General features: G+C 42.2%; 2 protein-coding genes across 2 annotated transcripts in view; both read left to right on the top strand.

The window, feature by feature from the left end:
• The first annotated feature begins 3,571 nt into the window (after positions 1-3,571).
• Positions 3,572-17,518, top strand: LOC124125757 (probable methyltransferase-like protein 24). Its single transcript, XM_046489122.2, has 6 exons — positions 3,572-3,861; positions 9,402-9,588; positions 10,582-10,698; positions 12,490-12,561; positions 15,408-15,579; positions 16,563-17,518. The coding sequence occupies exons 1-6, from the start codon at positions 3,729-3,731 to the stop codon at positions 16,860-16,862; spliced, it is 981 nt and encodes a 326-aa protein (XP_046345078.2). The 5' UTR covers positions 3,572-3,728; the 3' UTR covers positions 16,863-17,518.
• A 46,575-nt stretch (positions 17,519-64,093) lies between these two features.
• Positions 64,094-64,226, top strand: part of LOC124125759 (neuromedin-U receptor 1-like) — a 17,696-nt gene continuing 17,563 nt past the window's right edge. The window contains exon 1 of the mRNA XM_046489124.2: positions 64,094-64,211. The gene's annotated coding sequence lies outside the window, so the exon portion shown is untranslated. The remainder of the gene's footprint in view (positions 64,212-64,226) is intronic.

The raw sequence follows: 64,226 nt of genomic DNA, 5'->3' as shown, positions 1-64,226 counted from the left end.
ACCAACCGTGCGACCCATTTTGTCGATGTGAGGGCGCGCCATGAGAAAGGGGTTTGCTATGTTTAGAATAAAAGCGAGAAAATCTTTTTCATATTCAATAGAAATCTCTGCATAAAGCAGTCGATGGTACGATTCCGATTATATCATGAACATGTGTTTATGAATTACTATCAAATAGTGATGATACCAGGTGTTCGCGAAAAGGTGAGCGTATCCTGCCCCACCGGTGGCACCCGTCACAAAGACATGCAAAGGCAAGTCAATTGTTCAAAATTGGGAACTGCATCGGACATCATTTTTGTCACTGATGCGTCAAATTTGGAAATGTCCTCCACATTCTACCATAAAACTAATAGCTTCTTTTCAAGGCCGCCCACATATCACGTGTTCTGACACCGAGATAGGCGTGTCCCGAGATCATTGTAAAGGCGAGCTTGGGTGTGCTGAACTCACTTCAACAGATGACATCCCAAGCATGACTCCGCTTGTCTGTTGCCAGCTATAAATTGTGTGTATCCAGCTATAGTGTGCTCCACCCAGCTATAAAGTGAACGAATCCCGTGAAGATCCGGGGTTCAAATAGGTCTTCAGCAACCCGTTCTTGTCGTGAAGGGCGACAAATGCTTGTCGTAAGAGGCGACTAACGGGATCGGGTGGTCAGGTTCGCTGACTTGGTTGATGCATGTCATCGTATTCCAGTTGCGTGGATCGATGCTCATGTTTTCAATCAGTGGATTGTCTGGTCCAGCCTCGATTATTTACAGACCGCCGTCATATAGCTGGAATATTTCCGAGTGCGGCGTTAAACAGCAAATAAAGTTAACGAATGTTGTTTTGCACCGCAGTCTAAAAGATGCTTTACCTCTATATCACGTAAGCGTGCAGATGATCAGATTAACATCTCTCACTCGCCGTCTCAAAATGTGTGGACCACACCAACGAATGGCAGGGTTTTTTTCATATTTGTCGGGTGAACAATTGACTTGCCTTAGCATGTGTTCGTGACGGGGGCCACCGGTGGGGCAGGATACACTCACCTTTTCGAGAACACTTTGTATCATCACTATTTGATAGTAATTCATAAATACATGCTCATGATATATAGTCGGAATTGTAAATCGACTCTGCTTTTAGCAGACATTTCTATTGGATGTAGAAAGGGTTTTGTCGCTTTATTTACAGTCGACATCGATGGAGTGATGTGATCCGCAAGTTCACATCATGGAACTCCTTCATCCTACTACGTTGGTTTGTTTGTTGTTTGATGCCGCACTCAGCAATATTCCAGCTATATGACGGCGGTCTGTAAATAATCGAGGCTGGACCAGACAATCCAGTGATTAATTTCATGAGCATCGATCCACGCAATTGGGATCGATGACATATATCAACCAAGTCAGCGAGCCTGACCACCCGATCCCGTTAGTCGCCTTTTACGACAAGCATAGTCACCTTTTACGGCAAGCATAGTCACCTTTTACGACAAGCATAGTCACCTTTTACGACAAGCATAGTCACCTTTTACGGCAAGCATGGGTTGCTGAAGACCTTTTCTACCCCGGAATCTTCACGGGTCTCATCCTACTACGTACTTTAGTCTGACGTACATCAGTGGTATCCCAATAGGCTCGTTACAGGGAATATATATAACGTCAGAACGTCAGTTGCTATAATTATAACAGGTTGGAAAGCGAGTAAGTACGTGTAATCATGTGTATCTGTAGGAGTAGGCAAGTACATGTACTGGGTCTTCCTCGCACACGTGACGTGACGTTTCTTCCTTCAGGGTCGATAATCTCAGTCATTTAATATAAGCCGTGACAGCAATGTTTCAGATTTGGTGGCAATGTATTTATAGCCATTTTAACAGTGCTGATTCAACAGACTCCATCCGCCATCAGTGTGTGACACAGTCAACCGTCACTCCTTTCAGTATTCAACCTGTGACCCACGCCTCACGCGTAGTCCGACACACTTGACTGATCTCGAAGGGACTGGAAGGCTGGGAACGAGGTGAAGGTGGGTGGGTCAGATTAAGGACGAGGAACTGTGATAATTGAATGAGGGAATATATGTTTGACCCCCCCCCCCCCCCCCACACACACACACACACTGGGGCGGGCAGTGTCAGTGTATGAACCTCGGTAACATCTCGACGTACAGGACCTAGGTGCTTCAACAGACAACTTGTCGTTCGAAATATATCCAGCTTATAATACTTCGGACACAGATCTGTGTTGATGTTATTGTGGTAGCGCACAAATCACGCCAGCTAAGTCAGTTCATCAATCATATGCGGGTTTATCATACCACTAAAAAATAACATAATTATGTATATGAAACACAGTTGACTTGCCCTTGCGTGTGTTTGTGGGGGATGCCACCATTGGGGCAGAGCACGTTCACCTTTTCGCAAACACCTGGTATCATAACTATTTCATAGTGGTTCATGAACACGTGCTCATGATATAGTCGGAATCGTACAAGCGACGCTGCTTTTAGCAGAGATTTCTATTGAATGTGGAAAAGGTTTTTGTCGCTTTATGCCAAGTCAGATTAACAACAGTGATATGAATGAATCGGACACCAGGTGTCCTTTGACAGTTAATTTAATTTACTTCTCTGGGGTTTTATATATTACTTGACACTGGGCACGTGTTTCATTACTATTGGAGTACCAAGTTCACACTTCCGGTCACTGTGTGCATACGACACGCCAACTTAAGTCTTCATCGGAGTGGTCAGGGCGGACGTCGGAGACGTTGAGCAGCTTGATGAAACCAAGGGAGGTGCTGACAGGTGGAGGATCATATACTCAGTAATTCATCATAGTGTATCACATTCGTGTATTAATGAGAAATCTAAAGCATGTGTGATGCACCAACCATTTCACCAATCACCAATGGTTATCTTTCAACCAGCCCCCACCACCACACACACAGTAGTAGCAAGACCAGGGGCTCGTTCGAACCAACGATCATAACTTTCAGCCACGCCTAATGGGCGTAACTCTTCACGGCGAATTGTAGTGAGTGAGTGAGTGAGTTGGATTTAACGCCGCTTTTAACAGTATGCCGGTTATATCACGGCGTGTCAGCTTAATGTGGGAGGAAAGCGTTTACCACTTCGGTGAAACCCACGAGTTCGGGTATGGTGCTGACAAACCTAGAAACATAATCGGGGCGAACCGGGATTCGAACCCACAATCATAGGTTTCTGGCGTAGCCAAGGGACGCAACTCTGCACAGCGAATCGCGGCGCCTTAGACGACTGGGCCACCCGTGCCCACCACGGCGAATTGTAAACCCTACCCCCACCCAAGTGTTGATGAAGTCTTAACACATCCAATAGCTCGTCCTTAAGTTTGTTTATTACTTTGTTTTGTTTTCCGAAAATATAACTCGTTTTGATGACAGTTCTTTAGATTTTACTTGACGGTTCAGTGACCCTGTCAATATCAAGGGTAAGCTTGGTTCATCTGTTGGCAGGTAATCATAATACGTTCCGCTTCGTTCCCCGAGCGTATCAGAAACGACATTTCCCTTGAGTTGAATGTAGCTCAAAATCCACAAGCTTCCCATCTTATAACAAAAGCCGTCAGCTTGGGGTGCACTCAGTCTTGTGTGCAAGCTGACACGTTGACAGTGGGATACACTGAATCAGTCACTCGGAATATCTCCAAACATACCGATCAACAATCCGATCGAATACACCCCGCTTACTCTACGATGAGACGAATCACTTTGGGAAAGCTTTTCATCGGTGTGTCCACCGTGGCATTGACAATATTTGTGTTCGTTTCCTTGAGTGACACAATATCTTCACGAAACAAAAAGGAAATTGACGAATTAGTCCATGCGGGTAAGTCAATATATGATGCTACGTTTCATTGTAATATATAATTTATAAATATTTCACCTGTGAAATCTAGATGTATATGTTACACCCAATCTGTGCAACTCCCCATTGCATGCATTGGACGGGCCGTTTGCCGAATGCGTGTAATGTGCAAACAATTATTTGCTCATTGCATGCAAATGCAAATGTAGCAGGTCGTGGAGTCATCCTACAGATGACATCCTTACCTTGTCAGCCTGCTGACGGGGTTAACCTCTTTGGTCATATGGACAAGACGTCCGACCTCGGATCTGAAGGTCCGTGGTTCGAATCCCATCACGGGACTCGGAACTTTTATGGCCGCTACACAAATATAATTATCAAAATATTTCACAATATGGACAACCAGCTTGTTCATATCACGCAATGGGCAGGTAATTGTTCTGCCCAAAGCACGCAATTGAAATTGGTATTGTTTTACAAATACATCGTGATGCTTATAAGACATTTTGAAATTTTAATAACGTTTATTGAATAAAACGCCCCTGGTCCGTGATTAAACATTCATGCTGGTACTGTGGTATGGATGTGTACACAACATGGCAGACCCGTGAAGATCCGGGGTAGAATAGGTCTTCAGCAACCCATGCTTGCCGTAAAAGGCGACAGTGCTTGTCGTAAAAGGCGACTAACGGGATCGGGTGGTCAGGTTCGCTAACTTGGTTGATGCAGGTCATTGTATCCCAACAGCGTGGATCAATGATCATGATGTAAATCACTGGATTGTCTGGTCCAGACTGGATTATTTACAAACAACCGTCATATAGCTGGAATATTGCTGAGTGCGGCGTTAAACAACAAACAAACAACAAAACAAACGGCATGGTGACTTTGTCGAAGACGTTAAGCAACTTGACGAAACCAAGGAAGGTGCTAACAGGTAAAGGGTTATAATCAGGTGAGGTTTGGGCTTCGAACCCACGGTCGGCTGTCTGGGGAAGCTAAGAAGACAGGCGCTGGCTTCACCAAATCAGGGACGCGTGAATCGTGATAAACAAAGATCGTAGTTTGATTATTTTACAAATGCTACTAAAATGATGAAGTTCTACATGCATATAAAGTATTTACTGTTGCTGTGCTCACTGTACGTCACAATGCCGATCACTTTCGAATGGACAACTTTAAAATATATTCTGCAATTCGGATTACCCTGGGCCTGACCTACATTGTACCTTGTCGAAACAATAGTGGAATCAGTGTGTTAATATACAACTCTAATACTGGAGAAAAAAAGAAATTTTAACTCAATAAATATTTGGCATTCTTTCAATTTATCATATGTGACTATATTACAAGAAAAGAATTTCGAAATTAATAAATGTTTACCAAAACAATATGTGGCCAAAGTAGCGTTGATTATACTGCGTTCTGATCTTTTCCAAGTAATATTTTTATCGGCACCATACCCGTGCTCGTGGGTTTCACCAAAGTGGAAAACGTCTGAGATTTGCATCACTTCTGGCTTTCCTCCCACATGAATTATGCAATGCATTGCTCATACTGCGCTCTGATCTTTTCCAATGTAATATTTTGTCAGCAAAGAAGTAAACGTCTGAGACCTGCATCACATCGGGCTTGCCTCTCACATTAAGCTGACATATCTTGATAAACCGGTGTTCTGTTTAAAGCGGCGTTAAACCAAACTCACTCACTCACACATTCCAGTGTAATATCATCTGAGCATCACCAGTCAAGACATATCTCAGACAGGATCAGGTCTCGGTCGTGGTGACCTCACTGGTTACGTAATACACACCAGCTATCACCCGGATGCACAATGCGATCGTTTCAACTGACATGTACTATTTACGTGTCAAACAAAATTTGCACCACTTGATATGCTTGGCACACACATTTCTATACAAGGAGCGGAGTATTTACATTTCAAGATCAAACTGACATTTAGATTAAGGGATAGTTCTGCTCTGAGATAAACATTTATCGTGCGTTGGACTCTCAAAATGTTTTTTTTTTTAAATTTATCATCAAAATGATCGACATCATATTGTGTAAACATTTCGAAAATACTTACGCGGAATTGGCAGTGGTGGTACTGCAGTGTACTCTTGTGACAAGCGAAAGAGTAGGGGGCGCGATTTGCACATGCTCCGTCAGTATGCAACGTCTTAAGACGGAGTGTGTAGATGTGGGATAAATGGTAATACCCTTGCTGGTCACGCCGGGCATGTAATCGAAACCCATTATTCATGCTATCAACCACTGGCTAGTATTACAAACCACTGGCTAGTATTACAGACCGATGGCTAGTATTATCAACCACTGGCTAGTATTACCAACCACTTGCTAGTATTATCATCCAGTGGCTAGTATTACCAACCTCTTGCTGGTATTACCAACCACTTGCTGGTAATACCCACCACTGGCTAGTATTACCAACCACTGGCTAGTATTACCCACCACTGGCTAGTATTACCCACCACTGGCTAGTATTACCCACCACTGGCTAGTATTACCCACCACTGGCTAGTATTACCAACCACTGGCTAGTATTACCCACCACTGGCTAGTATTACCAACCACTGGCTAGTATTACCCACCACTGGCTAGTATTACCAACCACTGGCTAGTATAACCAACCACTGGCTAGTATAACCAACCACTGGCTAGTATCACCAACCACTGGCTAGTATAACCACCACTGGCTAGTATCACCAACCACTGGCTAGTATAACTACCACTGGCTAGTATAACCACCACTGGCTAGTATCACCAACCACTGGCTAGTATCACCAACAACTGGCTAGTATAACCAACCACTGGCTAGTATAACCACCACTGGCTAGTATTACCAACCACTGGCTAGTATCACCAACCTCTTGCTGGTATTACCAACCACTGGCTAGTATCACAAACCACTGGCTAGTATAACCACCACTGGCTAGTATAACCACCACTGGCTAGTATAACCACCACTGGCTAGTATTACCAACCGATGGCTAGTATTACCAACCACTGGCTAGTATAACTAACCTCTGGCTGGTATTATCAACCAATGGCTAGTATAACCAACAAAGTCAAACTCAGTTACCTAAAGGCGTTCATAGCTGCTCATATATTCAATCGCTGGTTTTCAAAAGATATAGTACAAAACACATCAAAGCTAGAAAATATCAGTAGTCAGTGAAAATTATATGAATGGATCATTGAAAATCAGCGATGACACCAGGTCTTCGCGAAAACGGTATCCATGGCTGCCCTGCCAGTAGAACACGCCGCTCACACAATTTGTATAAAAAAGTAAGTGTTTGCTGTCTGACGCAAGTCTAGGTTCGAATATTTACGGACCACCGTGATATGGCTGCTAGTTAATTCACTCACTACTCAACAAACTACTTCGCAGCTTTGTCAGCTTACATGTCCTGACCAATGGGACAACCCATGCTTGTCTCCCGTGGGGGTTCCGGGTAAGAAAAGAGTTCCCCAGCAACCCATGCTTGTCTCCCCATGGGGATCCCGGGTAAGAATATAGGTCCCAGCTACCCATGCTTGTCTCCCTGTGGGGATCCCGGGTAAGAATATAGTTCCCCAACAACCCATGCTTGTCTCCCCGTGGGGATTCTGGGTAAGGATATAGGTCCCCAGCAACCCATGCTTGTCTCCCCGTAGGGATTCCGGGTAAGAATATAGGTCCCAGCAACCTATGCTTGTCTCCCTATGGGGAATCCAGGTAAGAATATAGGTCCCCAGCAACCTAATCTTGTCTCCCCGTGGGGATCCCGGGTAAGAATATAGGTCCCAGCAACCCATGCTTATCTCCCCGGGGAATTCCGGGTAAGAATATAGGTCCCAGCACCCATGCTTGTCTCCCCATGGGGATTCCGGGTAAGAATATAGGTCCCCAGCAACCCATGCTTGTCTCCCCATGGGGATTCCGGGTAAGAATATAGGTCCCCAGCAACCCATGCTTGTCTCCCTGTGGGGATCCCGGGTAAGAATATAGTTCCCCAGCAACCCGTGCTTGTCTCCCTGTGGGGATTTCGGGTAAGAATATAGGTCCCCAGCAACCCGTGCTTGTCTCCCTGTGGGGATTTCGGGTAAGAATATAGGTCCCCAGCAACCTATTCTTGTCTCCCCGTGGGGATCCCGGGTAAGAATATAGGTCCCAGCAACCCATGCTTATCTCCCCGGGGAATTCCGGGTAAGAATATAGGTCCCAGCACCCATGCTTGTCTCCCCATGGGGATTCCGGGTAAGAATATAGGTCCCCAGCAACCCATGCTTGTCTCCCCATGGGGATTCCGGGTAAGAATATAGGTCCCCAGCAACCCATGCTTGTCTCCCTGTGGGGATCCCGGGTAAGAATATAGTTCCCCAGCAACCCGTGCTTGTCTCCCTGTGGGGATTTCGGGTAAGAATATAGGTCCCCAGCAACCCGTGCTTGTCTCCCTGTGGGGATTTCGGGTAAGAATATAGGTCCCCAGCAACCTATTCTTGTCTCCCCGTGGGGATCCCGGGTAAGAATATAGTTCCCCAGCAACCCGTGCTTGTCTCCCTGTGGGGATTTCGGGTAAGAATATAGGTCCCCAGCAACCCGTGCTTGTCTCCCTGTGGGGATTTCGGGTAAGAATATAGGTCCCCAGCAACCTATTCTTGTCTCCCCGTGGGGATCCCGGGTAAGAATATAGGTCCCAGCAACCCATGCTTATCTCCCCGGGGAATTCCGGGTAAGAATATAGGTCCCAGCACCCATGCTTGTCTCCCCATGGGGATTCCGGGTAAGAATATAGGTCCCCAGCAACCCATGCTTGTCTCCCCATGGGGATTCCGGGTAAGAATATAGGTCCCCAGCAACCCATGCTTGTCTCCCTGTGGGGATCCCGGGTAAGAATATAGTTCCCCAGCAACCCGTGCTTGTCTCCCTGTGGGGATTTCGGGTAAGAATATAGGTCCCCAGCAACCCGTGCTTGTCTCCCTGTGGGGATTTCGGGTAAGAATATAGGTCCCCAGCAACCTATTCTTGTCTCCCCGTGGGGATCCCGGGTAAGAATATAGTTCCCCAGCAACCCGTGCTTGTCTCCCTGTGGGGATTTCGGGTAAGAATATAGTTCCCCAGCAACCCGTGCTTGTCTCCCTGTGGGGATTTCGGGTAAGAATATAGGTCCCAGCAACCTATTCTTGTCTCCCCGTGGGGATTCTTGGTTAGAATATTGGTCCCCAGCAGCCCAAGCAGACTATGACGCGATCGGATGGCCTGGCTCGCTGACGAGGCTGATGCACGTTATCGCACCCCAACCGTGTGGATTGATGCAACCGATGTCAATCAATGGTTTGTCTGGTCCAGACTCGATTTTTATAGACCGCCGTCATGCAGCAGGAATATATTACTAAAAGCGGCATAACCCCCCCCCCCCCCCCCCCCCCCAAACATCAACCAAACAAGCAAAACATTTTCCCCGACACTGGCTGAAACTGTGCAACGAGTCCAGGTGTATAATCTTTAGAATGTGACCAATATTACCCAAACCTATTGAACAATGTTTCAGTTCAGAGATTGCGGAAGCTTGCCAAGACCAAAGGTATTCATGTCCAGGAAGAGGGAACCTACCCGGCTGCACCAGGCACGGGGGACAAAGTCACTGGCAGGGGCGAACCAAATATATCCGAGAACCTTCAGGGTGGCTCCAGTTTCCGGATAACTGAGTACTGGCAGGCCAGTTCCCTGATAAAATGGTCAGTATGGCAATAGAACGTTCCACACAATTTCATATTGAAATGGGGGCACGGGTGGCCAGTCGTCTAAGGCGCCGCGATTCGCTGGGCAGAGTTGCGTCCCTTGGGTACGCAAGAAACCCGGTTCTCCCCGATTATGTTTCAAGGTTTGTCAGCACCATATCCGTGCTCGTGGGTTTCACCCAAAACATGAACCAGACGCTATGCAGAGTTACGCCTCCTAGGTGTCCTTTGATCGAATCCTAGATTGAACTGATAGGGTCCTTTCTTTGTAAGTATCACCATACCCGTGCTCGTGGGCTTCACTGAGGACCTGATCGTTTAAGATTAAGGATTGTAGTCCCACTAGACACTGTATGAAATACTTAAATGCGGCTTTTATCCAAACTCATTCAATCAACGAAGTGCAAACTGGGGGTAGTGGGTTAGCCTAGCGGTTAAAACAATCGTTCGTCACGCCGATTGCCCGGGTTCGATTCTCACATGAGGAACCCATTCTGCTGATACTGATGGAATATTGCTAAAAACGGCGTAAAACAATTCTCACTACCTCACTCAACCTGTGTGGGTACCACTGTGCCATTAGGTGCCATTAGGATTACCATTAGGTCTCATATACACACAGGAGATGATTGTGAATCAATGTTATTCTAGAAGAACGTTCACACAACACCTGGCGCTTTTGATATGACGAAGCTCAACTTCATCTTCAACCCGTGAATATCCGGGGTAGAATTGGTCTTCAGCAACCCATGCTTGCCGTAAAAGGCAGTTATGCTTGTCGTAAAAGGCGACTAACGGGATCGGGTGGTCAGGCTCGCTGACTTGGTTGTTGCATGTCAATGTATCCCAAATGCGTAGATTAATGCTCATGATGTCAATCACTGGATTGTCTGGTCCAGACTCGATTATTTACAGACTGCCGCCATATAGCTGGAATATTGCGGCGTTAAACAAAAAACAAACAAACTTTATCCACATGTCTATTTTCAGGGATTTTGAGAAACCGCCAGAATATGACTGTAAGAATAAATCCTCGGCCGGAATATACTTCATCTGCCAAGATCCTCCATTTACCATCAAGCCACCCTGCATCGCATACTCCTTTGGGTAAGTCTTGTAGGGCTGTAGCCAGCTTTCAGGTAAGCTTGGCGGTGGGGTAGCCAAGTGGTTAAAGCGTCACGCCGAAGACCCGGGTTCGATTTCCCTACATGAGTAAATTATGTAAAGCCCATTTCTGGTATCCCCTGCTGTGATATTACTGAAATATTGCGACGTAAAACCATACTCACTCACTCACTTTTGAGTAAGCTCTATACTGCAGATGCCACGTTAGGTATTGATTATAAGTTTATGAATGTACACGCGTAGTATCTTGTATCGGATCTAACTGTATGTTTCTGTTGTCATCATGTCAACGATTTCCTCCCTATGTCAAACCGCCTCCGTGGTCTGGTGGTAGAGCGTCCGCCCGGAGAGCGGAAGGTCCGGGGTTCGATCCTCGGCCGCGTCATACCAAAAGACGTTAAGATGGTACTTGTTGTTACCCTGTCTGGCGCTCGGCATTAAGGGGCTCAAACAAGGACTGGTCGGCTCGGAGTCAGTATACTGTGTCTGAGTGGGGTATTTCATGTTAAACTGCGACATGATATCTCAGTGTGCTCGCACTATAAATCGGCATCACTCCGGATTAGTACAAGCAGCCACACACACACGTGCATGCACGTCGCTATATAAGTGCAATAAACTTGGACGCGACGTTAAACCCAATTTCACCTCACCTCCTATGTCAAACTACCTGGCAGAAGAAAGTAAACACGTGAATATTGGATGGGACCAAAATAGTAAATGTTATCAGAACGTTACAAGGATGAAAACAGCCGCTTCAATCAAACCATCACCCATTGGTGTATATTTTCTTTTGCCAGGCAGTTTATTTTAGTCTTATACAAAGCAAAGGCTGGGCTCCTGTCTATTAGTGTGAAGAAGCGCATACGTGGCTGCTTGCTTAAACGTGTAACCAGTTACGGTATACACCTACATTGTCTTCTTCTGGGTCTCAAAGGATGCCACCTTCTAGATCTCAAAGGATGCCATCTTCTGGGTCTCAAAGGATGCCATCTTCTGGATCTCAAAGGATGCCATCTTCTAGATCCCAAAGGATGCCATCTTCTGGGTCTCAAAGGATGCCATCTTCTGGGTCTCAAAGGATGCCATCTTCTGGATCTCAAAGGGATGCCATCGTCTGGATCTCAAAGGATGCCATCTTCTGGGTCGCAAAGGATGCCATCTTCTAGATCTCAAAGGATGCCATCTTCTGGGTCTCAAAGGATGCCATCTTCTGGGTCTCAAAGGATGCCATCTTCTGGGTCTCAAAGGATGCCATCTTCTGGGTCTCAAAGGATGCCATCTTCTGGATCTCAAAGGATGCCATCTTCTAGATCTCAAAGGATGCCATCTTCTGGGTCTCAAAGGATGCCATCTTCTAGATCTCAAAGGATGCCATCTTCTAGATCTCAAAGGATGCCATCTTCTGGATCTCAAAGGATGCCATCTTCTGGGTCTCAAAGGATGCCATCTTCTGGATCTCAAAGGGATGCCATCTTCTGGGTCTCAAAGGATGCCATCTTCTGGGTCTCAAATGGTGCCATCTTCTGGATCTCAAAGGATGCCATCTTCTGGATCTCAAAGGATGCCATCTTCTAGATCTCAAAGGATGCCATCTTCTGGGTCTCAAAGGATGCCATCTTCTAGATCTCAAAGGATGCCATCTTCTGGATCTCAAAGGATGCCATCTTCTGGGTCTCAAAGGGATGTTAGCTTTACACAACGCCGATCAACGTTTTAGGTCTCGACGTTCAAGTTATAGGAAATAACCACTTAAATATTTCTTTTTTTCAGTGTCTATACGAAATGGGCGTTTGAGGAAACTCTTGGCAGAATGGGATGTGACACACATTCGTTTGATCCCAGGTACAGTGATGGTGAACGTAAAAATATGAATATTCCTTGGACACATTTTATTTCTCAAAACTCGGACTGTTTGATAAACACCACTCACACGCTCGCTAACCCACACACTCTCTCACACACACACTCACACACATACACTCACACACATACACTCACACACACACTCACACACACACTCACAAACACACTCACAAACATTCTTACCCATACACTCTCTCACACACTCATTCTTACGTGGCAGTCATGCCCTACTATCCGCCCAGGATACAATTTCAGCATTTCAATAAATCACATGACAACATTCTAAATAGTGTAACACAGTTTTGTGACTGGTCGTGCCCTGAAAAGCGACTGAACAGTGATCTTACATCTAACATAGCAGTCCATGCACAGTGCTCTCCCTTGCATTGTGCTCGGCATGTCAGTGACCCGGACACGTTTATCACGTGTTAGCTGCTGTACTGTGAGTGAGTGAGTGAATGAGTTGGGTTTAACGCCGCTCTTAACATTATTCCAGTTATATCACGGCGTGTCAGCTTAATGTGGGAGGAAAGCCCAAAGTGATGCAGGGTCTCAGACGTTTACCACTTCGGTGAAACCCACGAGCACGGGTATGGTGCTGACAAACCTAGAAACATAATTGGGGCGAACCGTGATTCGATCCCACAATCATAGGTTTCTGGCGTGTCCAGGGGACGCAACTCCTCACAGCGAATCGCGGCTCTTTAGACGACTGGGCCATCCATGCCCCCAGCTGCTGTACTGAACGCACACTCGTATATGTAAAATGAGTTTAAAAACACTTCTGGGGACTTGTCACGATGCTGTTGGCTGGTATCAGCTGTTGTCTGTTCACAATGCTGTTGGCTGGTATCAGCTGTTGTCTGTTCACAATGCTGTTGACTGGTATCAGCTGTTGTCTGTTCACAATGCTGTTGACTGCTATCAGCTGTTGTCTGTTCACAATGCTGTTGACGGATATGAGCTGTTGTGCTATTAACTACTGATATGTTTCGGCTATAATCGCTTACCCGAAGACAGCCATGACGTAGTATTGTTTTTGATTAAACAAAAGTAGAATGAAACTAGCGTTGATTGATAACATGCATATCGTGCCGGGGGCGTTACTTGTTACTCATGCTATCAACCACTAGTCTGCCCGGCTCAGATTTTATTTTCATGGACACCTGTGGTTCAGTTGGAATATTGCTGACTCCGGCGGAAAACAATATTTACTCCACTTCTTACCGTTTTCCTTCCACATGGAGCTGACACACCCTGATATATACAACTTGTATTACATCCACGTGCTTGTACACCATTTGTACAAGTACACATTGCGTCTTACATGTGCAAGTCACTGTCTTCATGTATTGTAAATGCTGATTTACTCATTTTGTTTCAATATGTTGTCTGTATATAACATGTGAAACTGAAATATAATAGAAGTAACTTAAAGATGTTTTGCTTTCATTAAGGACTAAACATACAAACTGGTTTTCAGACAAACGCAAACACATATTGAAGTCAATTCTTTTAAATTAATAAATCAACAGTGATAACTTCACAGACTGTTTATTTTATCATACACACACACACACACACACACACACACACACACACACACACACACACACACACACACACACACACACACACACACACACACACACACACACACACACACACACACACACACACACACACACACACACACACACACACACACACACACACACACACACACACACACACACACACACACACAAATTAGATAATACTAAATCAGTGATTTCTGTCAGCGCAAAATGCAATCTAAGCCCTATTATCTACCAATCAGGAAAGCGTATTATGTTGTTCGTTGCTGGGCATGGCCTAATTTTGTTTCGGTTTATGAATACATTTAAACGCAAAATACATTGTTGGGTTAGGCAATGAAATGTCATGAAAACACTTGCAACTTATCAAAACAATCACAGTAATTAAACGGTTTTGTTAAATATGTTAGCATTCTTATTTCAGTATTTATTTGGGGACACGGGTGACCCAGTCACGTAAGCCGGAACAAGTCGATGTCCCAAGTTGCGTCCCTTGGACACACCAGAAACCTATGATTGTGGGTTCAAATCCCGGTTCGCCCCGATTATGTTTCTAGGTTTGTCTGCACCATACCCGTGCTCGTGGGTTACACCGAACTGGTAAACGTCTAAGACCTGCATCACTTCTGGCTTTTCTCCCATATAAAGCTGACACGCCGCGATATAACTGGAATACTGTTAAAGCGGCGTTAAACCCAACTCACTCACTCACTATTTCATTAAGATCCGGGAAAGAATAGGTCTTCAGCAACCCACGCTTGCCGTAAAAGGCGATTATGCTTGTCGTAAGAGGCGACTAACGGGATCGGGTGGCCAGGCTCGCTGACTAGGTTGATGCATGTCATCGATCCCAATTGCGTAGATCGATGCTCATGATATCAATCACGGGATTGTCTGGTCCAGACTCGATTGTTTACAGACAGTCGTCATATACAGTAAACTACGGTTATAACGAACTCAAAGGGACCACTAATTTTAGTTCGTTATAACCGTAGTTCGTAATAAGCATATATACGGAATAATAAAGCAGTTAGTCGGGACAAAAAAGTAAGTTCGTTATATCCGTCAGTTCGTTATAGGCGTGTTCGTTATAAGCGTAGTTTACTGTAGCTGTAATATTGCTGAGAGCGATGTCAAACAACCAACCAACCAACCAACCAACACTATTGTCAGTGTATCTCTAACACTGAAAACTGCGGGTCTGACGATATGCCACACACGTGTTGATAGGGAACAATCTATTTGCAGTGTGAAATGGGACGACCACATACACAAGGGCGTGGTCAACTTCCACAAGCTGGGCATCGGGGCAGAGGACACCGACACCTACAAGCCTGCCCGGGGGATGTACGTGAAAGAGGATCAGACGTGGAAGATGAGGACGCTGCCGTCCATCATGAAGATGCTGGGTCACGAGGGGGTAGGTTGGATAGCGACATGACGCCATATGGTCCTGCGGTCTGTAGATGACCTCTGATCGGAGTAGGGTAGGCAAAGCAGGATGTCGTAATGTTCGAATCTGTAAACACAGGTTCGTCTGGTTCAGACCTACGGGAAAGTCGAACATTGCACTTGCGGCGTAAAACAAGATTCCGTCGTGTTCGGAGCAGTTTAATGAAGTGATACCTCCCTCCGTTATAAGGAAGTAAGGTGAGGTGAAATGGGGTTTAACGTCGCGTCCTAGAATATTGCACTTATATAGCGACGTGCATGTACGTGTGTGTGTTTTGTGTGACTGCTTGTACTAGTCCGGACTGATGTCGATTTATAGTGCTAGCCCACTGAGATACCATGCCGCAGTTTAACATGAATACCCCACTCAGACACAGTATAGTGACTCCGAGCCGACCAGTCCTTGTTTTATCCCCTTAATGCCGAGCGCCAGACAGGGTAACAACAAGTACCATCTTTAATGTCTTTTGGTATGACACGGCCAGGGATCGAACCCCGGACTTCCGCTCTCCGGGCGGACGCTCTACCACTAGATCACGGAGGCGGTCCCGCTAAAAGGATGTGTAATGGTGATACTATGGAATACTGTAAGGGACATTCTCGCAATCTCGTATTCTCTCGATATCGACCTTTGAAAACAAGCTAAACATCCCAACAGTATTCAACAGGACACCCAAAAAACAGAAGTATGGCTTTAGATACCAAAGCCGTAAACTCGCACATTCATCAAATATTGAAGAAAGTAACACGTCTCGGTAACTTCGTGAGGCGATGGGGTAGCCCAGTGGTTAAAGCGTTCACTCGTCACGCCGAAGACCTGGGTTCGATGCCCAACATGGGTACAATGAAGCTCACTTTTGGTGTCCCCTTCCCGTCATATTGCTGGAATATTGCTAAAAGCGGCGTAAAACCATACTCACTCACTCAGTAACGTTCTGTTGTTCATTTCAGAAAGTGATTGACGTGCTAAAGGTGGACGTGGAGGGGTTTGAGTGGGCCATGATGCGGCAGATGCTAGACACTGGCATCATCCACCGCGTGCGTCAGTTCATTATCGAGTGGCACCTGGTTCGGGACTTCCCGGCCAAGCAGACGTACATGGATCTGCTTCGCCTTTACTACAGGATGAAGGATGCGGGATTCCGCACGTTCTCCGTGGATTTCAGGTTCCCGGGATTTTCTTTGAAACGATGGAGAATACAATCGGATGTGATGTATGTAAATACCAAGTTTAGTCCAAATAGCCAGTAGTTGCTCAGCCTGTATGTTTCAATGGATGGCGTGTTGTACATGAGCTTATGTAAATGATGTGATTGATATATTCGGCTGTTCATGTAGTAATGCCGTGTTTGTTTATTGAATATCAGTTTTTTTCTTAGTTCTATATTGTGATGCAATTGAACATCACACACACACACACATGTATATATCATAACGCCGATCCGGGGAGGGGGAGTGTCAGGGGGGCGCGCTCGTCTCATTGTTTACAATAGCGTACAAAAAACATGTACGTCTTGGACTACACACGGCGATTGTTTACCGATTGAATTGTGTGCATTCCTGTATTATTTGTTTTACTTGAAACCACCTCTTGCCGTCCACCACCTCTGTTAAAAACCTGTATAATATACAGTTAAGCAGAACGTGTATTGGTTTAAAACTGCACGTGTACCCACCCCTGGGGTTTCCTTTACCACACATGCGGAGCACTTAAATTAAAAAAATGGGTCGGGTGATCTACCTTTTTACGACATAGTATATTTACAGGTCGCCGTCATACATATTATTGCAGAGTGTTGAACAACAAACATGTTCTCATATTGTAAGTTAATAGTGTTAATGCCCCATCACACATCCCAAGCGTTTTCTACTATCTGCCGCCCCCAACTGACCCCCCACGTCCTCCCCCTCCCCCTCCCCCTCCCCCTGCCCCCAACTCTCCGCCCACCCCTCCATGCTTCAGTTTTTGTGTTTATGGATGCCAGAATGTACATAATATATTTTATGTATTTGTATATTATAACGATATTTTGCATAGTTTAATATGAATTGGCATATATGATGTATACCGATCTTAGTTAAGCAGAAACTGATTTGATGTCCACATTTGGTAATAAATAGTTCTACTTTGAGCAGCGATCGCAATGCTTTACTGGATGTTAACTGCCTGTAGCTACAGATCCAGCAAGCCAACGAAGCGCTCGTACAATTCACGTCAGGGTATGACTTGTAATTTTTGCAGCCTTGTGATAAAGGGGTGAAAAATTGGGCATGGCATATAAAAGATATGATGTGTACAAATGGTTTTACATATATGTGGTTAAATCCTTGGTCTGTAAATCCTATGTTATTTGTCTCTTTGTTTAAACAAAGACTTACTGATAATTATATACAAACATGGAACTCAGATCTCAATAATAGTAGAAAGTTGATGTTGTACAGAAATCTAAAAGTAACTTTTGGTTATGAACTATATCTCAATATATTACCACAGGGTCTACGAAAATATGTAACAATGATTAGAATATCGAGTCACAAGTTAAAAATGGAAGTTGGACGATATGTCAACGTTATCAAAGCTCTAAGTACTGTGATTATTGTCAAGCTAGAAGTGTTAACGTACTTGAAGATGAGTATCATTTTCTATTAATATGTCCCAAATATAAAGATATCAGAGTAAAATATATACATAAATACTATTGGGAAAGGACATTTGAATTAAAACTAGTTAGCCTGCTACAAACAAGTTGTAAAACACAACTGTTATACATTTCTAAATATATTAAATCCTGCTTACAGTAAATATGAAATCGTGTCCTACCTCCATTGTCAATATACATTTTGGTTGTATCAGTTAGACGAGGGGCTGAAGCCCAAGTCATTTTCATGAATAAATATCTGTTCTGTTCTGTTCTGTTCTGTTATAACTCCCTTGAACCACACAGCAAAGTTGTATATACCCATTAGGCTCCATATATGGTCTTGTTGGAGGAAATATTAGACAGTGTCCATTGGTGAACCTGACGTCAATTGCGGCGCATGTTGCGTCCCTAACGCGTGCCAAGATTGTGGGTTCGAATCCAACTGCGATTATAACCCTTGGTTTGTCAGCACCACACCCGTGCTCGTGGGTCTCACTGACGTGGGGACCGCCTAAGACATGAATCACTTGGGTGTTTCCCTCCACGTTTAATGTACACGGCGTAATTTTAATGAGAAATTTCTCAAAACCGCGTCAAACAGTGTCTGTTCTCAGTGCTGGTAACAGCGAATGAAGCGCTCATACAATCGCCTTAACGCACACAGACGTCATATGTTAAAATAAATGGGTATGTGACAGTGTCAGTGCTAGTCTCATGGGTATATTCAACTTTTCAGATTTGGATAGATCGTAACAACGTTAATGCAAATATCGTGTACAAAATATCGAAAGCTTAGCGTCAATCAAGTTAATTGCACGTTTGTCCTGTATATCAATGTCTAAGGCTGAAACGAAAATAAAGTAGTCGGAGCCTTTATATACAGAGGCTCTATATATGGAGTTGTTGGAGGAAATTAGATCCAATGTTACACGCTTGATCGCACAATCTACCTCCAAAATTACACGCTTGATCGCACAACATGCCCCTGTCTGTCAGCGACCCGTTTCTACGGGCAAATTGACATTTTCCCACACTTCGCAACTATATTGCATTATTGGAAGAATTATGTGGTCAAATGCCTTAAATAAACAATGAAGAGGTCAATATAAATTTCTTGCTTTAGCTAATAACCAATACATAGCTTTCAGACCTTGATTCCTTTAGGCTTTAACTGTCTGATTAAATTTCTATTTTTGTGAAATGTTAAACCTAAATATACATATGTATCAACAATTTTTATTGGTGTATCACCATATCTAAAATACAATATCTTTTTTGTGGCTAGCCCAGAACCAAATATAACTATCTTTGTTTTACTAACGTTGAGTTGAAATTTCCACTTCAAACAATAATCTTTAAAAACATTCAAAGTGTTCTTCAACTGTTCAGGACTTTCGGCTAATAACACAGTGTCATCGGCGAATATCAGCATAAATGTAAGTGCAAATCCTAAAACAACCAAAATTCTAACCCCCTGACAAGCTGAACTACCAAGGTATGACTCAATGTCATATATAAATAAAGAGAAAAGCAGAGGCGATAAATTGTCTTCTTGGTGAACTCCTTTTTCAAAAGCAGAATAAGGATGATTTACTACCCAGAGATGAAAGACATGACTTAATATTATCATATATATTACCTTTAGAATCTTTCCAGATATACCATCGGACAATAATTGAATAATTAAACCTACCCCAAAACATTGTCAAACGACTTCTTGAAGTCAACAAATACAATTTTCTTCTGACTTGAGAGTGACAATTAAACCCCATAAGACAATATTATCTGTCGTTGCGTAGCCCTGAAGGAAGAGTGCCTGAGCCTCACTTAAAATAGTATTACTTTCTACAAAATTAGTGATGCGTTGATTCAGGACTGCCGTAAATAATTTTCCAAGACGTGACAGAATAGTAATTGGCCGGTAGTTTTCCGGGGTTACTCGCCAGTTCGCCTACGCTTCAATACGCCTGCAGGTTTTATGTAGGCGAATGGATCATCCCTATGTCAAAAATAGACTTCCCGATATGTCATTAAAACATTTCAAAGTAGATAAGACAACAGAAACTGACTGTTCATACAGCTTTATCTCACAGCAAAAAGATTAAATTACAGATTGTTTTGTGATCTCAGGTTCTCAGACTGTTAACACAGGTTCAATATTCATTACATTCAAACATCTCACTGCACAAAAGATTCAAGAACTGCTTCTGAACACATTGTCAATGACGGTATGTACATGGATGGTACCTTCTACACATGCCCAAGTTTATGGCTTCAGGTTTATGTGATCCACTGCTTACTACATGACCAGATTTATCATGTTGCCTGTTGCCTGCTTCCAAACAAGTCCTGGCCCCGGGATCAGAGCTACATATGCCAGACTATTCTACTTGAAGATGATGTTGATCTATTGTGACTTGTTATCTGTTGATCACTGTTGTATATTTATTCTATGGTACCTTCTACACATGCCCAAGTTTATGGCTTCAGGTTTATGTGATCCACTGCTTACTACATGACCAGATTTATCATGTTGCCTGTTGCCTGCTTCCAAACAAGTCCTGGCCCCGGGATCAGAGCTACATATGCCAGACTATTCTACTTGAAGATGATGTTGATCTATTGTGACTTGTTATCTGTTGATCACTGTTGTATATTTATTCTATGCATCATGAATAATAAAATCTCTCATATTAATGCCCAGAGTTTGTCAACTTGTTGAATACAAAATGCTCCAGGCCATTCTTCACAAAGGGTAGACGTGGACTATCAGACCATAACGTGTTGTTATAATACTGAAGGCAAAGTGGAGTGTAGGCGCCATGATACCAGTCCGTTGTCCGGGTAGCTTACCCTTCCTTTCTTTTTGTAAATTGGCTTGATGGCCCCAACTAGCCACGTTCTGGGACATGTCCATTTTCTAAGACTACATTACAAACACACGGATGTGACTACATTGTTTAGCGAGTTCCAAACTGAAGGTACCCTTGTTCTATGTGATGTAGTAAAACATATTTGTTAAAATTTTTTTTTTATCATTCTGCATGGTACAAATGTATCAGCTAAAAGCTCCGGCTGTCTGACGAAACCTCGAAAAGAATCATCTATATATAATTTAGATGCTGCAGCGCAAGGAGAACCATAACCAATAATATGAGAAAAACGTACTTTCTTCAATGAAGATCACCAAACTAAAACTGCTAGAAGACATATATATGTCTTGTCGGTCTTTGAAAAGGCAAAGGTTGTCATTTCAAAACAAACAATCAAGAGAACTATTAATCTATTTGGACATTACACGATTGTTTTACCAACGCCAGTTTGTACAATACTGGTGATGCTGACCGAAAGGTCAATGGCATTGCTTCATAGGGCTGATGTTCACGTCTTTGCTTGTGTTTGTGACGGGTGACACCGGTGGTGCATCACCACTATTTATTAGTGATTCATAAAAAAAGAAAAGAAGAGAATAATCATTTGCGGTTATGCGCCGACTTATTTTGGGGTGTAAAATGCAAAACAGTGATAACAATTGTAGGAATGGAATACTGAATATCAGTAATGACACCAGGTGTTCGAGAAAAGGATAAGCATACCCTGCCCTACCGCGGTAGCACCCGCCACCCGCGTCTTAGTAACATTGGGACATGTGTCATCCGGTCATAGACATTGGGACATGTGTCATCCGGACATGGACATTGGGGCATGTGTCATCCGGACATGGACACTGGGGCATGTGTCATCCGGACATGGACATTGGGACATGTGTCATCCGGACATGGACATTGGGGCATGTGTCACCCGGACATGGACATTGGGGCATGTGTCACCCGGACATGGACATTGGGGCATGTGTCATCCGGACATGGACATTGGGACATGTGTCATCCGGACATGGACATTGGGACATGTGTCGACCGGACATTGGCATTGGGGCATGTGTCACCCGGACATGGACATTGGGACATGTGTCATCCGGACATGGACATTGGGACATGTGTCGACCGGACATGGACATTGGGACATGTGTCACCCGGACATGGACATTGGGACACGTGTCACCCGGACATGGACATTGGGACGTGTGTCGACCGGACATGGACATTGGGATATGTGTCACCCGGACATGGACATTGGGGCACGTGTCATCCGGACATGGACATTGGGACACGTGTCATCCGGACATGGACATTGGGACACGTGTCATCCGGACATGGACACTTGGGCACGTGTCATCCGGACATGGACATTGGGACACGTGTCATCCGGACATGGACATTGGGACACGTGTCATCCGGACATGGACATTGGGACATGTGTCATCCGGACATGGACACTTGGGACACGTGTCATCCGGACATGGACACTTGGGCACGTGTCATCCGGACATGGACATTGGGACACATGTCATCCGGACATGGACACTTGGGCACGTGTCATCCGGACATGGACATTGGGACACGTGTCATCCGGACATGGACATTGGAGCACGTGTCATCCGGACATGGACATTGGGACACGTGTCATCCGGACATGGACACTTGGGACATGTGTCATCCGGACATGGACATTGGGACACGTGTCATCCGGACATGGACACTTGGGCACGTGTCATTCAGACATGGACATTGGGACACGTGTCATCCGGACATGGACATTGGGATATGTGTCATCCGGACATGGACATTGGGACACGTGTCATCCGGACATGGACATTGGGACATGTGTCATCCGGACATGGACATTGGGACATGTGTCATCCGGACATGGACATTGGGACATGTGCCATTCAGACATGGACACTTGGGGCATGTGTCATCCGGACATGGATATTGGGACAGGTGTCATTCAGACATGGACATTGGGGCATGTGTCATTCAGACATGGACATTGGGGCATGTGTCATTCAGACATGGACATTGGGACATGTGTCATTCAGACATGGATATTGGGACACGTGTCATCCGGACATGGACACTTGGGCACGTGTCATCCGGACATGGACATTGGGACACGTGTCATCCGGACATGGACATTGGGACACGTGTCATCCGGACATGGACATTGGGACATGTGTCATCCGGACATGGACACTTGGGACACGTGTCATCCGGACATGGACACTTGGGCACGTGTCATCCGGACATGGACATTGGGACACGTGTCATCCGGACATGGACACTTGGGCACGTGTCATCCGGACATGGACATTGGGACACGTGTCATCCGGACATGGACATTGGAGCACGTGTCATCCGGACATGGACATTGGGACATGTGTCATCCGGACATGGACATTGGGACAGGTGTCATCCGGACATGGACACTTGGGCACGTGTCATTCAGACATGGACATTGGGACACGTGTCATCCGGACATGGACATTGGGATATGTGTCATCCGGACATGGACATTGGGACACGTGTCATCCGGACATGGACATTGGGACACGTGTCATCCGGACATGGACATTGGGACATGTGTCATCCGGACATGGACATTGGGACATGTGCCATTCAGACATGGACATTGGGGCATGTGTCATTCAGACATGGACATTGGGACATGTGTCATCCGGACATGGATATTGGGACAGGTGTCATTCAGACATGGACATTGGGGCATGTGTCATTCAGACATGGACATTGGGGCATGTGTCATTCAGACATGGACATTGGGACATGTGTCATTCAGACATGGATATTGGGACATGTGTCATCCGGACATGGACATTGGGGCATAAGACATTTACAATTTCGATGAAACCCACGAGCACGGGTATGGTGCTGACAAACCCAGAAACATAATCGGGGCTAACCGGGATTCGAACCCACAATCATAGTTTTCTGGCGTGTCCAAGGGACGCAACTCTGCACAGCGAATCGCGGGGCCGAAGACGACTGGGCCACCCTTGCCCGCAGAAAATAAGAGAAATATCATGCTTTGAAGCACAGGTGGAAAACATATTCTGTGTCAAACAACAATTCTATCCGACCACTCAAGTGTACTACAATCACCTAGGGTCCTGCAGTTGCTGGAACCTAATATCCATCTGCTGCACTTTCACCTTACAGGTCTTTGTCCCATATGTAAACGCAATGTTTCGCTACTGACGTGTCAGTAAAACACCACCCTTCTACATCTTGCACCTCCTTTACCATGACAAGTTCGCTATGTGTAGAATAAAGCACGCCCGAGGGTTTCTGTGACATATAAATATCATAAAAACCCGAGGGGAAGTGTTCTATCGAACTTGTAAACCGAAAAAAGAAACTTAAAACAACATTTATCAACATCTTTGTGTTTCACACATACTTTCTATGAACCTTAGGTAACGGACGTAAACTATCTGTTGCTGGCGTGCGGTACTTCTACAAGACATTTACCAGCGTCTCGGCAGCTCAGTGTTACACTCACTGGCAACTGATACGAAGGTGGCGTGTGCGATTCTCGAGAATAGTCATTTGATTTTACATTTCATTACATAGTGTTCAAATGCAAAATAAATTTCTCACGAGAAACATTCAATCTATTAGGAAGTTGTATTAGTAAAACCCCAAGAATATTACATAAAATCCCAGGCATATTATTACATATAATCTGGCAAATATCCCTGGAATATTATATAACATCCCGGGGATTTTATAACATCCCTGTTTATGAGATTTAATCATACTGGGCAACAAGAGGATGGAGTTACTGGAGGTTACAAGTCTATACAAGATACAAGATTATAAACATTTGACTTTCGCAGTCATTTCAATCTGAGATTCGAACTCAGTTCGTTGAAACTTCCCCATCATTAATTTTTGTTACCGTGCGATATACCATTGACGTGTCCAAGCTTAGATCAAGCGATCATCAAAGGGTATTCTCTCAATGTCGCGTCTGTCGATCCCGTGTGCACACCAGCACGTCTCATTACACCGCCAAGGGGCAGGGATATATGCTGTAACAACAAGGTATTTTTAGGTTCACAAAAACATTTAACATAATCTTACTTACTTACTTAAATTAGGAATTTAACGTGCGCTTTCCGACATCTGCGTATTTCGCGCACGGGCCCGCCAGGCATTTTGGTGTTTGCCCGAAAAGGGTCTGTCCGAAAAGGTGAGGCAGGCTAGGTGGGGCTTTTTAGGGTTGCTTATTTAATTTGGAAAACAAATTTGGAATTTTGAAATTTGCCATACAAAAGGTGGAGGGGGGGGGGGTTCAGTACAGTTGCTAGTGTCATTTGATTGTTGCAATTTAGTGTGGATTGGAGTGTTGTTCTGCGTTGCTGGTAATGTGTGCCATGATCTGATGTGAAACTCTTGTTGTAACTGGTGACGGCTTCCGGCTAAATTGCACAACCTCTCATTCATACGTCATTTGTTCGCGTTGTACACGGTATTAAGAATTCAATAGAATTCTAAGACATGGTCTCTTTTGTCCTTGGTTGACAACGGTATGAGGATTTACACGTCGTCTTTGCACTAGATAAAGAAGTTGTTATTCATAAATTGTGTCTGCTTTGTGTCTTTAGTCCTTCATTGCTAATCCCCCCATTCATTGTTAATCTCCGCTTCTCAAAACAATGCCACTGCACAGAGAAATCACACACTTGGGTTCATTTGCGTAGCAATCGTTATGTCAGTTGTACAAATAGTTGGTAAATTATTACCTGGGGCGTGTCGTTGGGACCGACCTATAAATGTATCTACCACACCTGACAAACATCATCCCACAATAAATAACACATCTGATCCAAGCCTATAGTTTCCAGCCCTTGCCAAGGTAAGAATTAGTTGTTATATCTTGGTCCCTCTCTGAAACCTGATTATGGATGCCCTGTTACAGTGTTATACAAGAGCTTCCTGTTACTTTACAAACTGTGGAGGGGCGCGAATAGCCCGGTCGTCTTTGGCGCCGTAATTCAGTTGACAGAAAAGGTTTAGTCTAGTGTGCGAATCCCAGACTTGGCCTGATTTGTTTCTAGGGGTATGTTAGCACCATAGCCGTGGGTTTAAGACCTGCATCACACCTGGATTTCATGTCACGTCAAGCTGATATATCGTCATATAACTGAAATGCCGTTTGAAGCGGTGTTAAATCAAACTCCTCGCTTTCAAACGTGTTACCCGAAGTGTGAAATCAGCTTCACTAGAAGCGCTCTGCAAATCCTCATAATTAACACAAAACAGATATATTTCTATATTTTGTTCAGAAGAAGTCCCCAAGAGAGACAGTTATAATACGTGTTTTAATATTTAGGACATACATGATAGGTAAAATGTAATTCAAATCATCACCATTTAAGAGAAGCGTTTTCATCCTAATGTTAACTTCGTTGTTTTACTTGACTGAAGTAAAAAACTTAATTGTTATTAAATATTAGTAAATTTAAATATGTTTCGGGTATATTAGAGGGATAACAAGTCAGAAACTTGTTACTGAACTTTTACCGGAAACAACTGGACCGGCTTCTCTGTGTAAGATCTCATCGCTGCGATTTGTTTTAAATATCAAAATATTCGTTCATTGATTATTGTACAGTTTGGTTAAAATTAATCCTAGAAAGCTCGACATAGTAATATTCAGTGGACCACAGTGTTCTTACTCCACCTGAAAAGTGAACAGTATGGGGTTACTGTAAGTTAAAGGGATGTTCCATGTTGGTTTCTCTAATAATGTCGAGAGTGTTCAACACAGTCAGTAAATTTTGTTTGAAATCCCGAAAGAGTATTTCTGACCGTCCGTTTAATTCGCTGCTCGGGAAAAGAAGAAGCGTACGACAATGTACGGTGACAAAACAAAATAGGTATACATGTATACAAGTCTGTGTGAGTGAGACGATGTTGTTTGTAACCATGTAACACAAAGTCAGTTTGTGATAGTGATGTCCATCACGACATTTAGACTCCGCATGGTGCCTGGTCAAGCTAATGAACTGATATCTTAGTTGTATGTACCATAACTCGAAAATTCTCACATTTTTTCTTCTTGCCATCCCTGGTTTTAAATTGTTTGATAAACATTTCTTAGAAGTTGACGGATGACAAAGTAGACACAATTTATGGGGAGCAACTTCTTTATTCACTGTAAAGGCTTTACAGTAAACAAAGAGGTTGTTGTCCATAAATTGTGTTGGGCTGACCGCTGGTCTTACACGCCCCCCCCCCCCCCCCCCCCCCCCCCCCTCCAATATCTGTCCACGTCGTAATCACAGAGAGACCACCTCCTACTGGCGGTGTAACTTTGATTCCCTGCTTATACCTATTCTATAATTATGACAACAATCTCAGTGTTTTTTAACAGACAGGGACTTCCCAAACCACAAATATAAATTAATTCAATAAATAATGTCTTATTTGTTATTTTGTTGTTTAACGCCGCACTCAGCAACATTCCAGCTGTATGACGTCTGATTGTAAATAATCGTGTCTGGACCAGACAATCCAGTGATTGACATCATGAGCATCGATCCACGCACTCGGGACATGATGACATGCATCAACCACGTCAGCGAGCCTGACCATCCGATCCCGTTAGTCGCCTCTTAAGACAGGCATATTCGCCTTTTTGCGGCAAGCATGGGTTGCTGAAGACCTATTTTACCCCGGATCTTCACGGGTCTAATGTCCAGTAGAATTGTTATTGTTATTGTTATTGGGTCGCAGTTAGTATGTCAGTGCGTCCAAACCTTGCATTAGTGCTTTCTGTAGGCATTTATGCCTTGTCTATAACCCTGTAGACTGTTGGTTTGTGGCGGTACAGGGTGTCGTTTATATTTGCACATATTTGAGTTGCTCTTGATGTGATGTAATTACCGATCTTGGCTTTTCTCCCGTTACGTCATTTGATAGTAATTGCCTCAGACGTTGTTTTCATTCCGACATTATCTCTACTTTTCCACATTTCCAATTTATTAAATGTATGTTATGCCTAGACCGTACGCTTGATAGTTATATAATATCCTCTCCTGACAAAGTTCAAGGCGAACCTGACTTTAGCATGTCAACTTACATGCTGTTTAAAGAGCGTATTTACATATGTCGCACAGCTGTCGTGGTCTTGATATCTCGCTATGCATCTGAGCCACTCTTGTCTCTGTCTTATCAGTTGAAAAGAAGGCTAAACCTGCAGCTATCTTACGCTAGCTGCCGGAATATTACATCTACCGCAGCAGTGATGGAGCTCACGCAATAAATTGGTATGGAATACCAGAAGGGACATCTGAACTGAACTTTATAACACTCCGGTAGTTAGCAGCGATATTAGAGATGAATTCAAGTACTGATTACACAATGTATGTACTTGAAAACAGTATTACAACCTCAGTATAACGATGTCCATCCACATCGCGTTGTCGCCTTTACAAAAAAAGCCAAAAATGTCATATAACCAAAACACCACAACGCGACATGTTGATCCTTTGTCGCATTGTTGTGCTTTGAATAATATTTTTGTTTTTTACCGATGGGCGACGATGCGGCAAAGCGATACTTTTCAAGGTCAAAATTGTCGCGTTGTTCTAAAATGTATAAAAAGGTGTCAAAATGCCCGAATGCGACAGATGGCTAAGATATCGCCTTGTAGCAATGCCACATTGGTTAATTTGTGTCCCTTCTGGGATTCCATACATAATTGATTGTTACAGATGCATAAGTGGTACATAAATATGTCGGCAGCAGTATTTGCAGCAATACACCATAGGCATATTCCTCGACTTCTCTAAAGCTTTCGATATGGTATGGCACCACGGGCTAATACAAAAACTAAAAAAAATAGGACTAAAAGGCCAAATAATAAACTTCATCCAAGATTTCCTAAACAATCGCAAAATTACCGTGGGTATAGACCATACGCTATCGGACCAGTGTCCCCTAGAAAATGGCACTCCCCAGGGCAGCATTCTCAGCCCAACCCTCTTCAATATAATGATAAATGATCTATTCGAGGGCTTATCCCCTAAACTAAACACTTCAAAATTCGCGGATGATGGAGCCCTATGGATCCGCACTAAAAGCATTAAAATGGCAGAAAACTTAATCCAAAAATCTCTAAATAAAATACAACAATGGGCAGACAAATGGGGCTTCTCCCTTAACTCAGATAAAACAACAGGAGTAGTATTCAAACATAAAAACATGAAACCTGCCTACCCAATCCTCCAGCTAAACAACCAAACAATCAAATTCCAAAAACAAACCAAATTCTTAGGACTTATTTTCGATCAACACCTCACCTGGGAGGCTCACGTCCAAAACCTAAAAACTAGATGCAGCAAAGACCTTAACACACTAAGATGTCTCACCGGCTCTAACTGGGGAGCCTCCAAAGATACCCTCCTCTCACTCTATACAGCACTAATTAGATCAAAACTAGACTACGGCTGCGCCATATACAACACCCTAAACCACTCTCTATCTAAAAAACTTGACTCAATCCAATACCAAGCCCTTAAACTAATTACACGCACCCAACATGGCACCTCCTACACCTCACTTCAGGCCCTTACAGGAGAAATGCCACTAAATCTACGCAGGGAACATCTAAGCCTTAATTTCTGGGCCGCGTCCCAAACAAACCCTCTCATCCAAAACCTAATTAACCAAAACATTAGCCCAAGAAACCAAGCTCTAGCTCGCAAACACCCCTTACTCACCCCAATATCCCAAAGAATAACTAACTACCTCAATGAACACCAAACTCAAAATCTTAAACAAAACTGCAAAAAATCAAATATCTTCACCCCTAAACTCAAAATACCCCAAATAGACACAACACTAACTAACCAAATAAATAAACAAACCGACCCAAACATAGCTAAAACAACCACACTTTCATACATACACGAAAATTGGCCAAATTGGTGTCACATATACACTGACGGATCTTCAGACCCGATCTCCAAACACACAGGTTTCGGAGTCCATACCACACAACCAGTTATATCCACACAATCTTACCGACTCCCAAACAACCAATCTATATTCACGGCCGAACTTATGGGCATGGCCTCAGCCCTGCATAACCAACAATCAAAAAACCACAAAAAAATCCTAATTCTCACTGACTCGCTTAGTGGACTACAAGCCCTCCAAAACAAAAATACCAAAAAACGACCTAAATTAATAAATCAAATACTTAAAAGCTCCAACGACCTAACAAAAGCAGGCAAACAAATAACCTTCTTGTGGATCCCCGCCCACGTAGGAATTTACGGCAACGAAAGCGCCGATAAAGCAGCTAAATTATCTCTCAAAATACCAGAAATAAGCCTAAACCTACCCATCTCAAAATCAGAAATTAAAAGTGTAAACAAACAAAGTAACCAAAAAATGGCATAATCAATATCAAAACTCAAATAGCCAAGTCAAAAAAGTGCTCAGAAAACCACTAGCCAAACCTAAAATCCTTCACCCCTCTAAAAAAATTGACAGATTAATTACAAAACTCCAAACAGGACACACGAACCTAAATAACCACCTAAAACAACTTAAAAGACACACCACAGGCAACTGCCCCCACTGCAAACAACCCGAAACCACAGAACACGCACTCATCCACTGCACCCACTACCAAACACACAGAACCACACTACAAACCAACCTCAATCTAAATAAGGTTCCTACTCTAGATGAAATACTAAACCCTCAAAATAAACTAGAAAACTTCAAGGCCCTAGGCGTATTCCTAATCAAAACAGGCCTAATTAAGCGCATCTAAAAACTAATTAATCTACCAACCCAAAATCCTATAAACATACAAATACCCACCTCACCCAGCTCCCTTAGTTCCCTCCTCCATCCACCTAGGCATTTATTCCAAATTTTAAAATTTCAAAAATCGATATAAGCAACCCCTAAAAGCCCCCCTCTTGTGTTGCACACACCACTTTCACCCTTCTCGGAATACACTAAATGGTCTGGCCAGGCCCGTGTGCGAAATACGCTGCAGTCGGAAAGCGCACGTTAAATCTTCTATATCAGTCAGTCAGTCAGTATTTGCAGACTGTGTGCTCATGACATGACATTACCAGCTGATAGTGTTCCCTCGATTTCGCTGCAAGACGCTCTCTATGGCAGCATGATTCATATCTGTGAATTTGTGCTTTCTGATCTTTTGGACTTTCAAGAGATTGGGACGTTTAACCGGAAGTTAAATGTAAGTTATTTGTGACGTCCTCAATGATGCACCGATAAATACCGATCAGTACTTGATTCTGGTTCGCAGGAACATACCGACGAAAACATATTCACCCTGCCTGGATCTGAGGACGGTTTCCGGCATGTGTTACTGACAGGTTAGTGTGAGGTTAGTGTGAGATTTGTGTGAGGTGAGTGTGAGGTTAGTGGGAGCATGGCTGTCTTAGCGAACACTTGGTGTCATTACTGATTGGCATTGATCCAAGTAAGTAAGGATAAGATATATGGATGACCATCTTCTGTACACCAACTAGGTTCGAACACCGTTATCAAGCATGTGAGTATGGCTGAGAAGCACATATACAAGAGGTAGTGTTTATACACTGGATGGGTGTGTGGTTACAAAAGCGTGGAGAAGCCTGTTATGTTCACAATCCTAATTTTTATAAAGAAGTTGTTCATCCATATAATCCAACTGCTAAAGCCTCTCAAAGTTTTGCAGTCATCCAGTTATATAATTTTCATTTTGACTTTTACGCACAATGGAATCTTCGTCAGATAATCGATACTGGTTGTTCCCTGTCGATGACGTCCCATGTATTCCGCCATGAACGGTCCTCGCTAGGTCTGGATGTAGAATTCATCGGCTCCGCCCATCATTTCTAGGTGACGTATTTTTATCACGCCATGATGCATGTGTCAGAAGAATGTGACATTGTTCCAGCGTTACAGGGGCGGTCGGGTAGCCTAGTGGTTAAAGCGTTCACTCGTCATGCCGAAGACCCGGGTTCGATTCCCGACATGGTACATTGTGTGAAGCCTATTTCTGGTTTTCCCCGCCGTGATATTGCTGGAATATTGCTAAAAGCGGCGTAAGACCATACTCAAACACTCACTCCGGATCCAGCGTTACAGCTGGTGTGTAAGATCAACTCCCCTTGCGAGATATCGAGGCGAGCTAACATTTTGGCCATCTTGGTGCAGGAGTCAAGAGAGAAGAACCAAATCCTAATGTGCAGGTCGTTTATGTGTCGCGTGACACTTTTATTTAGTGAATCACCTACTGTTATGTATGAGCTAGGGCGGTCGTCATGCAGAAGACCCTGGTTCGATTCCTAAGTTGGGTACCATGTGTAAAGCCCATTTCTGGTGTTCCCTGTCATGGTATTGCTGGAATATTGCTTAAAAGCGGCGTAATACCAAACTCACTCACTCGCCCTGATATCTATGGTATTGGTAAATGGAAAAGATATGGACATATCTGCTGGGCAGTCGGCGATCCGATCTAATGGATTCTAATGGTTTGTGTGATGAGATAGTGGCGCACTAGGTCCTTAAATAGGTCGGGGGTCAAATTCGGAATTTGCTTTTTGCAGCCAGTGTCACTAATATCGGATAAATCCACCTCTGTTGGCCAGACATGCACGGGTTCTTCGAGGCATGCTTCTGATGAGTCGACCAATTTCAGCTTGACTCATGTTGTTCCACTAAATATTGAGAGCAACACCGAGTTCATTGAGTGTGGTGGGTGGATTTTGACGTTGACGTACACGTCCTAGACGTGTTCAATGGTGAAAGGTGAGGACTGAGTGCTGGCCATGACATGACATGGATGTTTTGCTGTTGGATGAATTGGGTCACAATACTGGCACGATGGGCACGTGCATTATCTTCTTGAAAGAGGAAACGTTGCCCAACATGTGCAAATGACAACACGAGCGGTGACAAGATGTTAGTGTGATGTCCCGATAGTACTGACCTGTGCCTCTGCCACGGACAGCATGGAGCGCAGCTCTGCCAGTCATTGTGATACCACTCATTACCATTATGGACCCACTCACCAAACGATCATGCTGTACGACTTTAACGTCCATAAAACGCTCATCAGGACGTCTCCAAACTCGATTCCTTCGGACATGGAAGTCGAGAGTGAACCTCGATTCGTAAAACAACACGACAAACGCCCAACGTTGATTATCCCGGTGCTCTGATGCCTCTGATTCAAATGACGTGTAGTCAGGATGACACGTGGGCGTCGTGTACACAAATGCCATCTGTGCAGACGATTTCGCACCGTCTGGGCATGTACTCTTACACCAATTGACTGTTGCAGCTGGTCAGTCCCTTATCTGAGTGGCCATCGATTTCTTAATGCCATCGTTCTGACGAATCTGTCCTGGGCTGGAGCAGCGTCGATCATCAACGTTGTGCGTGTGTTGGCATCAGGCCGACTCTCTGCTAATGACAGGGTGAGAAACATGAAGCCTTTAGGCAACAATATTCTGACGTGTGCCCACTTGCAACATGCCTATGTCACGTAAACGTCCAGCACGTTGCAAACGTCGCATGAGCAATGATGCTGCTTCCTTTACGATCAAATGTGTTTAATAAAGTGTTTTTGAGCGTTTGGTTTCATGAAAACAATATGTCCTCTCACAACCGAGTCTGAGTGACAATGGTAGTTCTGGCATGCCACCCCTTGCACGTGCTGTCCTAGGTCACGTGCTTCTTGCCTATCACAATGTTGTGTTGGGGAGATTGGTTTCTTCGGAAATGTTCTTGCCCAATAATAAATTTACTTTAATTGCCATACATAGTGTATTTTCTGTAGTTTCACCTCAAAACAAAACATCCTCCACATTTTGGCATAGTATATAACTACATAATAAAGGGGGCGGTGGCGTGGCCTAGTGGTCAAAGCGTTTGCTCGTCACGCCGAAAGCCCGGGTTCGATTCCCCACATAGGTACAATGTGTGAAGCCAATTTCTACTGTCGCCTTGATTTTGGCGGAATATTGCTTTGAAAAGGCCTCGTAAAACTACTCACACAATCACGAAGGTAGGTCATAGGTCGGCCATCCTGCCTGGTCGCTGCCCCAGGGTCAAGTCTCAACTGACACAAATGATTCTACCCGCCCCTAAGTACAAGCCACATCACGGTCAGACTGCCACGTATGTATTACATTACATGTGTGGTCAGTCAGCAGTATCCGCATCTCATACCATGCTTCAGTGGTCAAAAGGCCAGCTACTTTCTAACTTTTTATTACTGGCAACTGACCCGCACTTGACTCTGTGATGCTGGTCATTGTAATAACAGCCCACATGCTGTTATTTAATTTGTATTTACTACACTGTATAGTATAGTTACATCTCTGTATTCTAAGGTGTAAGACAAGCTTTCAGAAATGAAAGCAAATGTCACCTGAAGATTAATGAGAAAACAATATTTGAAATGCTGAACTTCATAATTGATTGACCCGCGAAAATCCGGGGTAGAATAGGTCTTCAGCAACCAATGCTTGCCGTAAAAGGCGACTATGCTTGTCCTAAGAGGCGACTAACCAAATTGTATTGACTCCACTGTGATTATTTGGATGTATACATTTAACTACTTAACTCAGGGAGTATATACACCTAAAATATATTCCCTGCTAAAACCCACGTCCCACCAAGTAGCGCTCTGTACATTAACATTTAGTTCCAAAAATAAAGGTTTTTTTTAAAATATATATCTACAAAATATATCATAAATTCAAAATGGATTCCAGAATAAGTCAATCTAGACTTGTCAAATCATTCTAGACTTGAGTTCGGTCCTTTCTTAATATCTTCTCTAGGGTTTGGGACACAGACTGGGGGTTCTGGCGCAAACATGATAACCTTGCTCCGTTCACAGACAAATATGCTATGTGACGGCGGTCTGATACTTATCGTGTCTGAACCAGACAATCAAGTGATTGACATCATGAGAATCGATCCACGCATTGCGACACGATGACATGCATCAACCAAGTCAGCGAGCCTGACCACCCGATCCCGTTAGTCGCCTCTTACGACAAGCATTGTCGCCTCTTATGGCAGCATGTACATGTGTTGCTGAAGACCTATTCTATCTCGGATCCTCACGAGTCAACCTAGTAACGAAATACATAATATTATAAATAATAAATAAATAAATAATATTCTGAAATGAAACCAGTTAAATGTTCCTGCCCAAATTCAAACCATGGTGAACAGCGTTCTGGAGATGAAGTTCCCTGAGATGATGTCTATGGAAATAGCTGCACTATCAATTACACTTTTAAATGTTACTCCTTCCTCAGCGGAGGGATACATACTAGTTGTGAGTTGTAAGTCTGGATGATGTACTTCGTTGTGGCTCATGGATTTCATAGTAAATAAAAAAGTCCTTTCCATGTTCACAATCTTCTAAAAGCAGAGTCGATAGTACGATTCCAATTATATCAAGATCTTGTGTTTATGGATCACTATCACAAAGTTATGATACCAGGTGTTCGCGAAAAGGTGAGCGTACCCTGCCTCACCGGTGACATCCGTCCAAAACACATGCAAAGGCAAGTAAATAATCGGAAATGTCCTCCACATACCATAAAACTTTTTGAAACCTTTAACTGAGACCTTGGATGTTGTAACCTTGATCAAACAACTTTTGAGCAAGAGTCGTATGACGCTCTTGAATTAAATTTGAACGACAAAGGCCGTGCATGTGTAAGAAGTATTACGCCATGAAGGAACTCTCTTCTTAGGCGAACCCTACGTTCACATACTTGTGAAAAGAGACTCACTACCTTACGATCGAATACATGGACAACTTGTAAATCGTTGCCTCACGACACGTGAAGATTCTGGTTAGAATAGGTCTTCAGCAACCCATGCTTGCTGTAATGACTGTTGGGATCGGGTGGTAAGGCTCGCTGACTTAGTTGCTCGTCATCGTATCCCAATTGCCTGGATCGATGACCATGCTGATCATGATGTCAATCACTGGATTGTCTAGTCCAGATTCGATTATTACAGACCACGGTCATATAGCTGGAATGTTCCTGAATGCGGCGTTAAACAACCAACAAACAAACGTTACCTTTGTCAGTGAATGCCTAAACACTGTACACACTGTACCCACGCACCCTGTCTCAACACTGCATGATGTAAGGGAAGAGCGAAAGAAACAATAAAAGCACGTTCATGTAAGAAACAGATGTCTGCAGAGCATCGCTGTTCTGTGAGATATCATTTTGGCTATATGCATTCCATTGCTGCTACATAAACCCTGCCGTTTGGCCCTAATACAATGTGGAATAAATACTTCTGTATGTTCTCAGCAGCGTGTACCGCGATACCAGCCATTAACAATCTCCACGCAATGTCGGGGTAACACTTCGTGACTGTTAGCATCACGGTGGTATGTTCCACGCGCATAAAACAATCAGATATGCGCCTGTGCTATATCCTCCACAACACGATTACACCTTGTGACATTCTCAGTATTTTCTCGTACATTGAGCATGTCTTGTTATGTTCTCTTTGGCAGTAGCTGTCTGGTGTCTTTTGTCAGTGTTTTGTGATGGGGAGGTACATTCGTTTGAGTGTTTTGTTGTCGGTTTTCATTCCCTTCGTGCTTGCAACATGAGTAAGTGAGTTCGGTTTAACGCCGCTTTTAACAATATTCCAGTTATATTGCGGCGTGTCAGCTTAATGTGGGAGGAAAGCCCGAAGTGATGCAGGTCTCAGACGTTTACCAATTCGGTGAAACCCACGAGTAAGGGTATGGTGCTGACAAACCTAGAAACATAATCGGGGCGGACCGAGATTCGAACCCACAATCATAGGTTTCTGGCGTGCCCAAGGGACGCAACTCTGCACAGCGAATCGCGGCGCCTTAGCCGACAGGGCCCCCCGTGCCCCCTGAGAGATATGTATGATGACTATCATCGTCTCGCGCTCTGGAGCTTCTGCGTGTTTCTCAGAGTCGGTTAATAGGGTTAAGTCGCTGAGGTGGTGATGACACTGGTACAAGTTATGTGATGATGTCGATGATGACGGTGATGGTGGTGATGATTATATTGATAGAGGTGGTAGATAGATGAGGTTGAGGATGGTGGCAGGAAAGAAATGATGATGATGATGATGATGATAATACTGATTTCAGTGATAGTAGATGAAATTGATAATGATGAGACTGGTTGTAGATGGTAGATGATGTTGATACAGATGAGACTGGTTGTAGATAGTAGATGATGTTGATACAGATGAGACTGGTTGTAGATAGTAGATGATGTTGATACATATGAGACTGGTTGTAGATAGTAGATGATGTTGGTACTATGAGACTGGTAGTAGATAGTAGATTATGTTGATACAGATGAGACTGGTTGTAGATGGTAGATGATGTTGATACTATGAGACTGGTAGTAGATAGTAGATGATGTCGATACTATGAGACTGGTTGTAGATAGTAGATGATGTTGATACAGATGAGACTGGTTGTAGATAGTAGATGATGTTGATACTATGAGACTGGTTGTAGAGAGCAGATGATGTTGATGTTGATAATAATGAGACTGGTAGTAGATAGAAGATGATGTTAATAATAATGAGACTGGTAGTAGATAGTAAGTGATGTTGATAATGATGAGACTGGTAGTAGATAGTAGATGATGTTGATGTTGATAATGATGAGACTAGTAGTAGATGATAGATGATGTTGATAATGAGACTTGTAGTAAATAGTAGATGATAATGATGTTGATAATGATGAGACTTGTAGTAGATAGTAGATAATGTTGACAATGAGACTGGTAGTAGATAGTAGATGATGTTGATACTGAGACTAGTAGCAGAGAGATTGTGATGATGACAGAGGGTAGTGTAGAGAGATGACGATGGCAGTGCTGATACATAATGATGATGAAATGGTGGTAGTCGAAACTTTAGATCTCACGGCAAACTATGAAAATGGACAGTCATATGACCCCTTCACTACCGATATAAAGGCGATTCACAACCAATATCAAGTGTCTCATTCAGATTCAACCAAAACAAACGCGGTATCTTTAGGTCCAGGTCATTGGTCTTGTTTGTTTGTTGACGCCGAACTCGGCAGTATTCCAGCTCTATCTGGGCGGCCTTCAAATAATGGAGTCTGGGCCAGATAATCCAGTGATAGGCATCATCAGTATCGCTCTGCGCAATTGTGGACACGATGACATTCATCAACCCAGTCAGCGAGCCTGACCACCTGGTCCTTGGCCTTCCAATAAGCATGGGTCTGCATGGGGTTGTCCAGCGAGTTCTCCAGCACGTGGAACACACACTGACAACCGCGGTTCACACCTTGCTTCCTGATGGGCACGGTGTTGTGTGGGGGTCGTGTAACCATCCATTACTGGAGGCATGCTGTCACATCACAGCCCACAGTGGCGAAGAGGGATGGACACGGGCACTCGACTGTAAGCCTTGCAGCCACAGAAGGTTCATCTTGTAAAAGATGTTGAGGTCATTAATATCTTGTATACAGCACTCGTTAACGTTCAAAATGCTACTGAAATATGTGGTCAGTCTTTCATATTAAGTACCACGCGAGTCCTTGTGAAGCAACCTTTTCAAATTTGAACACCAAAGCCGTTATCAACCTCATTTGTAATCATAGCAAGAAATATTGTGAAAAATGGTGGCAAAAATAAAGTATTTATTCATGATCCACGTATATGTAGATATATTCATTAAGCACATATGTGTGGAGATATTCATTATGCACGTATAGGTAGATATATTCATTAAGCACGTATGTGTGGAGATATTCATTATGCACGTATAGGTAGAGATATTCATTAAGCACGTATTCGTGGAGATACTTATTATCCAAGTATATGTAGAGATATTGATTACCCTAGTATATGCAGAGATTTTCATTATGCACGTATATGTAGATATATTCATTATGCACGTATATGTAGAGAGATTCACCAAGCACGTATGTGTGGAGATTCTTATTATCCAAGTATATGTAGAGATATTCATTATGCACGTATATGTAGAGATGTTCATGAAGCACGTATGTGTGGAGATATTCATTATTCACGTATATGTAGATAAATTCATTATGCACGTATATGTAGATATATTCATTATTCACGTATATGTAGAGATATTCATGAAGCACGTATGTGTGGAGATATTCATTATTCACGTATATGTAGATTATATTCATTATGCACGTATATGTAGATATATTCATTATGCACGTATATGTAGATATATTTATTCTGCACGTATATGTAGATATATTTATTCTGCACGTATATGTAGATATATTCATTATGCACGTATATGTAGAGATATTCATGAAGCACGTATGTGTGGAGATATTCATTATTCACGTATATGTAGATAGATTCATTATGCACGTATATGTAGATATATTCATTAAGCACGTATATGTAGATCTATCCATTATGCACGTATATGTAGATATATTCATTAAGCACGTATATGTAGATAGATTCATTATGCACGTATATGTAGATATATTCATTATTCACGTATATGTAGATATATTCATTAAGCACGTATATGTAGATATATCCATTAAGTACGTATGTGTAGAGATATTCATTACGCACGTATATGTAGAGATATTCATTATACACGTGTATGTAGATATATTCATTAAGCACGTATGTGTAGAGATATTCATTATGCACGTGTATGTAGACATATTCATTAAGCACGTATGTGTAGAGATATTCATTATGCACGTGTATGTAGATATATTCATTAAGCACGTATGTGTGGAGATATTCATTATCCAAGTATATGTAGAGATATACGTTATGCACGTATATGTACATGTAGATATATTCATTATCCAAGGATATGTGGGTATATTCATTATGCACGTGTATGTAGATATATTCATTAAGCACGTATGTGTGGAGATATTAATTATCCAAATATATGTAGAGATATACGTTATGCACGTATATGTAGATATATTCATTATCCGAGGATATGTAGGTATATTCATTATGCACGTGTATGTAGATATATTCATTAAGCACGTATGTGTAGAGATATGCATTAAGCACGTATGTGTAGAGATATTCAGTATGCACCCGCAACATAAAGGCAAAGGTATTGAGTTGGATGGTGCTGTTCTAATTAATTCTGTGTGATGCCCATTCCTGGTGTCCCCCGCCGTGATATTGCTGGAGTATTGCTAAAAGCGGCGTAAAACCATACTCCCTCACTTACTCTAATTAATTAATTCATCATTTAATCATGGAAACATAAAATCAAGCCCACGCTTTTACATATGCATATGTATTGTCGGAGTGAGCGAGTGATTGAGTGAGCAATTAACATTTTATATTTTCATGTTGGTGTTCCTATGCTTAAAATAAAGGAGAAGTTAGTGAATCTGAAGTTGGGCTAAAGCTGTGGCCATCTGAAAACCCTGGCATCAGGACGAAACAGAGGCTGTTATAGGCAAGGTTCGTTGACATGAAAGGAAACACTTGCCTCTGACGACGAGGATATATCTTAACTGGCCTACAAAACATCCGACCAGCTGATAACGCGCTCTTTACATCGATACAATGTAACTCTCGCTGCGTTCCAGGCACCCCCATCTATCTGTAATGATTCAATTTAAACCCATTCTCTCTTCGCCAGGCTTCTGTAGTGAACATTTATCGCACGGGTGTGTTCAAATGAGAAACAGTTCGCAACTCAATCGGATCACAAATGTTTTTTAAAACTTAAAAAGGTTTTGAATCTGGCAGTGGCACAAACGTGTAGGATATTTAGGGTGCACCACAAGTTATATTGTGCAGTTGAACTGTTTAACTATTTGGATGTTATCTATCTCGTGTTTTGAGGTACATCTGGTTAATGTTTGGCTGCTGTGTAGAGTGCAACACGGTCATCGAATTAACTATAGTACCGAGTCTTTGAAAGGCATTTAGAGTGAGTGAGGGAGTTGGTTTTAACACCGCTTTTAACAGTTATATCACGGCGTGGCAGCTTAATGTTGGAGGAAAGCCCGAAGTGATGCAGGTCTCAGGCGTTTACCACTTCGGTGAAACCCACGGGTATGATGCTGACAAACCTAGAAACATAATCGGGGTGAACCGGGATTCGAACCCACAATCATTAGTTTCTGGCGTGCGCAAGGGACGCAACTCCGCACTCTGCGAATCGCGGCGCCTTAGACGACTGGGCCACCCGAGGGTATTTAGAAGTGATACACATAAAGAGGAGAAGTTATGTCAACGTCTTTATTATGAGGAACACAACGTTTCGGATAATATCCTTACTACTTCATCGGGTGAATAAATCCCATGAGGCAGAGAACATATTTATGAAGACAAGTAATAAGATAACAAAAGGGGAAACGTAACAAGGGAAGCCAACATGTATTTGGCGCTGATACGTGATGGAGATGGCCAACGGAAAGCCAGGACTTGAATTATCACTGATTGGAAATGGACAATGGGCAAACGGGAGGCTGGGGTTAATTAGGACTGATAGGTAAAATACTATAGTACGTTCACACCACAAATAGCGGTATTAGAGGTAGATATATACTTCTCTAGTCATACATTTACATTTATGTATAAGCATCGATATGATTATTTTAAAACAGACTAAGTATGCTTACAAAGAATTGGTAAATCTCGCAACACTGATACTTTGAGTATCGTCTGATCGATTTGTAATATTGATTATTGATTCGAGGTAAAAAACAGCAACGTTGTTTACATCGGAGTTCGACAGAAAGTCGTTGTCCCTTGTATTGTATTTTCCATCTATCCATCTGTCCATCCATCCATCTGTGGAACTGGTGAGATGCAGACTACAAGTGACGATCATTTAGTCATGTCGGTACTGCAACTTTCGGCAATTTTTTACTTATGGTCAGATTTCCGAGTAACGTGACTTTCTGTAATTCAGTAAACCCAACTGTCTGAACGGTTTCCATGGTAATACTGGCTGGCCCAGTGATCTGAGTGTGTAGAGTTACGTCCCTTAGTCGTGTCAGGATCAACTGCGCGTGGTACGAGTTACCCCGTTTTTTATCCTTGGTATTTCAGTACGGTATCCGATCTACAACTTGGTGATGACATACTTGGTGATGACATACTTGGTGATGACATACTTGGTGCTGACATACTTGGTGATGACATACTTGGTGATGACAGAAAGAAATGCGTTTTTCTCTTCTCTCATTAACGTACTTAATCTACACAAAAATATTTATGTTGATTTTGAAATACAAGACGAAACAGATATGTTGTCAGTCTTATTTGGGGCTGAAACAAAATTAACTCACAATCTGGATCAACACACCTGGGGAGCTATTGTACTACAATTCGCCTCGTATCTGTACAAAAGGCATTTTTGATATATATATTCTAGTGAATATCTGTCTTCATTTAGGGGTCTGAATTTGATAAACTGTGTGTAATTGTAAATATGTTATGCCTTTTGTTATTGTGTTAGCTGCGTGTAATTGAATAATTATGTTTTCATTGTAATCTTCGGAATGACATCTGGAGGAAATAAAGAATCTCTCTCTCTCTCTCTCTCTCTCTCTCTCTCTCTCTCTCTCTCTCTCTCTCTCTCTCTCTCTCTCTCTCTCTCAAATAGCGACGATACCAGGTGTTCGCAAGAAGGGGGGCGTATCCTGTCCCCCCGGTGGCTCCTGTCACAAGATCACCTATTCACTCACAAAATGGGATGTCATCCCCGAGGCTTTCTGACAATCTAACCTACCTTTGTTATCCGATTTCAAACTGTCAGACATTTTCCCGTCTAGTAACTCAACTTCTAGTGTCACAATGCTTCGCATGTATATGTTAGCCACAATTCAGTTGACTAAGTTTAATATCAATTCTTCATAATGTTTTATATAGGGTTAGTCACAGTTTTATAATGATCTGAATAAAAGTGCATCTACACATTTTGACACATATTAATATTAATATTAACGATGATGATCATGTAAAAAAATATAATAATTTTAAAAAGCGACTAAAAGCATTTCCATAATCATAAGAACTGTATGTTCTGAGAAAAGGGCCTCTGCACGATTCCGACCCTATAACGTCTATAATAAAAAACCGTCACGTGCTTTATGTTATTGTGTTTACTCCATCTGAATTCGGTGGACAGGCTTGATGTTTACAGTAAAACAATGTAGCCTGCTATTTAAAGGAAGGTCACGGGACAGGCGATGTGCTGGGCACCTTCAGGCTATATCAGATGGGATTGTACAACCTTCACCTTGGCGTGTTGGACTCAGACATCTGAGAAACATGACATGGGTTTGTATCAAAGCGAAAAATGTAAAACATCCGACAAAGGATTTTGAATAGAGAATGCATAGTTGAAACATTTTAAAGACATCCTGCTTAAATTTAATTAAAAGCGACAAAATCATTTCCATAATCATGAGAAATCCATTCAATGATTCAGACTTAAGATATAAAGTTTGCCCTTCCCGCAAGCGTTCTCGTGCTTTAATTATAACAGTTCAGAGCAAAACTATACAGTATTACACTACACATAGGGGTGGAACCAACTTTATTTCTGTTCTAAAATTACGAATTTTAGATTAACCTGGATTACTTTAGCTGGGTTTAAAATCGAATCCGTAGGGGCTGTGACGTAAATGTACAATCCTCGAACAGGGCCACCTCACGGGCTCTTCCACCTAATTGCCTGCACCCTTATGTTCAGGGATATATTTACGTTTTGAACATAATACAACACTACTAGAATGGGTCGTTTGTTATTTAAATACGTCATATTTCATTATCCGTTCAGTTTATGGTTATTCATGTTCCAATGCAGCAATAAGTAGGATATAATTTAGATTTTCATATTAATTAATAAATCACGTGACTCGAAACATTCCACAAAAGCATTGTGGGGCCGAGATAAGAAACGTAAACAAAGCCAACCGAAGTTCGGTATCGCTGATTATTGTGAGTTGAGGTGTTTTCTGTCGTACAAGTTGCAACTCACTAAAGTTAGAAAACTGCAGCAACCGCTGGCCATGAAATGTTGTGCTCAGCGAGTTGGTTGCGCGACGTGATACCGTAACCGACGTTAATCGACGGCCTAGGGCGTGATATGGGGGACGAACATGGCGGAGGAAGAGCAATATAGCGGTCCTTTTGTTTAACTGCGGTATGTTTGTAAATGCCGTAAGCTGAACAACAGTTGTTCATGTGGTATGAAACCTTTAAAGGATTGCTCATTCCTCTGTTGGAGCCTGCAGTTGACCCAGTCCTTTGTCCAGAGACAGAAAAAATTCGGAAGTACCAGAGTCCGCTTCAGACAATTTTGTGACTGCAGTGGCACGAACACAATGGTTTGAATATGTCGGTGATAAGCCTGCGACGTGATAGATAGTTGACATCATCTTTCCGCATTTCTTCCAACGTGGGCGGTCGGGTAGCCTAGTGGTTAAAGCGTTCGCTCGTCACGCCGAAGACCCGGGTTCGATTCTCGACATGGGTACAATGTGTGAAGCCCATTTCTAGTGTCCCCCGCCGTGATATTGCTGGGATAATGCGTAATAATATTCAAATATTAGACAAGTTTAAAGAAACTATTTCACCGAAAATTGAAGTGGATGCGCCATCTTGCTTGACGGTAATGAGTGAGTATGGTTTTACGCCGCTTTTTTTAGCAATATGCTAACAATGGGGACACAAGAAATGGGCTTTACACATTGTACCCTTGTGGGGAATCGAAACCGGGTCTTCAGCGTGACGAGCGAACGCTTTAACCACTAGGCTACCCCACCGCCCCCTTGACGGTAATAAAAGAACGATGTTACCAAGGATACGTATATTTATGGATTACTATCAATCCTTTATTTCACCTGAATTATTCACCTGCAATATATTTTAAGGAAATGATAATAATGTTAAATATCTTGAACATTTTTTTATCTTGCAAAATCCTTCAGCCGCCGGAGTGCGTCATTCGGTATCCAGCGCCATGCTCTGTTTGCATGAGGGTGTTCGAGTCTGACGATCAAGGTGGTCACATAGGCAAGGCAAAACGTTGAGATTATTGAAAATGACGGACGATTCGTGCTGTGTGTGATCCTGCGTCGTCATGTTGAAATATGATGCGTGGGATCTGATGAAGAAAAGAGAGAACAACTGAATGCAAACCTTGTGCTGTGAAAAATAAAAGCGACAAAACCCTTTCCATATTCAATAGATTTCTCTGCTTAAAGCAGAGTCGATTGTACGATTCCGATTATTTCGTGGTCATTTGTTTAGGAATCACTATCAAATAGTGATGATACCAGGTGTTTGCGAAAAGGTCAGCGTATCCTGCCCCACCTATGGCAACCGTCACAAACACATGCAAAGAAAAGTCAATTGTTCACCTGAAAAAAAACCACTGAAACTTATGGTACAAGTCAAAATAGTCATTGCCGTCACTGATGCTTCAAATTTGGAACTGTCCTCCACATGTCTAACATAAATCTGTTTGAAAGCTTTACTGAGGCATTGAATGATCAAACAAGAGCCGTATGACGCTCTTTGAAATCTTGTCCGAGTGTATCTCCAATGTTGTGGATGGTAAACTCCAAAGGCTGGAGCTGCTGGAATATTCCTGGACATGAAGGGAAAGTTGACTATTGGAAAGTTGAGGTCATCCCTCTTGTTATACAGTCTAGTGGAGAGTGTTTTGTCAATCTTTATGCATAGATGTAAATATGAAACAGATGAGGAGGTCTCAACAAATCTCCATTAATTCTAGTTCAGGTAGGTAAATCAGTGGAAGGGAATTGGCTATTTGATGTTTATTGAAATATTTCAGATCATCGATATACCTGAAGCTTAATTTAAACTTGGCCAAATTACCTTGTTTTGACTTTGCCAATCCGAGCCGATATTCTGATTCATATGCATAAGGAAACAAATCCGCAAGAAGTGGAGCACAATTTGTGCCCGTGGATATGCCTGCTTCTTGCCTAAACATCTAACCCCCAAGTTCTACATAGATGTTATCAATGCAGAAGTTCAGCATTTCATATATGTTTTTCTCAGTAAACTTAAGATGACATTTGCTTTCATTTCTGAAAGCTTGACCTACACCTTAGAATACAGAGATGTAACTATACTATGCAGTGTAGTAAATACAAATTAAATAACAGCATGTGGGCTGTTATTACAATGACCAGCATCACAGAGTCAAGTGCGGGTCAGGGTCATTGAATGAAGTTTGTCATGTGGGATAGTGGTGTACAAAGATGAAAAATCAAATGTTTTGACAGAATGGAACTGGGTTCATTTCCGAGGTTGCAAAAAGCCAAGCAAATCATTTGAGTTTATGAGAATCCACATGGTCTCAATTCCACCTGTCTCAAATGCTTTCTGTGAACATAAAGAAAGTCCTTTCTTGTTTGTATAAAGGATTATGGTTTAACTCTCGGACAGGGATTTGGCGGTTCATTTGCTGGACGTAGCAATATCTCTCTCGTTGTCCGGATTTTTATAGAGCTTTAGAATCCTGTACAAAAGAGGAATGGACATGTCTTCAGGTTTTATTGTCAAGTCAAAAGTTGATAGTACTGATGTTTCGTTCTGGCAGATTTCTTATTCAGTTAACCAAGTTCTTTGATCAAACAATTAATGTAGTGATGCTTACATATAATGGTTATGTTATTTGAGGCCTTGTCAGTGGGAACAACCACAAACTTTTCATGTAGGACAGCCAGACTTTGGGTGACAGGTGGCTAGGACGGAATGGGTTTACTCAAATTGCTTTTCCTCTTTTTTAAGTTTGTGCATTCACCTAATGACAACATCGCACACTGACTTAAACCACTCTGAAAGACATTCAGGAAACTCCTCTACTCTTTTGGCCCATTTTGGGGAATATGCGTCGATAACACCCATGATTTTAAAGTTGTGATCCCTATTGGTAGGGACCCGTGAAGATTCCGGGGTAGAATAGGTCTTCAGCAACCCATGCTTGCCGTAAAAGGTGACTATGCTTGTCGTAAAAGGCGACTAACGAGATCGGGTGGTCAGGCTCGCTGACTTGGTTGATATATGTCATCGATCCCAATTGCGTGGATCGATGCTCATGATATCAATCATTGGATTGTCTGGTCCAAACTCGATTATTTACAGACCGCCGTCATATAGCTGGAATATTGCTGAGTGCAGCGTTAAACAACCAACCAACCAACCAACCATTGGTAGGAAGCTGATCACGGTTTTTTGGTCCAAATTTGAATAACTGACGAAGGTTGTTAATGTCAACAACACAGAAGTCACCTGTGGCTACATGACCTACAAGTTGATAGCAGTAGGATTAGCCTTAGCATCCACAAGTAGTGGAATTTACGTCATGAGCTGCCACGTCAACGTTCTGCAACACGTTCCTATAATTGAACAACCTGTATGAAAAGGTATTCGTGCAAAAAATGAAATTGTTGGTGGTTCCTAAAAGTTGAAATATTGTGGGACATCACACAAGTTTCGTCGTTTGTGACTACAAATCCTCGTATAAATCATTACGCTGCCACATCCAACGTGGTCTGCCTGACCTGGGTCTGTCCACTGTCACCCAGGTGATTATTGCACTTGTGCAACGAAAGTGTATGGTGGTGGTTTCATGTCTGGCTCCCAACTGCTGCATACCACAATTGCCCCTTTGCTCTGTTCTGTCAATAACCCGGGTCTTCACGGGGGAGCCAAACATAGGTTTCTGAACACTAAGTCTAACCCGGGTCTTCACGAAAGGAGTCAAGCATGGGTTTCTGAACACCAATTCTAACCCGGATCTTCACGAGGGAGCCAAACATGGGTTTCTGAACACCAATTCTAACCCGGATCTTCACGAGGGAGACAAGCATGGGTTTCTGAACACCAATTCTAACCCGGATCTTCACGGGGGAGACAAGCATGGGTTGCTGAAGACCAACTCTTACCCGGATCTTCAGAGGGGGAGCCAAACATGGGTTTCTGAACACCAATTCTAACCCGGATCTTCACGGGGGAGACAAGCATGGGTTTCTGAACACAAATTCTAACCCGGATCTTCACGGGGGAGTCAAGCATGGGTTTCTGAACACCAATTCTAACCCGGATCTTCACGGGGGAGACAAGCTTGGGTTGCTGAAGACTAACTCTAACCCGGATCTTCACAGGGGTAATTTTACCGTTTGAGAGGACGTCTGTGACAGGAATAATGTTCCCCCATAATTAGTTGAGGCGCCGCCATTTAACTAAAACTAGAGTTTAAAGCAGCTTCACACTCAGAACAACCACCCCAAAATGTTTTTAATTTTTTTTAAATAAATAAATAAATAAATAAATAAATAAATAAATAAATAAATAAATAAATAAATAAATAAATAAATAAATAAATAAATAAATAAAATAAATAAATAAATAAATAAATAAATAAATAAAATAAATAAATAAATTATTTTCAAGGAAATGCTAAACCCCAAAGGAAACATAAACTTGTGTTTATTTGTTTATTCGAAACATTGGCTATTATTTCAAATGGATAAAATCAAACAGTATAACAATAATTGTATTGTTGAGAAATTCTTGCCTGTTCTCCGGGTAATGTATGTGTAAGTACCCTGTCACCTAGCTCGGGCCTTGCAGAACATGTCTGTCTCCTGGGTGACATATACACAACGTGGAAGATCTAGGCAGGTTGCCCCTCGTGTCGTTTGTAGCAGACATTTTGGAGTGTTTTCTACTTGTCACAATCATGTCTATGGAAATGCCTGCACGTTTAAGAACCATCACTAGCCCTTCATAAAGGTCTCGTGACCACCGAGATAAAGGCAGTCCAAACATTCCACTTAGAGGATGGATTACAAAGGAAAGGAAAATATTAATGAGGCTTTCATATGGCTTAAGTCATTTCCCCAACAACGTGATAATAGATACAAAATGTCCTGCATATAAACGCTGCCAAATATCACGAATAAAAGGAAAATGATCAGAAAACGTGTGCTCGACTTTTTATGAAAATCGTGTATTTACGTATTTGCATATTCAGTTAGGTTAGGCAAATACTTATAAACAACACTTTGTGTCATAGATTCTGACCTGTTGCGACCTTGAACGCATTACGTACGTATATAACAAGCGTCGTTGGCTGAACTCAATGCCCGTTAACCGACCGTTAAGACATACATCATCTTCATGGTCTTGTATGTATTTGGAAGTAAACTTGTTTAATACAAACATTCTGCTTATTTCCCACAGACTGCTTTATTTGTCATTAATATTTTGCAAACCCATATTCTGCTATGTAGATGTATCGGATAAGAAAGCATGTTGTGTTTGCTGGTAACTATAAATGCAAAGTTTCCTGTTTTGTGTTTTGGTGGCTTGTGTGAGTGCTAAGTGCTAGATAAAAGCGACGAAAACCTTTCCATATTCATAAGAAAAATCAGAGCAGAGCAGAGTCGATTTTCGATCCCGACTGTATCATGGTCACGTGTTTATTAAACGAGTGTGCATAAGCTCCTCTCAGTGATCTATCAACTCTACACGCAATGTCGTTGAATAAGCCAAGGAATGTTGAGACCTTTCAATATTGGTTCGTGAAACGTGTTCCGAGAGTACATAAGCACGCGTTTTGGTATTACACAATGTGTAATAAAGCTGTATGTTTATTAAACGGGTGATCTCTTCACGGGCAAGTAATAGATGTAAATATGAAACAGATGAGACGGTCTGAACTGATCTCCTTTATTTCTAGTTCAGATGGGTTAATCAGTGAAAGTGAATTGACTCTTTGATGCTTATTGAACGATATCAAGTCATAGATATACCCTAAGCTTTAGTTGAACTTCTTGGCCAAATTACGCTGTTTGTTTTGACTTTTCCAATCCGAGCATATCCGATTCATCTGCACAAAGGGACAGATCAGCAAGAAGGGTTTGCACATTAGATATGCCCATGTAGATGCGAACTTCTTGAAAATATAATCTTACCTCAAGTTTACGTTGATGTTATAAATTATGATTTGTTTGTTTGTTGTTGAACATCGCAATCAGAAATATTACAGCTATTAGACGGCGGTCTGTACGTATTCGAGTCTGAAACAGACAATCCAGTGATTGACATCATGAGCATCGCTCAACGCAGTTAGGATACCACGACATGCATCAACCAAGTCAGCGCGCCTGACCACCCCATCCCGTTAGTCGCCTCTTAGGACAAGCATAGTCGCCTTTTACGGCAATTATGGGTTGCTGAAGACCTATTCTATCCCGGATCTTCGCGGGTCTATCAATTATGAAGTTCAGCATTTCCTATATTGTTATCTCAATAATCATTTCTGAAAGCGTGTCCTTCACCTTAAAATACAGAGATGTAACTATACTATGCAGTGTAGTAAATACAAATTAAATAACAGCATGTGGGCTGTTATTACAATGACCAGCATCACAGAGTCAAGTGCGGGTCAGTTGCCAGTAATGAAAGTTAAAAAGTAGCTGGCCTTTCGACCACTGAAGCATGGTATTGTGGATGAGATGCGGATACTGCAGACTGACCACACATGTAAAGTAATACATACGTGGCAGTCTGATCGTGATGTGGCTGGTAGCTGAGGGTAGAATTATTATACGTGACCCTAGGACAGCGATCAGGCAGGTTGGCCGACCTACGACCCATCATCGTGAATGAGTGAGTGGTTTTACGCCGCTTTCAAAATAAAGGTTATGAAAATAAAATAAAAAGGAAGCAATCAATTTATTGTACATCGCAGAATGTTGCCTATAATGCTTAGACTCATTTCAAAGTCTTTTCTCAGAAACCAACATGACGCTTACCATTCAGGGAATGTTCCATCAGTCCGACAGGGTAAAGACCTCTGGATTTGTAGATGAAGCCTCAAGGTTGTGCATGATAGGGTCATGTCATGTTTCCCCAAACGAAACAGAAGGAAAATCTATTTATAAAATCAACAGTCAACGACCGGTGGTTGACACACGCTTTAAGAAAACAAAAACGTCAGCTACGAGTCCTGGCGACCAGGGGTTCTGTAATGTTAAACCGCATGGGGACATTAAACCTTCCAGCGGCGGTGGTACCATCGCAGTACTGTTCAATCAGTCGCTTCAGGAAGGTCCACGTCATACTAACAGATAGTTACAACTGAAAAGCTGAACATGAAATTAGCTTTTGTTCTACTCATGGAATTTGTTTGTTTGTTTGTTGTTTAACGCCGCACACCAATATTCAATCTTTATGACGGCGGTCTGTAAATAATCGAGTCTGGACCAGACAATCCAGGGATTGATGTCATGAACATCGATCCATGCAATTGGGATACGATGACATGCATCAATCAAGTCAGCGAGCCTGACCACCCCATCCCGTTAGTCGCAACTTACGACAAGCATAGTCGCCTTGTTACGACGTAAATTGTAATAAAAAGGTAAATTGTAATACTTGCAGCAAATTGTAATAATTTTGACGTAAATAGTAATAACAACGTAAATTGTAATAATATTTGACGTAAATTGTAATACGCAAATTGTAATAAAAATGGATGTAAATTGTAATAATCTCTACTTGCGGTAAAATGTAATACATTCTTACGTAAATTGTAATAACCTTACTATCGTAGTGTCCAAGACGCCAATTGACTAGAAATGATCTTTGTCAGTTGAGCTTGCGTTTCACATGTACAATTCGAGAAATACTGTGTATGATGACAAACGTACAAAACTGTTAAGTTAGGGATGGTTGGTATAGGCTTTATCGTACAATCGTCATTAAAGGGTGGTGTCAACATCGATAAATTTAAATGACTGAAAGATCCATCCTCGGGTTCAAAATGATGGGTTACACAACCGTATATTCGACAAATAACTTAATTGTGACATATTGTTCAATACTCTTATAAGGCTATTCAAGATGTTTTTTGCATGACTTGCTTCAACAGTACGTTGACCAGTTCGACACGACTGAACGAGTGATGACGAAGGGTACAAACACAGGCTGGTCAACCAGTGTGTCGATTTGCAGTGGAAACGCTATACGAGTTGATAAGGAGTACATGATCCATTTCTTGAAACAAACGAGGGAATTTAATCATATTTATACAATTCATATTATTTTGACGAAGAATTCAAATGAAACAAATGAGTTGACAGATCCCGTGCATACACAAATAACATCCGGTATCTTCGGATAACTCTTGTACAGTTTCAAAGAGTAGACGAATTATCATAAATTTCTTGCAATCAACTGCTGAAATATATCTGCTTGTATCCAAATAAACGTACTTGAAGATCATTAAACTCGACAATCGTTGGTGGATTGCGCCAAGAAACCTTGATACGAAATATATACGTACAATAATCCCCTGAAAACATAACCTCCTCTGAAAGATTAAGAGGATTAAAGTAATTTGGGTATTTCATACACTATGTAACAACTGTTATACCCCATGTCAAATTTGGTTTCATGCTGAATCGCTCTTTTCAACTACTGCTAACACACTTTAAATGCAAGGAAAGCATCCCAAACATATAATTTTATATATAAATACATTGTGTTGATAACCATGTACTTAACCTACAGAAATACACTCCAGTGAGTTTATATATATACAACTATGTTCGATATATCAAGTTTCAAAAAAGTTCTCACACCCCACATTAAGTCATATTTAATGACGATTGTACGATAAACCCTGTACCAACCCTGACAAGGATAGGTTCTAGTCATTTAACGCCTTTGACACTAAACTTATAAGGTTATTACATTTTACGTAAAAAGTTATTACATTTTACCTCAAGTTGAGATTATTACAACTACGTCAAATTTTATTACAATTTATGTTGTTATTACAATTTACATCAAAATTATAACAATTTGCTGCAAGTATTACAATTTACCTTTTTATTACAATTTACGTCAAATTTTATTACAATTTACCTCTTTACGCCTGTTACGGCAAGCGTGGGTTGCTACCCCGGATCTTCATGGAGTAAACACAGTTTATCCCGATTAACGTTAATATCCCTCGTTGAAAACAGGTGATCTTTGTACGAAGCATATCTTCATTCAGCCAGACACTTGCCAGACACACAGACTACATTGTTGATGAACCCAAGTTTCTTATCGTGCTCATATGCAAGTCGTCTTTCCGTTATCACGAACGCTACTTGTACGGTGCCGATGCACCGTAATTACCCACTGGTCGTCATGAGAACATGTCTTTGTTTTACGTTGCTGATGCGAATGTCCATGCACAACGTTCATATGTTCCATGTTTAGGGTATTAAAATCCCCTTGAGTCCAAACTGATACATAGAACAGAAGGTAGATGATTATCAAAGTAAAAGAAAAAAGTGTTCAGCGGCATAGTCTAGAAGTTCCCTGTACCACAAAGTGAATGATAGTTCACACTTTCGTTCAAGAGAGTGTATATATTAAACGTAAATCTGTTGTATAAGCTAGTATCCCTTGTTCACGACTTTACCAAGTACAATGAGTGAGTGAGTGTGGTTTTACGTCGCTTTTAGCAATATTCTAGCAATGTCACGGCTGGGGGCACCAGAAATGGGCTTCACACATTGTACCCATGTCGGGTCTTCGGCGTGACGAGGGAACGCTTTAACCACTAGGCTACCCGACCGCGCTACAAAGCACAACATGTGTCTCGTCACAATTTCAGCGAGTAGTTTCTGTTTGATGATTGAAACCTCGTGTATCTGAACCCTGTTAATCCCAAACCGCACTTTCTGGACGCCCAACGTCCATATATTCATGCAGGGATACACATGCGTGATTCGTTATTCCGGACATTTGCTGATTTGGACAATGTCACTGGAAACGGGACCGTCTGGATCAATGAGGTTCAAACATTTATAGTTTGTTTGTTTGTTTGTTTGTTGTTTAACGCCGCACTCAGCAATATGCCAGCTATATGACGGTGGTCTGAAAATAATCAAGTCTGGACCAGACGATCCAGTGATAGACATCATGAGCATCGATCCATGCAATTGGGATTGATGACATGCATCAACCAAGTCAGCAAGCCTGACCACTCGATCCCGTTAGTCGCCTCTTACGACAAGTATACTCGCCTTTTACGGCACGCATGGGTTGCTGGAGACTGTTTCTGAAGGCATGTTTGATTTAGTTCTATAAATTCCATAAGAGAAGTAATTAAGTTTAAATTCCATGATTCCAACTTGCCAGTGCTTAATAATCTAAATTTATCTTTGCTAATACATTTTATAATCAACCTCATTTATTGCAGCGCGCCACTAATTGCCACGTCATGTGTTAAGATCTGAGTGCGTATATACGCCCATGCCCCGTATTATCCTGTTCCCTACATGAAGAGTTAATTAAATTTATGACGCATTGCAATAAAAACCTTCCATATTGGCCAATATACTTTCAAACAGATGTGTGGATAATCAGATATATTCCGTCTTCTTCTAGCCCATAATGCTTGCTCTTTCAATGTATTGTATTATAATAAAAGTATTAATTTTCTGTAAAAATCAAACAAAACAAATTATATTTTAAAATAGCAACACTTACTGTCGTAATGATTGGCAATGTCCTGTTCTGAACACCGCGAACTATTCTACTTGCCATTGGATGACTGGACTATTACGTTTGTTCGAAAACACGAAACCGACACGGCAAGCCCATGCACTTTTAAAATGTCCTCAGCGGTTCATTTGGCTGTTTTTGGTTTGATTGATGATTCACGTAGATGTGCGCAATTGTAACAAGTAAGACACATAACTTACCTGTCACCACAAGGTGCCTTTGTGTGCCTAGGTGAAGAAGGTGGAGGAGAAGCAGGGGTAATGACGCTTACAAACCCGTACAAAGGGAGATGTATTGCTGGGTCCAGCATATGTACCACCAAATCTCGGTCTCAAAGATTAACTATAATCCTTATTACAATCAAGGAAGGCCTTTCTTTCTGTTCACAGAAAGTATTTGAGACAAGTGGATTTAATGGCATGTGGATTCTCAAATCTCAAAGGATTATCTTGACCTTTTACCTCATAAAAAAACCACATTTAATTCTGTTTAAACATTTGATTTTATAACTTTGTACACCGCTATCCCACATGACTTACATAAGGAAAAGACCCGTCAAGATCCGGGTTATAAAAGGTCTTCAGCAACCCATGCTTGCGGTAAAAGGCGACTATGCTTGACGTAAGAGGCGACTAACGGGATCGTGTGGTCAGGCTATAACTTGGTTGATGGATGTCATCGTATTCCAATAACGTAGATCGATATTCATGACATCAATCACTGAATTGTCTGGTCCAGACTCGATTATTAAAAGACAGCCGTCATATAGCTGGCATTTTGCTGTGTGCGGCGTTAAACAACAAACAAAGAAAACATAAGGGGAAAATTTCACTCCTTGATCCATAGAACTTTTGTTACAAAACGTGGTGACCATAGACATAGCTATCTTCAGAGGTTTGGACCAACTTGTCCAAAATGAAAGCAAATGCCATCTGAATTTTACTGAGAAAACAATATGTGAAATGCTACCCCGTTTGGCGTCAGCTGACCGTGGCAAACAATGGTTACAAGTCGACGTCTCAGGAGTGCTGCCATGCCGTGTCAGGCAACATTCACATACCTTTTTAAACAAATAACGTGAGTGTCGGGTGTTACCGGTGCGGCACGACATGCTAACCCTTTTCGCCAACACCTGCTGTCTTCATATAATGTCCAAAGGCTATTTTTTACGCCCAATGGAATCTGTATCGTCGGAAAATCGAAACTGATTTTATTCTGGCGTTGATGATTTATATTTCTTTGCAGTTCATATGTCAATATGATAAATAAATATTCACAAATTATTCACCCATCAATTCATCAATTCTGTGCTGCGTTTTACATGATTATATTGGTTTGTTTTTTTATTAACAAGATTAATATTTTATCTGGTTGTAGTGTAATTCAGTACAGAAAAATGCCTTCAGTTATTGATCTACATACATGATATATGTTACAGTTTATTTTTATAATCAGGCAATATTTATATTGACCGAAACATTCAGTCACTATGTATATTGTACTGATTGACTGAAATTGCGCAATGTACATATTGACTGAAATTTTGATATTCCCTAAAAATGTGACTGGATGTTTTCGACAAACTGACTTTAAAAAATTACATTCGTTAATAGATGCCCTCATCTTTGGCAATTCCCCTAGTTGGTACGTATGTCGGGGTCAGTGGCGTCGCTAATTACAGTAAACTACGTTTATAACGAACACGCTTATAACGAACTGACGGATATAACGAACTTACTTTTTTGTCCCGACTATTTGCTGTAGTTATGCTGTATACATGCTTATAACGAACTACGGTTATAACGAACTTAAATTAGTGTTCCCGTTGAGTTCGTTATAACCGTAGTTTACTGTAACTCTTATTATGAATGTAAATCTCAAGCATAATATTTCCAAACACAAGGCAACTCGCTTCATTCACGGTTAACGCTTCACATTGGTGTCATTGTTAACATGGAGAGTAAACCCAAAGGCATATATATTGTTATATAAGATAGCTACGCAATAAATCGCAAAGAACAATGAACGAAGCGTGGTTTATTTCACAATTAAACATTGTTCTATCATGACGTCATTTCTAGAGATTCGAACATGCGCTCGCAACTTGACGACGTCGTATATTGGACGACGTTATTTTTGAGAGGGAGTGTCTGGTGAGTTGTTCCCCATAGATGTAGCTGGACAGCGCAGATGAACGCAATGGCCGAACGATCGAATCCAAAAGTGGGAGAGATGTGACAATCGGTATTGGTACCTCTTGTAGAGATAATCGACCTGCAAATTGTGAGATTATTCTGGAAATACCACACTTAATCCCCCTGTTCCTAAAAAGGACTTGTCCGGCATTGCCGAGGTCGGATTTCAAAGCTTGCACATTTTACTGACATCCTTAAAAGAGACTACGCACAGAAAGGCTTTGTTCCTCATGGTGTATTCTCCCTAGAGTGTTTCCTTGTTCGATAAACAACTTAATTTCTTAATTTATTATTCATCATCACACTGATTGGCACAAAAACGACATCTTTAAGCCATGAACATTAAGTTCCTTTAGAAGCGGTGTACCAAAGAATATACTTAATAACCTTAAAACAACCAGATACAACATATTCATACCCCGGCCCTACCTAGACCCTAAACCTCAGATCACGACGTCTGTTTATAGCGAGATAGAATATTTTAAGATACTAGATGGTGTAATCTCAGTTCCTTTACGCCAATGTCAGGAATCTTTAACAGTGAACTCCTCGGTGCGTAATTCTATACTGATAAAATTTGTTCGCATACGCGTTAACATGCTTTCACGTGAACCATGGCCTCTCGGGGATAACACCAGGCACATCAGACTTTAATGTTTTCATATCAACAGAGTCGTTTGCTAACACTGACTGTTTGCAGTCATCTGACGTGATAAGCCAACAGTTGCACCTTGTGTTGTAGGATCCTGAGGTATAAGGTTGATGGAGTAAATGGGTTTGGTTACCACATAATCGGGTGTCGCGTGCATTATCACGGCCCTGAACACAGAACGGTCCAAACGTTGCTTAAACCAGTTGTCACTAAATGAGCTGCGCTCCAGGAAATTGTTTATTGTACGATAAGAAACCAACCAGCTCTCAATCTGATCTTGATCATTCTTGATATGTGTCAGTTATATCGGACGTGAGTCAGTCATGTTGGGTGATTGTATTTTATATTGTAAACAAACTTACCTTTCCACTCAGTTACCTCTCTTTTTTTAATGCACTCATTCACCTCTCTCTCTCTCTCTCTCTACCTCTCTCTCTCTCTCTCACTCATGATAGAGACCGCCTCTAGTAGTGGAAGCGAGTGTGTCACTGAACCCCTTGTACCTTGTCAGGACTTGACATAGGATTACACCACGCCTAATTTCCACAACACTGGTCGGCATAATACCGCATTAAGGGGCTGAAACTAGGACTGGTCTGCTCGGGGTCAGTATACTGTGTCTGAGTGGGGTATTCATGTTAAACTGCGGCATGGTATCTCAGTGGACTAGCACTATAAATCGGCATCAGTCCGGACTAGTACAAGCAGCCACGCACACACACACACACACACACACACACACACACACACACACACACACACACACACACACACACACACACACACACACAATACATTTACAGATATATATATAAAGTGGTGAGATGCACTGGTGTACACAATATCACCCAAGTGTCTTTTGATATCAAATAAAACACGAGTTGATAAAAGTGGAAAAACTCCGAGGCTTGCCGAGTGATGCAGGTCTCAGACGTTTACCACTTCGGTGAAACCCACGAGCACGGGTATGGTGCTGACAAACCTATAAACATAATTGTGGTGAACCGGGATTCGAACCCACAATTATAGGTTTTTGGCGTGCCCAGGGGACGCAACTCTGCGCCTTAGATGACTGGGCCACCCGTGCTGCCCTCTAACGAGTGTAAGAGATAACATTTCACGTATTATCAAAAAAATTTCTCGGAACTGCTAAGAAGTTTTAATGTATCTTTTTGTAAGACGCAAAGGCATCCAGGAACAACGCGAGATGGAACACTCCCTGTTCTTGTCCTGGTTCCGCTTCCTGTGTCCACTCTCCGCCCCTGACATACATCATGGAGGTGACGTCAGCAACATTCTGTGTCGTTTCGTCAAGCAACAGGTATTCCGTGAAGTAAACACATATTTTATGTCCCTTTTATCAATGTTTTTGTATTCCAGTATTTATAGTTTGTCAAATGTCACACAACAGGATGCAGAGCTAATAAATCACGCTCCAAACTCAAGGTTGTGTATAGTTCCCGTGCACACAGACCGAAAATCTCACAGTCTGTTTGTTGTAGGGCATTTCATATAATGATAGTGTGTGAGTTGCGGGCGATACCGGAAGACCAGGATATGGGTACCCTTTTCGCGAACACCTGCAGGTGTCATCGCTGATTTTCAGTGATCCATTCATATCATTTTTCACCGCTATTTTGCCTATACGCCAAACGGAATCTGTTTCGACAGATAACCGATACAAATTATTCCCCGGCCTTGACGTTTTACATTTTCGAGAACAGTTGCACAAGATACAATTTAATGCCGAGGAAAGAATATGCAAACGGAATGTTTTAGATGTCATAACAAATAGCTGTAACACGATTATACTGTGGGGAGGTGTTGCATTCACTTTTGGCTGATGAGTTACTGAAATAGCGAATATGGCGTAAAATGGCAATAAGACAAAGAAGGTATTTTCTGTCAGTGAGTGAGTGAGTGAGTGAGTGAGTTTGGTTTAACGCCGCTTTTAACAATATTCCAGTTATATCGCGGCGTGTCAGCTTAATGTGGGAGGAAAGCCCGAAGTGATGCAGGTCTCAGACGTTTACCACTTCGGTGAAACCCACGAGCACGGGTATGGTGCTGACAAACCTAGAAACATAATTGGGGCGAACCGGGATTCGAACCCACAATCATAGGTTTCTGGCGTGCCCAAGGGACGCAATTCTGCACAGCGAATCGCGGCGCCTTAGACGACTGGGCCACCCGTGCCCCCGTATTTTCTGTCAGTGTCGTTATCTCAGCTGAAGAAAGTTGTAGGATCAAGGCAGGTATATATGGCCGCTAGCGTCAGCTAGATATGAATTGGAGCATACTCTCTGAACTGAATCTTTATTTGAAAAAAGCAAATTGACATTTACTGAAACCGCAAAAAAAACCCAAAAAACATTAAACGTGTTTCTGAAAAGTAGACACACATGGAATAATACAAAAGAAAAAAGCAACGAAAGGCAATTATTGAATCAATATTAGAGTACATTTAATAGTCTCCAGAAGAAGACCGGAGGCCTCTGAGCCAAGTTAAATTAAGGTTATCTGATGAGCCTCAAAGTTTTTTTCTGATCTTGGCTAAAATGCCGGTCAAAAGCGATTTCCACCCTTGTTTGATGGTAGCTAAAAATGTAACAAACCAGAAAGTGTTATGTGTTTGATAGGCGTATCATAGTTGCGTTTTTGTCTATAGGTTGTAGTGTTTCGGCGACTGTTTTCAGCCAAGTAACGTTTTGATACCATTAGTAATGTTTTGGTTCAATCCATTTTTTAAGTGTCTACATGTACTTTCTTTGTTTATAGCATGTCTCACGATTCATTCTATTACCAATGAAGGGGGCACGGGTGGCCCAGTCGTCTAAGGCGCCGCGATTCGCTGTGCAGAGTTGCGCCCCTTGGGCACACCAGAAGCCTATGAGTGTGGGTTCAAATCCCGGTTCGCCCTAATTATGTTTATAGGTTTGTCAGTTCCATACCCGTGCTCGTAGGTTTCATCGAAGTGGTAAACGTCAGAGACCTGCGTCACTTCGGGCTTTCCTCCCACATTAAGCTGACACGCCGTGATATAACTGGAATACTGTTAAAAGCGGCGTTAAACCCAACTCACTCACTATTACCAATGAAGATTATACATACATTTAGCCAACAACAGTCAAGTAGAGGTCCCGTGGAGATAGTTTAGACATGTTCTCGAAATTAAACTTGGGAATGTATAAATACAATCTTACTTATGTATTATTACAAGGGGCTAGACGTCGCCAACTAGACATCACAAAGAGTGATGAAGCAAGTCACATGTAGTCTAGACCTTTGCAAACTTTGAAACGTACCCCCTACATAGTTAGCATAACAAGAATATTTGTATTTTTTTATGAAAAGACAAAATATCCAGCTTTATGAAGTTAGTTGATATTAATAATGACATGACGTCCAATCTAGAGTAGTTCATCACCATACCAGAGTTCACGTGTGCTCTGATGACGTTACGTATGGTTGTGTGTGACCTTGGTGGCCATTTATTAGGTGACATTGTAGTAGTGTGTCACTGAACCCCTTGTACCTTGTCAAGCTTTTACTTAGGATTACACCACGCCTAATTTCCACAACACTGGTCGGCATAATACCGCACTCTGTAGCATATATCAGGAGATGATTGATAAGTAGGATTCAAGAAGATGTCTTGATAAATGACGAGAGGTTGAAGCGCCATAGCTGAGATAGTTGGACGAGTTCAGTAGTTGGCGCCTCGGTTGGGTGGGAACAGTCCAGGGTATTATTGATAGCGTGAACTATGTCAAGTGCGGCCAGACACTGTCCGTGAAGGTCGTGGACCCGGTGACCCTATATACAGCTGAACGAAAGCGGACAATGCTCCGCCACCTGCTGTCCATATCCTTTCTAGTTATAGACCTGTAAATTGGGAGTGAGTGAGTGAATATGGTTTTACGCCGCTTTTAGCAATATTCCGGCAATATCACGGCGGGGGACACCAGAAATGGGCTTCACACATTGTACCCATGTCGGGAATCGAACCCAGGTCTTCGGCGTGACGAGCGAACGCTTGAACCACTAGGCTACCCGACCGCCCTGTAAATTGGGAGGTGAACCATTGGATATATGTAGTTATAGTGGAATGGTTGAATTATTTCAGACTGAATAAAATGGTTTTGAGTAACATGAGTCAGTGAGTATGGTTTACGCCGCTTTAAGCAATATTTCAGCAATATCACGGCGGGGACACCAGAAATGTCTTCACACATTGTACCCATGTAGGGAATCGAACCATGGCCTTCGCCGTGATGAGCGAACGCTTTAACCTCTAGGCTACCCGACCGCCCTTGATTTACTTGGAAAAGTTGTTGTGACTACTTATACACCGAGCCAGTCTTCCCTTGAAGGCATATAGGAGTAGGTAGAACATTAAATCAAATTATATTATATTTAGAATTTGTAAAGTTACTTTTCCAATTAAGAATTACTCAATAATTACTTACCTATTCAAAGGTTTTCTTGAAGAGGTCTTGAGTGCCTTATTAAAGTGTGTCAGATGTTTTGCTTCTCGGATGAAAACTTGATCAGTGGAAACAACGATATTATTTTCTATTTTTCAAGGCTTTTATACACCCAACGGAAGAGCATTTGATCACAGTAAACACAGAAGTTGCTTCCTGTCTTCATCTGATGCAATGCTGAGTTGTTTTAAGTTATAGCACAAAGTTATGCAAATGTTGCTTGTGCGTACAACAGTACAACAGTACAACACAATATCAGTCCAGTAGCATGTTGATATTGGTCAAGAATAGTTCACTCAAATTAAAGATATCAGTGTTAGAGAATAATCCGAAGAAACAGAATAATGATTCAACTGGTCGTAAAAGGTGAAATAGCAGTGGCAATGTGAATAGGTCACTGAAAATCAGTGATGACACCCGGTGACCGTTTCTTTCTCTACTTTTCTGGCCGCTACCAGAGGGTATGCAAGATTTCTCATGAGCACTGCTTCTTTGGGGTGAGTGAGTGAGTATGGTTTTACGCCGCTTTTACCAATATTCCAGCAATATCACGGCAGGGGACACCAGGGCTTCACACATTGTACCCATGTCGGGAATCGAACCCGGGTCTTTGGCGTGACGAGCGAACGCTTTAACAACAAGGCTACCCGACCGCCCCTGCTTCTTTGGGGTGCATCATAATCCTTAAAAAGTATATTTTATGAAATTCCCGAAGCTTGATGTTTCTTATCAAATATTGTAACCAGTATATATGGCATATATTTTACATTTTAAAAGATATAATGATTAACCTTTCAATCTGAAACTATAATGTTGAAATATAAAGGAAGTTCATTCTTTTCTAAGTGAGGTAAATGCAGGGGTTTTATCCCAAAAAATATATTGCCTCTGAAAATTCTTGAAAACAAAATCATTATGCTTTAGACTGTTGAACAAAAGACATTGCCTGCCACAAACATAACGTTGTTGCGAGGTGTTTTACTTCTTTAAAAGACGTCAGGCTTATAGTTTTCAATATAAAAAATATCTAGTTTTGTAGCTGTAACTTGAGAAATATCTCATCTCTATACAAGCTCTCAGCCCCCTCCCAGGATATCAAGTGGCCGGTCCCTCAGAGCTGCCACTTTCATATCTGACAATGACAACACTTTTATTGCTAACTGTTGAAACTGTTCCTTGTCAAATCAATGTTTATTGTTGCATTTCGAGACCGACATTTGTGTATATCCACAAACTAGCAGATTGTACATGTAAATGAGGATTCCAAATATCTTAATAATTTCACGACCCGTGAAGATCCGGGGTAGAATAGGTCTTCAGCAACCCATGCTTGACGCAATAGGCTACTATGCTTGACGTAAGAGGCGACTAACGTTAACGGGATCGGGTGGTCAGGCTCGCTGACTTGGTTGATGTATGTCATCGTATCCCAATTGCGTGGATCGATGCTCATGATACATCACTGGATTGTCTGGTCCAAACTCGATTATTTACAGACCGCCGTCATATAGCTGGAATATTGCTGAGTGCGGCGTTAAACAACAAACAAGCAAATAATAATTTCACAAGAAACAAATTGTGACGTCATGATCCTGACGGAATGATTTGAATCATTGATCCCCTCATATGCCGAAGTCGGATGAGTCGATACGTTCTTGTGTGGTACGAAGCAGGGAAAATGGTCGGCTGGGTACACATGCACTCGCCTCGACAGTCTCCTTAATCCAGCTGATCCTGCTAAGTTACATCATTCGTGATACCCGAGTCCTGCCTAAACCAAAATACATATTTAATTATCTCGAAATCCGGTAACAGGAAGATTCGAAAGAACGACATTTCACCTTAATTACAATAGTGACGACACAATGTCTAAGAAAAACAAAGGCTTTGGAAAGTTAGTCAGGCATGATAACTGTCAATGCCATAGTTTTTCCCGTCGTGACTTGACCCGTGATGACGTTGTGTGTTATACCGTTAGAAGATTGGCTGCGGAGAGGATATGTGGGGAATATATATGTTCGACATCGCTGCAGAGACAGCACAGTGCCCAGAGTTCTATCGCGGAGTTGTAGGGTAACGGGACTATCCGGTGAGTGTCTGTAAT

Source organism: Haliotis rufescens, unplaced genomic scaffold (genome assembly GCF_023055435.1).
Source record: "Haliotis rufescens isolate VD_foot unplaced genomic scaffold, xgHalRufe1.0.p SCAF_30, whole genome shotgun sequence".
Taxonomy (NCBI): Eukaryota; Metazoa; Mollusca; class Gastropoda; order Lepetellida; family Haliotidae; genus Haliotis; species Haliotis rufescens.
The sequence above is the reverse complement of the archived record's forward strand: the minus strand, read 5'-3'. Positions and strand labels throughout refer to the sequence as shown.

What these genes read in the sequence shown, in the direction of transcription:
- LOC124125757 (XM_046489122.2), top strand. Translation starts at nt 3,729, where the DNA reads ATGAGACGAATCACTTTGGGAAAGCTTTTCATCGGTGTGTCCACCGTG. An exon ending in ACACATTCGTTTGATCCCAG is followed by an intron (nt 12,562 to 15,407) that starts GTACAGTGATGG and finishes ATCTATTTGCAG; the next exon opens with TGTGAAATGGGACGACCACA. An exon ending in AGATGCTGGGTCACGAGGGG is followed by an intron (nt 15,580 to 16,562) that starts GTAGGTTGGATA and finishes TGTTCATTTCAG; the next exon opens with AAAGTGATTGACGTGCTAAA.